At 34.7% G+C, this 72,089-nt stretch overlaps 2 protein-coding genes across 2 annotated transcripts; both read right to left on the reverse strand.

Annotated features, from left to right (window-relative positions):
- Nucleotides 1-27,068: 27,068 nt before the first annotated feature.
- On the reverse strand, nt 27,069-37,778 carry LOC115712184 (uncharacterized). The gene is made up of 16 exons (XM_030640433.2): nt 37,355-37,778; nt 37,035-37,168; nt 36,801-36,858; nt 35,818-36,033; nt 33,993-34,268; nt 33,360-33,494; nt 33,133-33,258; nt 32,747-32,791; nt 32,540-32,647; nt 31,107-31,249; nt 30,881-31,004; nt 30,344-30,418; nt 29,302-29,661; nt 29,129-29,218; nt 28,545-28,701; nt 27,069-27,771 (listed from the first exon to the last, which is right to left on the reverse strand). The coding sequence occupies exons 1-16, from the start codon at nt 37,553-37,555 to the stop codon at nt 27,500-27,502; spliced, it is 2,520 nt and encodes an 839-aa protein (XP_030496293.1). The 5' UTR covers nt 37,556-37,778; the 3' UTR covers nt 27,069-27,499.
- Nucleotides 37,779-38,218: 440 nt separating this feature from the next.
- Nucleotides 38,219-52,232, reverse strand: LOC115713283 (uncharacterized). Its single transcript, XM_030641764.2, has 4 exons — nt 51,849-52,232; nt 51,636-51,678; nt 48,726-51,545; nt 38,219-38,781 (listed from the first exon to the last, which is right to left on the reverse strand). Exons 1-4 carry the CDS (start codon nt 52,230-52,232, stop codon nt 38,219-38,221), a joined length of 3,810 nt encoding a protein of 1,269 aa, XP_030497624.2.
- Between the last annotated feature and the right edge of the window lie 19,857 nt (nt 52,233-72,089).

The following is a 72,089-nucleotide window of genomic DNA, read 5'->3' on the forward strand; positions in this document are numbered from 1 at the left end:
CCAGTTGCCTCTGCTCCATAATCAACCCAGCTTCTTGTTTCGTTATTAAGTCCATTATAAAAGAGCCACGTAAAACACCCACTTGAGAAAGTGGGATAACATCTCTCTCCATACTCTTTAAATCTCCTCCAAGCAGAATAGAATGGTTCATTGTGTTGTTTGGCAAAATCCTCAAGATATAGGATCTGAATTTATCTTGCAGGTCAAGCTCATCAATAAAACATTAGTAAAATAAAATAAAACTAAATTAGTACTAAAAAGATAAAAATTTGAAACAAAAAAAAAAATTAATACTAAAACTAAAAAGAAAAACCAAATTAGAACAAAATTTAATTTTTAATAATATTAACTATCAATCCCCGGCAACGGCGCCAAAAACTTGTTGTGATATTTTGCACACGCAAGTGTACGTATCGTTACAAGTAGTAAACTCGCCAGGAGTGAGGTCGATCCCACGAGGACTGTAGTTAAGTACGTTAAAATTAAACTTTTACTTCTATTTGGTTAAATAAAAATTAAGAATAGGTTAAAACTAGAAAAATAATAAAAACAGTGATAGGAGAAACAATTTAAGGAAATAAACAGTTAATAAAAATTAGGGCTTCGATTTCAATTGTATCCATTGATTATGGCCTAATATGATTATTTTTCTAATGTTAATTTCTATGCAATAGCAGGTTTACTAAGGTAATTTATAGTCTTCTCAGATATATAAATCTCAATTACATGCAAACTTTCTACTTTCGTGATAAATTTAACATGCAACAGGCATTAAACACAGAAACCCTATAAGCTATCTAAACCATATAGGTACTCTCGTCCTATATCGAAATTCAGTTCTATTCTACTATAGCATAATTGACACTCACTTTTCAGATCTCGCATCAAAATTATAAACAGTTAATTGGTGATCAGGCAATTAAAAGTAATTAAGCACAAATAAAATAGAATACATAGAAATTAGGGGGAAAATAAATCATATTAAAACCATAAATAATGTTAAACAATATCCATCTAACCCTAATAAAGTGTTTAGCTACTCATGTTTATGAGAGCACAATCACACATATTAACTTTAAGAAAAGACATGAAAATAGAGAAGAGAAGAATGTTGAAAACCCTCTGAAGAATGCCTCCAATATTGCAGTTGATCTCTCCACTCTGTATCTGAATTCTCTCTTTTTTTCTCTCTGAAATTGCTCGGAATTGGACGATTCAAGATGTTCTGGAAAGATAAAAGAGAGATCTAGAACTTTCATGTTTTGACATTTTCTAAAGTCTGAACAGAACATCGTCGAATTAAGGCTTGAAGTTTTGGCTTGCACAATTTTCTCTATTTTAAATATCATGATATTTTTATCTTTTTCCCATCTTTTTCTCTGATATTTTCTAATCTTCTTCTATTTTAAATCTGTAAAAATAAAAGATAACAAGCGTAAAAATGCTCCAAACACGATTAAAACTCAATTAAAAATATACTAAAATTAATCTAAAATTAATACTAAAAATAACCTAACAAATTCCCCCAAACTAAGCTTTTACTTGTCCTCGAGTAAAACACTAAATAAACATTAGACAAGTCAATCTCCAAAAAATGAGTAATTTTCAAGTAGCTTCAATAACATGATTATGAAAAAATTCACTTATGCATATAATCCAGAATTTCAGCTCAATTACACCCTTGACAGATTTTAATTTATTTTCATTTAGCTCATAAAACCATATAATGCAATTAACTAACAATTAAACCACTTTATGCATGCCAATTACAATCACAATCCATTAACCCAGAATTCCATATGCTTGCAATACTTACTATTCTCCACTTATATAGATTAATGCAGAACTAAGAATCAGAAGGTCTTTCTAGGCTTGTATTGTTAGGCTTAGGGTAAAGGTAGTTGAAATGGTCATTTAGGCTTGTCTATACCATAAGCTTTTCCAATCATGTCACCCAAAATATTTTTCACACAATCCCAATACCTCTTTTTCTAATTACTTGAGAGATATTTAATTAATTTTTTTTTTCAACAAAATTGTAACAACTTTATATTTATTTTTTTTTTCTAGATTTGACACTGATTGTCAGATTTTCTTTTCTTTTCTTTTTTCAAGTTGTTTCCAATCAAATTTTTTTATATTCTCTCAATTTTCACACCTTTTCCACACACATACAACAAACTTCCCATCTAAATTCTCCAAAACTAAAGATCTACTTATGGTATGATTAGGGTCAAATTGTGGATATTCATGGATTTATCTTTTTATGCTCAATATGTGTAGAACAAAGAATAGGTTAAGGCTCAAAAAAGGTAACTAGGATAAAAATTACAAGGATGGCTTGAAAGGCACAATCGATCCAAAAAATTGCCTAAATCACTTTCCTAATCATGCATAATTTATTATTTCGCCTCAAATAGCAAGCAAGCAAGTTCTAGAATTTATTTTAAACAACTTTCCGCATGTTCCAATTTAGCATACATAAATCAATTCAATTGCGAAAAAATTACCTAATATGATTCTATGTTCTTTTAAGTATAAAATAAAAATTAGTCAAGAATGTAATATCACCAAGCACACGGATTTTCGAAAAAAAATAAATAAACTTTTCAAATCATGCTGCCTACCTACTTTCAAATTGACTCACATTAAGCAAATTGACTCACAACAATAAAAAACTAAAAATTAAAAATTAAAAGACATAAACCTTAAAAACTCAAAATAAAAATTAAGTCACTCCTCCCCCAAACTAAAGTGACACATTGTCCCCAATGTGACATTAAAGAAAAAGGAAAGGAAACTTACCTGGGTGCCACATCAATAAGCGGTTGACGCCCATAATAAGCATCATGCAAGACAACTTGAAAATTGTTATTGTACTTGCCTTCAAGCTTGGCAAGCGATGAGTTTGAACCAAAGTCAACACCAACAACATAAGACTTTGGATGATGTGCTTGGGGAGAAGCCTTTCGTAGCTCGCAGAGGATATAATATGGTGTTGATGAAATATATGGATTCAGTGGTGGTTTATTTGTCAATATCATTGATGAAGTCGAATCAATGATACCATGTTCTTCCTCATCCTCCAATGTCACAGTATCTACACTTTCATCGAACAACTTTTTTTCTTGTTGCTCACTCTCCACTTGGCTATCCATAACCTTGCTTGTGATTTCATGTTCAATGAGTTCCTCTTCACAATGATCTTGATCTTCAATTGTAGGCTCATTATCTTCCTTGTATTCAACTAATGACCCTTCTTCATTGTAGCAATAACTCTCATAACTTTCATTATTGGAGTTATTACATCCTGAATCATGAGCCACTAAATTATCACATAAGGATCTCACCATGTCTGTTAAGCGATTAATCTCTCCTGAAAGTGATTGCATAAGTGCTAGTAGTTGCTCCTCTTTTTCAGTTTGTTGGGATGAATTTGGGCAATAAGGTGGGTATTGGTGACTCCAACCCTGAAGTGATGGATCCCAATGCTAGTCGTAATCAAAATCTGCCATGTTATTTAACAGATTTATTACATCATAGCCTCTCATTAATAGAGGTGCTCCAGTTGCCTCTGCTCCATAATCAACCCAGCTTCTTGTTTCGTTATTAAGTCCATTATAAAAGAGCCACGTAAAACACCCACTTGAGAAAGTGGGATAACATCTCTCTCCATACTCTTTAAATCTCCTCCAAGCAGAATAGAATGGTTCATTGTGTTGTTTGGCAAAATCCTCAAGATATAGGATCTGAATTTATCTTGCAGGTCAAGCTCATCAATAAAACATTAGTAAAATAAAATAAAACTAAATTAGTACTAAAAAGATAAAAATTTGAAACAAAAAAAAAAATTAATACTAAAACTAAAAAGAAAAACCAAATTAGAACAAAATTTAATTTTTAATAATATTAACTATCAATCCCCGGCAACGGCGCCAAAAACTTGTTGTGATATTTTGCACACGCAAGTGTACGTATCGTTACAAGTAGTAAACTCGCCAGGAGTGAGGTCGATCCCACGAGGACTGTAGTTAAGTACGTTAAAATTAAACTTTTACTTCTATTTGGTTAAATAAAAATTAAGAATAGGTTAAAACTAGAAAAATAATAAAAACAGTGATAGGAGAAACAATTTAAGGAAATAAACAGTTAATAAAAATTAGGGCTTCGATTTCAATTGTATCCATTGATTATGGCCTAATATGATTATTTTTCTAATGTTAATTTCTATGCAATAGCAGGTTTACTAAGGTAATTTATAGTCTTCTCAGATATATAAATCTCAATTACATGCAAACTTTCTACTTTCGTGATAAATTTAACATGCAACAGGCATTAAACACAGAAACCCTATAAGCTATCTAAACCATATAGGTACTCTCGTCCTATATCGAAATTCAGTTCTATTCTACTATAGCATAATTGACACTCACTTTTCAGATCTCGCATCAAAATTATAAACAGTTAATTGGTGATCAGGCAATTAAAAGTAATTAAGCACAAATAAAATAGAATACATAGAAATTAGGGGGAAAATAAATCATATTAAAACCATAAATAATGTTAAACAATATCCATCTAACCCTAATAAAGTGTTTAGCTACTCATGTTTATGAGAGCACAATCACACATATTAACTTTAAGAAAAGACATGAAAATAGAGAAGAGAAGAATGTTGAAAACCCTCTGAAGAATGCCTCCAATATTGCAGTTGATCTCTCCACTCTGTATCTGAATTCTCTCTTTTTTTCTCTCTGAAATTGCTCGGAATTGGACGATTCAAGATGTTCTGGAAAGATAAAAGAGAGATCTAGAACTTTCATGTTTTGACATTTTCTAAAGTCTGAACAGAACATCGTCGAATTAAGGCTTGAAGTTTCGGCTTGCACAATTTTCTCTATTTTAAATATCATGATATTTTTATCTTTTTCCCATCTTTTTCTCTGATATTTTCTAATCTTCTTCTATTTTAAATCTGTAAAAATAAAAGATAACAAGCGTAAAAATGCTCCAAACACGATTAAAACTCAATTAAAAATATACTAAAATTAATCTAAAATTAATACTAAAAATAACCTAACAATGGTCGCCACCATTAGGGTGATCTATACCATACAAAACACTTACAAATTACTTATCATGCGAGGTTAAACAGTGCGAAATTGCTAATGAACGTTCCTCCATTAGGGAGGATTACTCACTAAAACAAACGCGGTGTAAAACCCACAATGGAGATCGAATGTCTCTTGACTAAAAGCTCATTATTTAAAAATAATATATGTATTTTGTATAATCGTTTAAATTCGATATTATAATAATGAAAAATTACAAACTAAAGTTGGTTTAAATAAAAAATCAACTTTAATTAATTTTCAATTATTATTTAAATTGAAAAATAAATTCAAATAAATATCGAACAAGTTCCATAATATAATAATGAAAAATTACAAATCAAAATTGATTTAAATAAAAAATCAACTTTAATTAATTTTCATTTATTAATTAAATTCAAAAAATAAATTTGAATAAAAATGGAACAAATTTGAAAATATCTTGTTTAAGTTGTTTTAGAAGAATCTAAAAAATCAACTTAAATATCTTTCAAATCAGATTTAATTAAATTTAAAATTAAGTTGTAATCACTTAATTTTGAAGATATTCCATTTTAAGTTAATATTCGAAAAGATATTAACCTAAAAAATATCTAAAATATTCCATTTTAAGTTAATATTCGAAAAGATATTAACTTAAAAAATATCTAAAGAATCTTAATAACCAATGCCTAAAATTCCTCAACCTAATTTTGAAATTTTGAATTCAAAAGATATTCAGATTTAAGTTGGTTAGTTGTAGATAACTAAATATCAACTTAAATAGGAATATTTAATGAAAAATTTAAATTAAGTTCCAGAAAGAATCTAGATGGTTATAATTCTATATTTAATTAAATACAAGAAAATACATATAGTTTAGCTTAGAATATAAAATTCTTTAAACTATGATTTTCTAAATTAATTTCAAAATAAATGAAATTAATTATGTTGCTAATCAATTTTAATTAGGTTAAACTAGTGTAATTAACCTAGTACAGTCATTCAAATCAGGCAAATGGGCCTTCACAATTGGGGTGGTTCATGTGAGGGGGTGCTGGGTTCAGTATGTCGTACCCACTTCTATGGCTCCCAACTCTCACACAAAGCCCAAAAGAGAGGAATTTAACCTTAATAAGAACAACTGTTATTAATTGAATAGGCCCAAAAACTAAATGGGCCTAAATAAATTCTATCAAGAACTATGATAATTTATTTTAGTAACAACAACCTATATGCATCTATAATAAAATTAAACACATAGGCTCACACAGGCACACTTTGGATGGGTCCTATCATGTTGCTAGGTCATACACAGATGAAAGAAGATTGTAAATTATACCTGTTACAAATTATTATCTTGACCAAGGGAGCCATCAGATCATTAGATCTGGCAAAAGGTAACCATGGCTATTTGCAATCAAGTAATAATAGGTTTTGAAAACTTACACACAAGTTAAAACACATACTCCTGCAACAAGGTTAGTTGGATAGTTGGATGTAGGATTTATTTAATTTTAAATTAAATATTTAATTTCGAAAATAATTAATTAAAAAAAAAATTTTGAAAATTTAAAAAAAATTGAAAAAATCGAAAATTAAAAAAAAATTTAAAATTAAACCTACAAATTTTGAAAAATTAGGTTTCAACCAACCTAAATATCATTTCAAAAATTTGCTAACTACTTTTAAATTTTAAATGTTATTTTATAAATAAAAATTAAATAAAAAATTAGAAAAGATAAATAAATATCTTTTTCGAATTTTAAATGTAATTTAAATAAATAAAATAACAAAATTTAAAAAATTAGCAAAATATCTTATATCATTTAAAAATTACATGATTATAAATATCTTATTTTTAAATTTAAAATAAGATAAGATATAATCAAATTTTAAAATAAGATAGATTTTTAAGCAAGAAGATAGATACTAATTCTATTCAAATTCAAATTACACTAATATCTTGAATTAAATTTAAAAAATATTAAATTAATTCAAAATGATAATTAGAATTGAATTAGGAATAGTAATAGTATATATACAAAACCATACAAAAAATCGGAAGTTAATTCCATGAAAAAGCATGAAAAATCGAAGAAAAACAAAAAAATTGTGAACTGTACGGACAGATTTGCGATCGCAGGAAAATATCAACACAGCCCCGATTTTTCAAATCTTCAAAAAATCATAATAATTCAAATAAAATCCAAATTAAGTTCTGTAAAAGGCTAACTTGCTTAATTTTTTCCATACTATCCAATAAAAATAATTCCAGAGATAAAATCGCAATTGTTTTTCACGAAAATTTCACAAACATCAATCAATCGTCAAATAACACTCAATACAACATGATACCATCCAAAGAACATACAAACAATCGTTTTAAAGTCCAAATTTCTTACAAGTAAATCAATTACCATGGCTTTGAGGCCAGTTGTTGGAAATTATTTTACCAGGATCTTAGATCTACTCACAAGTATGTTTATTAACATCCTAAATAAGAACTTTCTAAAACGATAAATTAAACACATATAAAGTTTAAGAAACCTTACATTGGGTGCAGCGAAATTAAATGACTCCTTTCGTTCAGATCTCTAACCCTTGAATCCTTTCTGTAGCAGAGTATTATCAAGATCTGAACCTGGATCTCTTTCTCTGAATCCTTGATGTTGAATCTACTTTGCTGATGATCTTTCTTCACGATCTTCCTCACTATGATTGAAGTATTGCTTGATGTGTGTGGGCACTACTCTAATCACTAAAGTAATTTCGAAATCCAAAGGAAGAAGCAAGAGAGAGAGTGGCGGCTAGAGAAGAGAGAGTGAAGGCTTAGGTTTTTCTGATTCAGAAAGTGTAATTTTCCTGAAGCCTTCACTATCTATTTATAGCATTCCACTAGGGTTAGATTTGAATTATATGGCATTAAAATAATGAAAAAATCAACTTAAAATACCTATAAAGGTGGCCGGCCATGGCTTAGTGGACTGGGCCTTGCTTTTTGCAATTTTGCAATTTTAACACCTTTTGTAACTGATTTTCTCAAAAATGCCAATTTCCTAATTCAATCATTTAAATGCCAATTCTAACTATTTAATAACTATAAATAATTATTAAATAATATTGTCATTTATCATATTTATTAATTGAACCATACAAAGTATCATAATTAACAAATATGCCCCTATTAACTCTTTCTTTACAATTTCGCCCTTACTTAGTGAAAATTTCACAAATAGACATAGTCTAATTCGTGAATTATAATTGATTAATCAAAACCAATTACATGAGTCTTACAAACAATATTATCTCAACTAGTGGGGGGACCATGGGTCTATATAACCGAGCTTCCAATAAGTAGATCAAGAATTTAGCACTAAAATTCACTAACTTATTAATTCTTCGTTGAATCCATGCATAGAACTTAGAATTGCACTCTCAGTATATAGAATGCTCTATATGTTCCACCATATAGACACATCATTAGTTATCCATTGTTATAATCCTAATGTGATCAATGATCCTCTATATGAATGATCTACACAGTAAAGGGATTAAATTACCGTAACACCCTACTATGTATTTTATCCTTAAAACACTTGACCCCGTATAAATGATATTAAAGCTTATGTGAAATGAGATCTCCACCTTTTATTTTCGTTTGGTCAAGCTCGAAGGAAATCATCCTTTGCTTACTATTCGCCAGGTAGAAGCTATAGATTCCATGTTTATGCTAGCGCTCCCACTCAATTGCACTACCGTGTTTCCAAAATGTACGTATCACCCTGACCTAAAAGTAGGCTTAACTAACAAATCAAAGAACACGAATAGCCTTTCAAGATTGAGCCTAATCATAACAGGATTAAGATCATTTGATCTAGGATCAACTTGGCGATATTGACTTGAATAGATTTTACGGTAAGTTTAATTAAATCTAAATCAAAGTTCAATATCGGTCCCTTCCGATGCATACTCCATGCATCCAACCTGAGCTTTACTTTAACCAATGTTCTGGAAAGAACATAGTATTTCTCCAAATACAAGTAAACTCTTGTTGTAGATTATCATATCAGTAAAACCCTGTGTCTGATAAATCTAGGAAACTTTATTCACATAGTCATGTTTACTTTCCAATGTGATGACAGCACAATAAACATGATCAAGTATGTGAAAAGGGTTTAAGATGAATTTATAAATCAATTAGACAAGCAATTGATAAAGTGAGCCAAAACATACACAAATGAATGAAAAATACTTCTGTTTCTTTATTGATGTTGAATAAAATAGATTACATTGAGATGGAGTTTTATTTAGGGCATAAAACCTAACACTCTATGTCTTCAGTTATTTTGAAATAATCGAAAACACATAAGTAGGGCTAAACATTTTGAGTGGGTTTGACCCGAACCCGAGCAACCCGCCCGAACCCGAACTAGTGAACCCGCAAAAAAAAAATTAAAAAAGTTTCGGGCGGGTTGGGTTCAACCCGGTACCCTTCGGGTGGGTTGGCGGGTTGAGATTTTAGGGGTACCAGGTTTTGGGTTGAACCCGCGAACCCGCCCGCCAACCCAGTTTATAAATATATTATATAGTTTTTTTATTACTGTTTTTATATATATAATATGGACTTTAGATTTTTATGGACTATGGATATTGGATATGGATGTATTTTGAAATATTTTAGTTTTCACTTTTATCATGATTCATGAACATGAATATGAAGTTTGATTTGAATCTTTGATAAATAGGTTGTTTGTTTGTTGGTTGGATTGATTAATGCATTTTTTCTTCAATAGTAGATACTATGAACAAATTGTTATATCATATATGCTTAATTTAATAAATAAAAAAAATAAAAAAAAAATAATTATTTGAATAAAAAATTAAGTTTTTTTAAAGAGTTGACCGATTTGACTGAGTTGACCGGGTCAACCAGCCAACCCGCTAAACCCGACCAACCGAAACCCGCCAACCCGTGCCCTATTCGGGTCCGGGTTCGGTTTTAATTTTTTGAACCTAAAACCCGTGAACCCGAAACCCGCCAACCCGAAACCCGATAAACCTGCCAACCCGTGTACTTATATGTCTTCGGTTATTTCAAATAATTGAAGACATAGGTCTCCACTAACCTAACCCTTATCAGACATAACATCTGTAAATATATACATATTTATAAATATATAGAATAATTTTATTAAGTGATTATGTTTTTGTTCCTATACTATACATACACTTTTTTAATCATTAATTTATATGATTTTTAAAAGTCTAGATTGTGTAAGATGTATTTATTTGTAGGTTATTAAAATTTCTTTTTTTAAAAAAAAAAAAAATTCTGACACCCAATTAAAAAAAAAATAACAACCAATCAAAATTAATTTTATTTAATTTTCTTTTAAAAACTCAATTTTTAATCTTATTTATCCTTTCCCCACGAGCCCCATTTTTCTATTTCCCCTTTTCCTTCTAAGGGTTCTAACCCGCCACAAGGGGAGAACCATTTCCACCCAAAACAGCCAACAAGTAAGCAGTTGTAACGTTCATTCTGATGAAGCAGAGGGATTTCCTCACAAGGGAGGTCGTGCGGCTGAGTTTGCGATACTGAGAGAGATGACTGCCAGTTCACTTGGTAGCTTATCGGAGAGGCTGTCGTTGATGAGGTTGAGGTTTTGGAGATTCTAGAGATGACCCAACTCTACAGGGATTGATCCATTGATGTCATTGTCAGCGGCCGTGAATAATTTGAGACTGGAACAGTTGCCTAAGCCGCTGGAAACGGACCGTACATCTGGTCCGTAAGTTGCCCACCATCAGTATCGGCAAACGAGAGTGCATTCCTAGGTACCGTAAGTTTCTTATTGGAATGCACCTAATGTGAGAATAAATGCGCCCATTGCTGCTTATGAGCATCAACATCAGCAAAACATCTTCTATTCTCACTTTTTCTTGGCAGATTATGATGCCTTTGTCTAAAAGCAAATTGTCGATACAAACTATATCAGCAGCTATTGATTTAAATGCTCTAATTTTTTAAACCAAATACTAATTACACTCTATTAACAACTATAAAGAAGTAAAAATAGAGACCCAAATATGATTGCTTTTTTTTTTCAAGAAAAAAAAGACCACAAAACCCAAACACTATTTACAGTACCTTATAAAAATAAAATAAAATTATGTTAAGTAAATGATATATATAATAATTTTTTGAAATATTCTCATTTATTAGCTGTGTTTTAGCAAAAATCTTACTTTTAAATTTAGTTATAAGTATCTAGTAACTAAGGGCCCGTTTGGCACAAGTTTTGGAAAAACTAAAAGCTGCTTTTCAAAAATGCCGTGATAAAAAGATATTTGGTAAGCAGTTAAAAAATAGCTTATTGAAGAATTTATAGAAAAACTACAGCTAAAAGCTAAAGGTGGTATAACCTAACTTTTAGAAAAAGATATTTTGATTAAAAGACTCTATAATAAATTATTTTTACTAAAAATTTATTTAATTATTTATTATATATTATAAAAAATAAAAATATTTTTTAAAACGAAAAAATATTTAAAAATAAATAGTATTTAAATTTCTAATTTTTTATTTTAGTTTAAAAAATATTTTATATTTTATATTTTTATTATTAACAAACAATATCAATTTAGGTTTCTAATAAACTACAATTTTATTTTTTACAAGTGATAAAAATATAATTTAAAAATATTAAAAATTATTATTATCAAATGCATATAAATTTATACTATAAAAAATAATTAAAAATATATAAAAAATAAAAATTTTATATAACATATTTTTTTATATATATATTTGTGATTATAATGAACTAGATTAAAATATTATCATTATTATAATAAAATCTTAACAAGTCGCAGCACTTTAAAAATTATAATTTACCAAACATTCACCTCAGATTTTTTCCACAGTTTTGCTACAGCTGCTTTTTCTCACAGCACAACTACAACTGCTTTTTTTCAAAACACAACTGTGCCAAACTGGCCCTAAACACTTTAAAAATTATAATTTACCAAACACTCACCTCAGCTTTTTTCCACAGTTCTGCTACAGCTGTTTTTCCTCACAGCACAACTACAACTGCTTTTTTCTACAACACAACTGTACCAAACTGGCCCTAAACACTTAAGTGAGAGATTTTTCCATTAGTAATTGTCCAGCTCATTCATTCATTAGATTTAGCTAAATAAGAGTGGATTTCTATTCACTCTTTAACTAAGAAAAGAGAGGAGGGATGTACAAAACTGGTGTGTGTTTAATCATCATGAGCTAGACTCAAGTGAGCCACAACTCGAGCTAGACTCAAATGGCAAAAAGACTCCAACTTGAAAAAAAAAAAAAAACAGTTCCAACAATTATAAAACTAAATCAAAATAGAACAAAAATCTTAAAGAGTTACGCATGGTTGAATCTCAAGTGAAATACATGCATTGAAAAATAAAAGACAAGTGTTAAACATACCTTGACTAGTGCGAATTTCTTTGCATTCTCTATTGAATATATTATTAAAAAATAATTTTAGAAATAATTTAATACATTCTAAGTATTAATTATTTATATGCAACTCATCAATTTATGACTGTCAGATTAAATATTTATAGCTCTAAATATATACCTACTATTGGAACAAAATTAAGGTACATAGACATATCTTATATATATATTTATATATATATATATATATATGACCTGAAAATAATTAGATGTAGCGTGTAAGAATTGAGAAAGGAAAAAATGAAATGAGTAGTATATATAAATCTTTTCTATATTAGGAGGTACCATCAATTAATTTGTTACAGAAGAAAAAAAAATACTCACGACAAAGACTACTATTATTGGATACTAGTACAGTCATATATATCTATTCTATATAAAATGTGGCTATATAACAAAATTCTTGATTTATGAAAAATTATTGGGTAACTTTTTTTTTAAATAAAAAAAATAACAAATTATTAGATGTTACCACGTAAAGGGTAGCATCTACGTAATTAGTTAAAGGGTATTTTACAATTTTGTATACATTATTTTAATTAATTACAAAATATATGTAAAAAAACTCATTATCATTTTCTCATACATTTTTATATATAACTAAAAACTTTTTTTCAATTTTTTTTGTAATATATATATGATAATAATTATTGATTATTATATATATGGTAATATTGACTATGTTTATTTTTATGTTTACAATTATAATAAATATACCAATAATATAAAATATTTTATATATGTGTTTATTTTATTTTCTATTAATTAAACATATTAATTTAATAAACAAAATAATAATATTCACATAGGTTTATTATATCACTCTATGTGTGTTATATTTATTTTCTAGTAATTTTTTAAAAAATAAATAATATATATTAAAAAAATTGCTTATCTTTATCTTTTTCTTTGTTTATTGTGTCATGTTTATTTTTTTCTAATTAAATAATTTTTGGAGTTTATAAAGTTATGTTTGTTTATTTATTGTTTGATGTAAGAATTATATTTCAATAGAAAATTCGTTCACTAACTCATTAAAAAATAATCAATATATAGAAACAATAGAAAAAAAAAAATATACTTATTTTAGTATAATATAAATTGGTTCTGTCTATTTTTATGTTTACAATTATAATAAACATACTAATAATATAAAATAATTTGTATATATATGTTTATTTTGTTTTCTATCTATTAAACATACTAATTTAATAAACAAAATAATAATATTCACATATGTTTATTATATCACTCTATGTGTCATGTTTATTTTTAGTAATTTTAAGTATTGATTTATATTTATATACATTAGTGTTTATAATTTTGATATTGTATTTTATTAAAAAAAATCTTATTAAATTATAATAATTCATACTAAAATAGATAATAAACATTTATCTTTTAATAAAAAAAAAATATTTAATTTGTTTATTTTTATAAAACTGTTTAATTATTTTACGAAATTGTTTATTTTGAGTTTTAATAAACATATTTTATTATTTAATGATTAAAATGTTTAGTTTCATGTAATAAATTTTCAAAATGTATAAGTTTTTAAAATAATTTTTTTTCCACATTTTTTGTAATTTTGTTATTTTTGTTGTACATTTATGAAAAAAGCCCTTAGTTAAACCTAAATATAATTAATCCGTGTTGCAATTAATAATAAATTTATTCATATTGTTTATTTTTTTTTTATTAAATGTAGTTAGTTAAACTTAAATATAATTAATCTCTAAAGTGTTGCAATTAATAATAAATTTGTTCATATTGTTTATTTTTTTATTAAAAATTATTTTTAAATTTTGATATTTAGAATTAGTTAAATTTTAAATTAAATTTGAATTTTTGATTGTTTAAAGTATTTTCATTAATTGTGAAGATAAATTTGACGAATAATAACTTTTTTTAATTACAATTACAAAGTATAATAGTAATTTTTATTTTTATTTAAATCATTATTATGCTTTCAAATTTCAATAATTACATTGAATATTATTAATTTTAAAATTATGATATTAAAAAAAACTAAAAAATTAAAATAAAATTAATATACGGGACTTTGCACGTAACATCTATCCAGTAAATATATAAATATAGTACGTACTACTGTGAAGGATGCATGCATAATGTTTTTGACAAATCTCTCACCACCGTTGATTAGCCCTAATAGAGGCGACTCAAATGCCTACAAAATGTGTTGTTATGATTCTTCTCTTAACATATATGTACTGTTAATTAATATTACGGTGAAGAAGTATTATTAGAAAAAATTGAATTTTTATACTTAATTTTACTATCTAATTAAAATAAACTTTTCATTTATGCATTATATAATTAAAGTTGTTCTATAAAATAAAGAGAGATAAAAAAAATTGAGTTTGAGTTAGAGAAAAAAGGATAAAAAATAATGTTAAATATAAACATATTTTCGATATAGTGTAAAAATAGAAAAAAAAATATTAAGTAGTAAATATAAATAATAATTGTCACAGTCAGTAGTCCCGTGATCCGTAAGGAGAAACACCGAGTAAGTTGTGCAATTTCACATCGCTTGGGAAGGTCAAGTGGAATGATTCTGAGACTGTGTAGGTATGGGACTACACAGTTGAAGAAGGTTTAAATGGATTGATTGCTGGTACTACCTATATCAACAAGATGCATCTTGTTTTGCGGCAGCCCATCACGAAAAAACTCCATAGTTAAGCATGCTTGACCCGGGGTAATTTCAGGATAGGTAACCTCCTGAGAATTTTTCCCAAGAAGTGTGCAAGTGAGGACAAAGCACGCTGGAAATACTCATGAAGCAGCCAGAGTGGCATATTCGTGTATAAGAGTCATTATTCTATGGGTGTAAGGGCCCAATGGAGGCTTAAAGCGGGGATGTTACAAATGGTATCAAAGCCTTAACCCAGCCGAAAGTGTGGTCGACGAGGATATTGAACCCCGTAAGGGGGGTGATTGTGACAGTCAGCAGTCCCGTGATCCGTAAGGGGAAACACCGGGTAAGCTGTGCAATCATACATCGCCTAGGAAAGGTCAAGTGGGATGATTCTGAGTCTGTGTAGGTATGGGACTACACAGTTGAAGAAGGCTTAAATAGATTGATTGGTACTACCTATATCAACAAGGTGCATCTTGTTTTTAGTAGTCCATCACAAAAGAACTCCATGGTTAAGTGTGCTTGACCTGGGATAATTTCAAGATGGGTAACCTCCTAGGAAGTTTTCCCAGGAAGTGTGTGAGTGAGGACAAAGCATGCTGGAAACACTCATGTTGATTTGTAGGGTCAGTCGTCACTCCACAAAGTTGTCAGAGTAACGTACCCATGTATAAGAGCCATCATTCCATGGGTGTAAGGGCACAATGGAAGCTTGAAGCAAGGACGTTACAATTTATTTTTTTTACAATTTATTACTAAACAGGGTTCTGTTAGCAATTAATTTTTTCTACACTTAAATTATTAAAATATTTATAGCAAAACTCCTTATAATTTTAAATTATAACACATATAACTGTTATCCCAATTTTTGCCCACATGACGTGGCATGTCCACGTGAGCAAGATCAATGCCACGTGGAGCACAACGTGTCAACAAGAAGGTTAAGGCACCGTACACAACATAATAGTTGATGGGAAGTCTGAGTACTTAAGCGAGACAAAGAGACAACAAACTGGCCACCTTAAGGGGTCTGGCCGGATCCCCCTGGCTGACCCTATGGCCAGCATAGGCTGGCCAACCTCCAGCAAATGAAGGGCCAGACAGCCTTTATCCTGACATGCACTTGGCCAACCAGCTTGGACCTTAGCAGGCACTTGATGTGGAGCTTTCATTTGGGACAGCAACCCAAGTTGCGAATTGGGCTTCAATAACCCCCAAAAATAGGGGTAAATATCAACTATTTACCTATTCTTGTGGGATAGCTAACCTATTTATTATATATTATTTTATTATGTAATAACAAATACTTTATAATTCTTATTTTTTATGGATATTAGGTTATTATTCTCTCGTAAGCTCTCCTATATAAAGAACATCAACCTAAACCTAATTCCTCTAAGTCTCAAGCACCCTTATTTTACCCCCCAAACCTTAGTTTCCAACAAAGCAACAAATCCAATCTTATTCAATCAACAAACATTCAGTATGGATTTTTGTTTATTGACTTTATTCATGCCCCTAACATCCCAACTCATAATATTACAACACTCCATCTAGAAGAGAAGTAGATCTAGGACCACTCTCATCCATAGGCTCTTGCAAGACCTTATAGACATCACTAGTTGAAGCATTCAAGTCAGCACCAACATTACAATCATCACTAATCTGAGTTGTCATTTTATTGATTCTGTTTCTTTGGGGAGTAATCTATTGACCACCATTGTTTGAGCTCTGATGCACAAGCAGTTTTTCAACCTTTGTACCAATATCATCAACCATCTCGATCTTTTGCTCCATCAGACCAATTTCTTCTAATGCCCTTTCTTCAAGCCTCCGTTAGGCATACTCCCACGAACTTATGGCTCTTATACATGGGTACATCACTCTAGTTGTTTCTTGGATTGACGATTGACCCTACAAACAACCACGAGTGTTTCCAACGTGCTTTATCCTCACTTGCACGCTTTCTTGGTAAACTTCTCAAGAGGTCACCCATCCTAAGGTTATTCCAAGTCAAGCACACTTAACTTTAGATGTAACACGCTAACTATATTAGGCATGTTAACGTGATTTTTAACTAATTGTGCAGCTCGTTGCTAATCAACGAGTTTATTGAAAATAGTGATTAATTAAAATTTTGCTTAATTAATTATAAACATTAAAATAACATACTTATATAAAATTGGGATCCCGTTTATAAAAATATTTACAAAATTTTCATTGTGCATACACAAAAGTTCGTCGCCTAGCGACTATACAAAATAATCCCTGATGTCCCAAAGATTGTATGCTCCAGGCCTAACTGCCCCGACATGTACAATCTCCATCTGCTCGCTCTCACGGCTACTCACCCTTAGCCTTGCCCTTACCTACACATGCAAATAATAAATGTGAGTCGACAGACTCAGTAAGAAAATCATAAATAATAACATAGCAGTATCCTGGATTATGATCAGGCTCCCATACCCCCAATCATAATCATATCTCCGTGTCCAACACGGTGTTGAGTCTAGAACGTTCGTACGGCAGTACTATTGACCATAATATCATCATATACTCAGTTTGCTAGTCGTTCAACTAGTCGTACCAATGTGATACTGTCAAGTAGTACAGTACTATCGACCATAATATCAGTCTATACTCAGTACGCTAGTCGTACTGTAGCCGTACCGATGTGATACTGTCGAATAGTACTTAAGCCAACATACATTTCTAATGTAATCTAACAGGCTTAACTAACATGCACACTAAACATGTAAATACATATGCATATCATTATACTAATCTTATCTCGTTTCCGAATTCAGGTGTGTCGGCCAACCTGAGTGGAACAGCTGCTCGACGAATTACATGCCCCTAAATCACATTATTCGTAAAACTGGTGAGTGACACGCTAAATTACTTTTCGGGGACTTAAACTTGAAACTAAAAGTTTTCCTATCAAAACAACATGGAAATACCCTAAATATCACAAAAAGGGAAAAACTAGGGTTCCCAAAACTGCCCCAACCGGAATTCCGCTTTTATGGGGTTTCCTAAGGACAATCAGAATTCCGGTTCCTACAGGTCCCACTGAAAACTTCAATGTAGGAAAACTTCAAAAATTCACAACTCACTCAAATCAACCCCAAACTCAACCAAATCTTTCAGACATGTTCAATATATCCCAAGGAACATAAACAAGGCAATAAAACAACCTAACATGCTCAAAATCATAAAACACCATTAGAGAGCAAAGCTTGAATTCTTAAACTCAAAGCTTGCTCAAACACCACAACAGCCCCTAACACCACTTCAATTCATTATAAAAAAAATCTTAACTAAACTTTAGAAAACAACTACACACATCACTCACTACTACAGAACCCTATCTCAAGAAAAACATGCTTGAACTCAACTAAAAACATAAAATAAACAAAGAGGAGAGTCTAAGGGAGTTATACCTTGGATTGGAACACTAGAAACTTGCTAGAAATCTCTGAATTACTGAAGAACAAAATCAAACCCTACCTGCTCTAGGGAAAGAGAGAGAGAGAGAGAGAGAGAGAGAGAGAGAGAGAGAGAGAGAGAGAGAGAGAGTTGAAGAGAGAGAAAATGTGATTTTTTTTGTGTTTTTCTTTTAATCCTTAAAAATAAAAATAAAATTGGTTTTATCAACTTAATATCAGCCAAAAAAAATCATATTAATAATCAAATAAAATCTCACTAAAGGACAAAAAGACCATAATGCTCTTGCCTACACCAAAAGTCATAAAATCACTTAGGGGTAGTCTGGTCAATTTTAACATATCAACTATTCTCGACATTCTAAATGTCTAACTATATTGTCCCGCTATACTAAAAATACTAAAATTTGATTCTAATAACCAAACGCCGCGTTCCAATATTGTCGGGCATAAAACATACAAAAACATGAAATTCTATGTATGACATATAAAATGCTTTTTGAATTCAAATAAATCTTCGAAAAATAATAATTCATAACTAATATGCAAGTTTCATGAATAAACCCTATTTATCTGCTAATTTCTAAATTAAAGTTAAGTGGTCTTTACATTAGAATTCTTAATGGATAGGCTATTACAAAACAAGATGCACCTCATTGATATAGGTAGTACCTGTCAATCCATATAAGCCCTCTTCAGCTATGTATTCCTATACCTACATAGTCTAAGAATTATCACACTTGACCTTCCTCAGGCAATGTGGGATTGCATAGCTTACTCAGTATTTCCCCTTACAGATCACATGACTACTGACTGTCACAATCACCCCCTCACGGGGTTTAACGTCCTCGTTGACCACACTTTTGGTTGGGTCAAGGCTTTAATACCATTTTAACGCCCCTGCTTTAAGCCTCCATTATGGCATACTCCCACGAACTAATGGCTCTTATACACGGGTACATCACTTTGGTTGCTTCTTGGATTAATGACTAACCCTACAAACAACCACTAGTATTTTTATCGTGCTTTGTCCTCACTCGCACGCTCCTTGGGTAAGCTTTTCAGGAGGTCACTCATCCCTTTCCCGAGACGTCACACTCGATTGTCCATTTAAAAGCATTTATAAAAAGATGATAAACTAATTTATTAAAAATAAACAAAGCATGAGATCTCATAGTTTTAAAACAAAACACTTGATTCATTTATAAACTTTAAAATATTAACTTCTACAAAACTAATTGAGTCATAATTTTTAACGAAATATTTTTAAACCAAAACACAGTGACAATTTCCTAACATGAAGTTTATGCCTCGAGCTCTCCATCCTCACTGCTTGGTTTTGCCTTTACTGCACACGGAGTACTCGTGAGCTAATGGCTCTTATACACGGGTATGTCACTCTGATTGCTTTCTGGATTAACGACTTACCCTACAAACAATCACGAGTGTTTCTAGCGTACTTTGTCCTAACTCGTACACTCCCTAAGTAAACTTCTCAGGAGGTACCCATCCCTTAAGAACTCCAAAGTTAAGTGTTCTTGACTTGGAGTAATCTTGAGATGGGTGACCTCCTGGGAAATTCACCCAAGGAGCGTGCAAGTGAGGACAAAGCACGCTGGAAACACTCATGGTTGTTTGTAGGGTCAGACGTCAATCCAAGAAACAGCCATTAGTCCATGGCAATATGCCCAATTGAGACTTGAAGCGATGGGGGTTAGATTTCCTACTTAATATTAGAAGTCTATACGTATCCTCATCCTTAACCAGCTTACTAACATCAACCTTTTCCTTTCCATGATCTATTTTAGTTTTCTTCACCCAAATTAAGCCTTTATCTTTGGCACATAAACTGACATTATGCCCCAAGAGACCACAGGTTGCACAGGTTGTGGGAAGCCATTCATATTCGATAACATGATCCTTCAAATTTGTCCTCTCTCATTGAAGAAATTAATGTTAAGTAGAGGCTTATCTAAGATAGGCACTTCAACAAGCACCCGAGCAAATTTACCATCGAATGTTCACTTGTTACCTTGTCAGTCATAATCAGATTGCCAATAGTACTCACAAGGGCAATGAGAGTATCTCTACCCCAATATTGCAATCCCAAACCATTCAAGCAAATCCAGGGACAAGAACAAATTTAACAAGCTTGAGGGAATCAAGATCAAATGAGCACGATCTAATTACCATTGGTTTTTTTTTTATCAAAGTGGACAACCACAATTTCCAGCACAAGATCCTTGGTAGCTTCATCTCTAAAGCTAACTAGAGTGAAACCGAAGTGCATTCTCACAATGCGATCAACTCCCAGATTTCCCCACTTCTGTTTGATGAAGCCCTCAAACACACGAAACGGGGGATTAGCTCTAAAAACAACACTTATGACCAAGCTTTTGCAAAATGAAGCCTCAGCTTCAACCTCATCCACATCTATTTTAGCAATTAACTAATCACCATGTTTAATTGGTTCAATAAAATTAAGTTTAGTAGGTGTCCTAACCTAATTAGCCTTAAATTTGGTCCAAACTTCCTTTACTAATGATTTGAAGTCCTTTGCCTCAACCTCCTCTCCCAAGATCAAATCCCAAATCGATTCAGATCAATCTCATTTGGTAGCCCCAAATCTATCCCCAATTTCGAGTATCATGAAAACCCCCAATCTATCCCCAATTTCGAGTATCATGAAAACCCCCAATCTAACTTGGTTCTTCCACATTTTTCTGGATCAAAGGGAGCTCCTAATCAGTTGAGACAAAGCCGATGGTCTAAATCTCAAGCTTCTAAAGTTTTTTCTTTCTCCTTCCCATGGAGTGAATTCGCACGCTTTAACCCAAATTTTAATATTTAATAACTTAAATAACAAGTTTTAAAATTTTAATTACCATATTAATATGTCCAATATATTCTATATATATAGGGTAACGATTCAGTCACGCCTTTTACAGAGCTGAACTTGTTCCGCCTATGCCACGTCACTAATCATTTATATATATAAATATGAGTGAGCTATATTTTACTGTTAGTTTTTTTTTTTTTTTTTTGTAATAGTCTAAAATACTACGGCTCTAACAAAGCTATCCATATAAATGCATTTATTTTCTATTTTTTAACTTTTTTATAATGCTATTTTTAAAATAGTATACACTAATGATAGTAATTAAAAAGTGATTTCCTTAGATTTTTATTTATTTTTTTCTTTTTTGTTTTCTGAATTAGTATTTTTTTTAAATTAATCTATTATTATTATTATTATATTATATGAATAAGGGATATTTCCGGCGAAATCCCTTTAATATTTACAATTGTTACACATATAACCTTAAGTAAAAAAATAGCAGCGAGTTGACACTTAAAAATAGTATCAAATATTTCTACATTTTATTTCAATTTTTTTTCTTTTATGGATTTCTTATTATTTACCAAAGAGTAGCTAAGGAACACTACAAAAAATGTCACTTTTACCAGCGCAGTTTGTTACTGCATTGGTAAAACTGGTAAAAATTACTTTTACCAGTTACTTTTACCAGCGCCTCTCGCAAATTGCACTGGCAAAAATGTCAAAGTTTTACCAGTGCACATTTGCAGTGAAAATTTTTTAACTTTTACCAACACATTTACGTGCTGAGAAAAGTTATTTTTGCCAACACTTTTCATTTTGCCAGGACCGGCTCTTGGCATAGGCGAGCTAGGCCCGCATCTAGGGCCCACTCATTTTAGGGGCCCAAATCAAAAAATTGCCTTTTTAAAAAATATATATTTTTTTAATAATTTTTTAAAACACTATTTATCTTTATAGTAAGGGCCCAAATTATTTTGTATTAAATTTGGAGCTATTATATCTGGTAGGTGACACCAAATTCATAAAACCAACCTTGTTAAGATTTTATGCTTTAATTAAAACTCAATTCAATATGTATACATTTATTATTATTATTATTGTTGCCCCTGATTTTGCCCAAAATACGTGGACCAATTCAATCGCGACACGTAGATCTGAAGAGTATGGCTTTGATATATTTTGGCTAAGTCTTTATAAACCTAGAGGGTCGGCCAAAGAGACACCTCTCGGAGAAGGTGTGAGGAAACCACGCACTCCCGGAGGGCAAAGCTATAGCAGAGCACTTTCGGGAGATATCAGACCCTCTTTGAACAGTCATCTCGCATTTAATGCCGCATGGGAGAAGGCGTATTGTTACTGCCATAAATATTAAAGTCTGACGGCGTAACCCCCTTCTGCAGCTATTACGCTATGATTAATAAGCCTACTGACGGCTACTTTATGAGGAATCATATCAGTCAAGAAAGGGATAAATGAGTATATTTATCTAATCCCTAAAATACCTAGGGAACAGACCATGCATTTCTTATTTTGCATGGGCTAGGAATGCATACCCCTACTGAAGTTACACAGAAATATATATGGGACAATTCTAGGGATTACCCCAGGAAAAACACTATAAATACCCCTCAAACACATTAAGGCAGGGGTCGAGAATTCTGGGTTTCATAAGAACTAAATAGAAAAGTCACCAAGAATATTCTCTGTAATAAATACTCTCATTAATACTAAAGACTCGTGGACTAAGGCTCATTAATGCCCCAACCACGTAAAAATCTCATGCATTAAACTTCTTACAGCTTTCTTATATATTATTATATTGGTTGCCGAAAACCTCAGTCAACAATTATTATTATTATTAATAAGAAAATATAAATTATATATTATGATCACTTGGTCAACAAGGATCAAATGTATAGAGTTAATTTACATCAAACTGGACCGATATTAATAGTGAAAAAGAGAATAAACTTATTGTTATATCTTTTTCGATTCAACATCACTTAGTTGATTATATATCAGTTGATCTCAACCATGAGATGATTAAGTTTTTAGCTAATTCACTACAAGAAAGAAGGCTTTTCCCGGCGCAAATGCGCCAGTAAACTTTTGTCGACGCATAAATGCTGGTAATTCTTATACCGCAAATACTTGGTCGGTAAAACAGGTTTTGTTGGTGCATTTACGAATTTTCATCAGCAAAACTACTTCGCACCGATAATTTTCTTTGCAAGCAAAAAGTGACCCACCGTTGTTAATTGTTGGCTAAAAGATCACTAAAAATTTTTGTCGGTACAATTATGTGCCATTGAAAGTTAGTGCGCTTTTTTTAATTTGGCAGGTGAAGTGTTACCGGTGTTCATGCGTGCGCAATACAATTTACCGACGTCAAAATAAAGATTTAGGTACTAAATTAATTTAAATATATATAAATATTAATATATTATTTATAATATTATTTTTTTTTTTATTATTTTCAATATTAGGAGTACATTCAACTTTAATATTCTTAAACTTTATTTATTATTTTCCTTAAATTTTTATATCTTTAAATATTTTTTAAAAAAATACAAAATTAAAAAATTACTTAGTTTCTTTTAATTATAAAATTTTTTTAAAAAATATACATAACAAATATAAAAAATAAAAATATAACCAAGTATACATGCAATACATGTAACAATAATTTAGTTAAGTGAATAAAATATGAAGTGTTGTCAATAACTCTTTGTTTTTTCTTTTTCGTTTTACCTTTCTTCATTATTAATATTATTTTAGAATTTTTCTAAGACCTTTGTTACTCTACATTTTATTTTATTATGATACTAGGAAATTAAGCTGCGCTTTGATCGAGCTCAACCCCTTTTTATAATTTTTTTTAATTATTTTAATGTAATTTTTTTACATTTTATTTAAAAGGTTATACAAAAATAATTAATAATTATGAGAAGTTATTTTATTATTTATTGGAAAAAGTAGAATAATATGAGATTCTAGTGTAAAAATCCTATTAAAATAGATAAATTAAAAAAATAAAGATGATAGTACGCCACATCATCTCTTCAAGATTTTGCTTTATATAAGTATATAAATTGATTGTCACATATTTGAGTTTATTCATGATAATGATACAATCCATTTTTTTAAGGGTAAATTGCGGTATATATACTTAATGTTTAAGATTTTATACACTTAAATACTTTATATTTATTTTTGGAGGCAAAAATACCCAATGTTACAATTATCTTACACTCGTTACTACCACTTCTCTTAACTCATAAATATGGACACGTAAAGCGCCCAAATGCATTACATTTATTTTTTTTATTTTAAAACTTAAAATTCTTAATATCAGAAACTAAATGATACTTGTTTTAAAAAAAATTAGTTCTCATAATAATTTTCACATATATTGCACTGTTTCACTCAGTTATGATAATTTAGTTTTGTATCTCTTTTATTTTTTTTAAAAAAAAAAACAAGTAGCACTTCGTTTTTTATATTAAGAATATTAAATTTTAAAATAAAATAAATAAATATAATTCATTTGCGCCCTCCACGTGTCTATATTATGAGTTAACGAAAGTGGTAGTAACAGATGTAAGAGAATTGTAACATTGAGTATTTTTGCCTCCAAAAATAAAAAAAGGTATTTAAGTGTATAAATTCTGAAACATTAGGTATTTATACCACAATTTACTCATTTTTTTAATTAACAAAAATCGGCCAACATTTTCAATCAATAAAAAAATAATGTGTATCCTATTAAAATAATTGTGTCTTTTAACCTATATAATGTGTTATGTCATACACGATTATGTTACAATACAATACAATGTATATAACCACTTGAGGGTAGCTCAAGTGGCCATAGGAGGGTGCGTGTGTGTTGGAGGTCCTGGGTTCGAGTCCCAGGTTATGTATTGTGTAATATATAAACGCTTGAATCAAAAAAAAAAATACAATACAATGTATATAATTAAAAAATAATATTAAGCAGTAAAATATTAAAATATCTAAATTAAGACCTAATATTTAAGTATTAAAAATTATAACAGGTAAATAGATGACCCTACCAAAATTATAATTTAATTTTAAAATTCATTTGTGGACTCCTAACCTAGAAACCTTTATTATTGATTATTTGTCAGAATTTATTACTGTATATATAATACATTGGGCGTGAGCCATTTCGCAGCCGTACCACGCGGGTTGGAATCGCTGCCATATATATATATATAGGGAAATTTGAAATTCTATGCTTAAAATACTATTTAATTTTTCCCCTAAATGTATAGTTATTAAAATTGGTCTTATATGACAACTTTCCTAATTTTCCTAAACTACCCCTCACATTTCAAACAATCATCCTCTCTCTTCCTCTTGCTCAACCGAACCATCCCCCACGAAACCCATCCCTCTCACAGCCACCCAACTCCGTCGACGCTCAACCCCGAAGCCTCAACCCACCCAGCCCCCTCTCTCTCTTCGTCTCTCTCGGACCCGAAGCCTCAACCCAACCAGCCCCCTCTCTCTCTTCGTCTCGAGGCGAAAAAAAAAAAAAAAAAAAAAAAAAAACACTCGAGTGGTCCGATGGTCGAACTATGGGTCCGATGGGATCGGACCCATCGGACCCATGGTCCGACCATCGGACCACTTGAGTTTTTTTTTTTTTTCGGTTGAGACGAAGAGAGAGGGGTTGGGTCCGATGGTCGGACCCATCGGACCCCATGGTCCGACCATCGGACCACTGGAGTGTTTTTTTTTTTTTTTTTTTAGTTTCAGAGAGACAAAGAGAGAGAGGGGACTGGGTGGGTTGAGGCTTCGGGTCCGAGAGAGACGAAGAGAGAGAGGGGGCTGGGTGGGTTGAGGCTTCGGGGTTGAGCGTCGACGGAGCTGGGTGGCTGTGAGAGGGATGGGTTGAGCCTCGGTTGAAAATTTTTTGGCTGTGAGAGATGGGTTTCGTGGGGGAGGGTTCGGCTGAGCAAGAGGAAGAGAGAGGATGATTGTTTGAAATGTGAGGGGTAGTTTAGGAAAATTAGAAAAATTGTCATATAGGACCAATTTTAATAACTATGCATTTAGGAAAAAAAATTAAATGGTATTTTAAGCATAGAATTTCAAATTTCCCTATATATATATCAATCATGTATAATAGTTTAGCTAGGTGTAAATTTTCCTCTTTTTCTTAAAAGGAAAAATAAAATAAAAACAAATGTCACTCCATACCAAACTTTAACTTCCCCTTTAAAACCTACATATCCTAATATTGCGCGCATGATCTACACTGTTTGGTAAGAAGATATAAGTGAATGGAGAGGGATGGAGGATGAGAGGGGTACATTTGGTAAGAAGAGATGAGTAAATGGAGAGGGGTGGAGGATGAGAGGAGGACACACTAGAATTCATTGTTTAGTAGGAGAGCAAATGAGAGGGAGATGAGAGTTGAAGCGGGGAACCTTCTCCCTCCAATCCTAAAAATCTAATCCCTCACATAAGAAAAAGACAAACTAAATATACTAATATCAAAATTATCCTTCTAAGAAATAACAAATATTTTGACCAAACAGAATACTAATTTAATAACTTTCTCCCCATCCTTCCAACTTTACTCCTAACTCTTCATTCTTCTAGCTTTATTCCTAATACCATACAACACAAAGAAGAGTTAGTATCCTCCCCATTCTTCCTAAAATCCCCTTCCATCTTACTCTCTCCGTCCACCCTACCAAGCATAGCCTTAATATTGAACAAATGTCTTGCGAGAATAAATAACAGTAAGTTAATACTACAAATAACATTGAATGTAATTTAAGACAGCCCTTGGACACACTCTTTAACCAATGTTTCCCTGCCTAACATCTTCATCACCTACTCTATCATTCGTAAATAATCTCAAGGCTCAGGCAGTGAAACATCCGCTTATGCAAAAACAATTACAAGCGTTTAGCCTTGACTGAGCATTTTTCTGAACTCATCATTGGATTTTGGCTGTTCGTCATGCTTTTCCTCTGTTTCGGGTTTCTTTGAACTCAGATTAAGTGCAGCCACGTTCCTCGGAAGTGCAAATGTGTTTTTTCCTTTGAGCTGGATATGTTCAACTCTAGGCTTGCGTGCATTAGACTGTGCTGCATGGGGTGGCCCAGATTGTTGAGAGGAACTGACAGACTCCCCAGATGCAGAGTCCTTAGCTGCATCGGTGCAATCAGGACGTCGTGCTGCAATATCACACCACCATGGTTAACAAGAGAGCAGAAACAATAAAGGGAAAAACAAATCATTTGACAGATCAGCTACTGTCAGATTATATCAAACGTTTATGTTTCAGGAGAAACCAGCACCAAAATTATTAATCTAAAAGATAAATAACATCAAGCACTGAACAAATATTTTAAATAACGAAGAAGAAAGAATCAAATCCAACAATGTTTCTATGACAAGTTCACAACACCAAAATTACTTATCTAATAATTGGATGGAGATCCCTCTATCAAGATGCAAGTACAAGCAAACAAAGAAAATATTAAACTGTAGAAATACATGTATTTAATTGTTTTTCAAGATTGCATCTTCAAGCCATGACATGGAAAATATTGGTTAGTATAACAAAAATGAAATTTAAAATCATATATATGAGCTTTCTCCATTGTTCCTTTAAAGAAAACATCACACCTATATTATTAATAATTAAAATAATACTAGAGGGTCTTCTTCATTCTTTTTTTGATAAAAGCCACTTCATTCCAGATGTGGATCCTAAAAACTTTTCTAACGATAGCACTACTTTCAAAAGTTGTTATACCCTAACAAAATAACTACTCAGAATGACCAACAGATACGGAAAAACTTATTGGAGTGTACAGGATCTAGATTTACTATGCTGATGGCCCAACCACTGCAGGACATGCATTCTTGTACACCCCTGTTAGTTGCCTAAAAGCTCAAACAACAATATACAGCGAGCATGACAAAATAAATCCGCCCAGCCTACCTAGCCCGTGTGGGAGATTTCGATCAGAGAGATCTCTTTTGCCACGCTTTGGTTCTGACCGTGCAATGCTCAGCTTCCTTCCAAGTAGAGTCTCCTTGTTCTTTGATATAGCAGCAGCAAGGTGTGCATCATCTAAGAAATCCACATAAGCCAGACCCTTCAAAATAATAAATAAATTAATAAAGAGAAGAAAAGAGAACTAACAAAATATCACCAATTACAAGCGTTTGCTCTATAAATTTGTAATTGGTCGTTTAGTTCACAGAGAAAACTCGTCAACAATTATACAATTCAATTTTGTTGATACTTGATAGTTCAATTGCTTTTTAATTGAATAGTTAGATATATAGTTTATCCCTTCAATAAACTGACATCTGCACTAGCACTAGAATACTGCTTATTCAGAATCTATCACCACAGGAGACTGAATAATAGTGTGTACAAGGATAAATAATATTTTTACATTAAAATATAAGCAGATCAAATAAAAGAATGTGACTGGGAGATGGAAAATAAATATATGCACTTTGATAGGTAATAGGTAGGCACATATACTAAACAAATTTATAGAGTAAGAGAGAGACCCGTGATTTTCCAGTAAACTTGTCACGTAGTATTCGGATACCACCAACTCCACCATCACTGAAAAATTTGGTCAGATCTTCTGAGGTTGCCTGGACAAAGTTCAAACTATGAGGATTATGCTCATAATCTACTCAACAGATACAAAGCAGCAGTAAATGGAATGTTCACTTGCCTTGAGGGGAAGATTTGATACAAATGCAGTGCACTGGTCAGTGTACACCCTTGCTTTCTCCTGGTTAGAGTCTTTAGAATGCTCCTCTTTTTTCCCACATGTTTTCTCTACTTCTGCATTGGTCTCTTCTATCTTTTGCTTCTCAACTGAATTTGACACATGAGCTTTGCCCTTTTCGCCGACTTTGTTTAGGTTTTGGACAGCATCTTTACGCCTCTTTGCTGGAGACTGCTCAAGAGTTATATCTGAGGTTGGCCTTCTCTTTTCTCGAGTATTCTTCTCAGAAATGCTTTCCCTCTCTGCCAATTTAGATTCTTCCCGTGACCTAAGTAACTGTAATTCTTCCAGACGGGGAGTAACCTAAAAGAGGCAGCAACAATGAACAATAAAATCTTCTTTTATCACAATTTCTTCTGCATCATGTTTAGTCATGAACGCATCATTTAGGAGGAAAGTTGGAAGGTAATTATCACGAAATACTAACTATAAACACCCCATAAAACTATTTTTTCCTCCCAAACATGGATACCTCCAAAAAATTTAGGCTAGTACTTATCTTGCAACTGACAACAAAGAAGAAGAGCATTTTTGTGTTTCAAACTCTATGCTTGCATTTCACATGCATTTATTTTCCAGTAAGGAGTTAGTTTGGAAAACGAGAATAGATGTAAAGAGGCTTGATGGTAAAACCTTTTGTCTTAGAAACACTAACAATGTAAAAGTAAATCAGAATCAGAAATATGTTGCAACAAAACAATATATAATGCTTGCATTTTCTTTGATGTGTAGTTTTCCCTCCTTTTTGGCATAGGTTCTTACCATATCAGGTAATAAAAATACTAATAGCGTGAAAACAATGAAATTGTAATTATCTATTATACATATAAAAAAAAAAAAAAAAAAAAAAAAAAAAATCATGTCCGAATGGAAATTGTATCCCATTTCTCCACACTTTTTATTCTAAATAGTCATCTGAAAGATTCATTTGCCTTTAATAGAAAGAGTTCCAAAGCATAACCTTAAATAGAAAGACTTCACATACCTTTTGTGTTGCGTGATCCAAATCCTCCAGTGTGCCAAACTCCCTTTCAAAGCGTAACCAAGCATGGCAGATGTCCTGAATGATTCTGTTTTTAGGAAGGGAAGGTATCATCTAATTTAAAATACTTAATATTCAAATGAAAGGCTTATTCCTTGTCAATATTTTGGGTTCAACAATCATCGCCAGAACTTAAACCAACCCTTTCTATATGATTAAGCAAAGATCAACCACGGCCTACTCCCTTTCTATATGATTAAGCAACCCTTCTATATGATTAAGCAAATATCAACACTTTTTAAAGCCGTATTGGACATTAATTATAAAGCCTTTAAATTTCTATTAGACAACCACGGCCTACTCCCCAGCTAGAAACCAACCCCGATTTAAATCCCAACCCACAACAACCAAAGCAAAAAGGTAGCATTCCCCAGCTTTATGCCTAACCTATCTAATAGGTGTATATTTCTTTTCTTAAATAGTAACTAGCTATCAAATTTCAAAATGAAATAAATAACAAATAAAAATAAAAAGCACTACCTCTGAACCGGTCCCAGGAAATCTTTTACTGTAGCATCTCTTATATATGGACCGAGCTTCCTTGATATGACCCGACTCTATTTCCATTGCTATGTAACCTCCCCAGGCTTCCAGCATTGAACCACTGAAAGTAAATGGAAAGTATTGTACCGGATTTTAAAAAATAGGAACAAGGTTTATTTAGCGAGCAAACAAAATTGTGTAAATGAGAATTAATTGATCAAACCAGATCTTAAGAAAAGTCTCCCATACTCCACGAGCTGCAACCAAATCTTTTCCTAGGGTTAGCTCTAATCGTGCCCAATAAGTATGTAGTCGAAGAAAAGCGTCTGTGTTCTTCAGGTGTGGAGAGAGGTAATCTGATGCAAGCTGAAAGTCATGAATTGTTCTGAATTACAACAAACTCAGTATAATTACTTCAGCAGAACCATAGAAATACAATACTATTTACAATAACCATAGCCCATTATAGCATTCACTGCACTCCCAGAAAGGCCATATCTGTTCCTGGGCTTTGTTAATTCTATTATGGCCAATGAGTATCTACATTCCAGAAGGGTTCCTTGTAGTATTTCAATTGCATATTGTGAAGGCCAATGAAAATGCACAATTGCAACCTCCCATTTCAGCTTTCCTATGGCATCTCAACAGTCACATTATCCATCCTAATTAATAGGGTTTTCCACCTTGCTCAAAGGCCTTAAGTAAGTGGTCTTTTTCCCCCTTCAAATTTTCAGTAGGTTGATAATTTGAGAGGATCACTTCCATTTTTTTGGTTTGTCTAACCAAGTACGATTTAGGGGATTTAAGCTTGGTTATATAGGGCTAGAATATCCTCATGATTTCTAAAGTTGCATATTTTGAAACCATTATGGATCAATATACATTGCCAAGAATTCACAGGTTCTTTAAATTGATCAAGTGATGCATCATTAATTAAAGTAGTACCGGTAAGAGTAAAGACTATCATCTAGAAATCACTAAAGTTCTTAGAGAATTTTTTCTACAAATGCCTAGAACATTCTAGAGTAATTACTATTGTAGAAATATGTAGCAACTTCTAATAATAATTTTACCATTAATTTTATAATTATTTTATTGTGTAGAACAATAAAAAAAAATATGAATACTAAATTTAATAATATAGTAAAATAAACTAATAAAATAATACAACTGGCATAAATGTAAATAAAATAGTGCATTTATTGTGAAACAAATTTTCTATCACAGCAAATGTTATGCCAAATTCGGCACAAGATTTGCTATGTGCCAAATTTGCATCACATTTTGGCACACCATTAGAGCACATTTTTTGCTAAGTGAGCTATAATTTAGCTTTCTATCACTTATTGGAGATACTCTTAGGTATATCAAATGGTAACTTCAAGATTGGAAGTTTCCACATGTTGATCTAAGTCTATAGATAAACTCTTCAAGAAATCAAGTATGCCCCCACTTTAAAATATTATAGAATTATGATTTAGACAATCAAGGGAATAATGGTACTCAAAACCATGAAATAAGAAGATAACATTGACTAAATTAAAAAAACATGAATAACTAACTCGGAATACAACAAGCTAACAACAAAAGCTTTATCCTTAACTCCACTAAGTCTAAACAAATAGAAGCGATGCACAAATAAGATATAAAACAAACCTGAAATGTTTCCCTTACTAAAGAATAATCCAAAACATCCTCAACTTCACTACTGAGCAAGATTCTTCGCCGCAAGCCATCTACTCGAGTGAGGAATAAATCCAGGTACTGACAATAACAGGTACCAAAAATGAAGCACTCACATCCAGAAGCATTTAAGAATAAGGAACAGCCAACGGTAAATTACAAAGCATGGTAAATTTGTACCTCGTCAAGAGTGGAAAAAGTGCATTGCAAGGCCTTCTCAAATACCTAAAATTGAATAAGAAAAACCACCCACTTAAGAAGATAAAAGGTGAAACACAGGAATTTTTCGTAGAGAGTGCAATGAAATTTGTACACTACAATTCTTAGAGCAGATTTTCTAGCAAGCAAATGTATGGAAAACTAAAAGCTGGCTTTACAATCCCTCCCTTCTCTCCCCACCCCCCACCCAAAAATAATCAATATTAAATAAATAAGCACAGACCAGCTAGTAATTTATTTCATTGATAAAGACATCAAACAGGAAAATGAAAATTTGAACAGTTTACTTCATTTCAAAGAGAAATATCATCAAGTAAAGGTGTACTAGTACAAGATCCAACACATACAGCAGCAATTTCCTTTTCAGAGGCACGGCTGCGTTCCATGTAGAGCAAATATCGAACCCAAAGTTGTCCAACCCAGGGACAATTTCTTACGGCCCTTGAATAAACTTTGCTTATGGCATTGCCAACCTAAACAAAAGAGATATAAAAGTTTGCAACTACAATCGCATTACAGCCATAAAAAAATGATTAAATAAACAAATAATATGGTATGTGTACAAGAGAAAAACCTTGAAGGTCTTATCCAAATAGCGAGTATAGTCAAGCCATAGATCACTCGATACAGGAAAGTCTGTAATAGCACGTTCGTAAAGAACTTGAACACGTGCTGGATCTCCAAGAGATTGCTCAAATTTCAAGTAATTCTGCAGGATGAATGAATATTCCTTAAAACAAAGAATCAGATAAAAAATAAAAAATAAATAATGAAACCAAAGAAATAAGCAAACTAGTGGCTTTATTTTTTCCTTGCAGGAGGAGAGAAAAACTTCTTCCAAAACAAGACTGCCATTTCCTTTTTTATTTATTTGTTTATTTATACAAGAACCCCTTCCCCCCTTCCCCACACACTCACACCAAACCACATGAGCACCAAGTGGTAGCAAGACTACCATTTCTAATGAACACAAATGCAATTTAGTAACCTAAAAAATGTAGGTAAAATCATAAATGTTAAATCCAATCATTTATACATCCATGAGCGATATAGTCAAAGTAGTTGCTTTATTTTATTTTATTTTCCATGCAAGAGTATCAAACATATCTTTTCTATAAAAATAACATAATAACCATAATTATCAACCTTAAAGAAAAGTAAAAGCAAAATCTGAATTTTTATATATAATAATTCTAAATCAATGTACCATGTACTCTTGGAATCTTTCTGTGTCAGCTTTATCCAGCGTAGAAATCTTTTCTTCAAGATTAACACGAGCATTATACATATCCAATGCCTTCTGGTATGCTGAGGCAACATGAGAAGGCACCCCATCCAAGTCACCAGATTGGACATCAGCCATACTTCCCTGCTCCACCTCCCAGGTCTTGTAAGCAAGAAGTGTTGACCTCATATCTAAATGAGGGACAGACAATTGACGATGGAATATACTTCGAACACGCTGTATTTGCTTTTCTTTTGCCTGCAAATTTAAGATGTTACTCCTCACACATAGATCCCAGGAAAATTCTAATTGTAATAGAATACTGTGAGGAAGGGAAGAATGAAGCAACAAAAATAACTGCCGATTAAAAAAAAAAACGATTTCACACTTGCATTTTCAAACCCATTTAGTTGAGCTGCGGTGCAGGAAAAAACTAAAATCAAAATTGCAGAATTGTTCAACATCTACACCTTGATTGATCGAATTATTGAAGCATTCGATTTGTTAGATTTTGAAACATACTTGACATGGGTTTGAATTGGGGAACTTTGCTTTAGTTGTTTAACATTTACCTTGAGAATTATTTTGTTTCTTTCTTTAAATGCTTACGTTTTTATTACAATTAGATCTTGGAAAACGAAAAGCAAATAACAATATAACAAAATAAAATAAAAAACACAGAAATAAAATGTAACTTCTATTCTGCACTATTTCTGTCATTTTGAAATAGAATTTGAAAAAAAAAAATTATCATTTTGTAAATTTAAATGTGGGAGTCTAGGGTTTTTTAAAAGCAAATCCAAATAAGTTTTTAAGTTTTAGGCTTAAAAATGAAAACATAATTTTTATGATTTTTGAGTTTTCAAATCATTGATTCCAAAAACCCTTCAAAAATTCCTTTACTTTTCTGTTTTGAGATTACCAACCAATCACCAATTCATTTTTTTTAAAAACTCATGGCATCATTACTGCCAATCAGGCTTTTAAAACTAATTTTTCACATACAAAATTCAAATTTTTGTTTCAAATTTACTCCTTTGGAAAACACAACTTCTCAATCACCAACCAATCAGCCCCTAAATTTTTATGTTTTTCAAATTTCTATGCAGTTTTTTGAACTTGGTCATCCTTCTCATGTGACTTTTTATGAACGCATAGAATTCTACTTTTAATGAACGCATTTTTGTTTCTAGTAATTTTTGTTTCAAATTTACAGAACACATTTTTGTTTTTCAAAAACAAAATTTAAAAACAAAAATTTTAATTTCATTTTTGTGATTAAAAAATTAAAAAATAAAAGTGTTACCAACCGTCACCTAAATAAATATTATGTTTTAACTTGTAATTACACATATACATTAATTTAATGATTTATTTTAATCCCATTTGAATATTGCACCACTTTCACCCCCATCCAATTCAAAACATACATTCGACTTAACTGAGGAAATCAACTGTAATCCCAATATATTTTTGTAAACCTTGCTACCAAATAGATTTGTCACTACACAACTAACATAGCCAAGAACTAAAACATGCATGAAGCAAATTTTCTCAATACAAGTTATTTACACATTACAACACCATAAACTATCAAGAACCAGACCACTAAAGATAAGATACAAGGTTTTCTTGTAATATACAAAAAAAAAAAAAAAAAAAAAAAAAAAAAAAACCTACAGGTGATGGAAGACAAAATGAAAATGTAACTTGAAATGAAATTATAAGTCAACACTCACAATGAAAATGAAACTAAGTCCAAGCAATAATAAACCAAGAACATAAAGACAAATAGTAAGTTTTTAACCTGAATATCGCTCTCATTGACAGTATGAACAATAGCTTGCTCAAAATCTCTATATGCTTCCCATATCTTACTTCCTTCAGAAACATGCAAACCAGTGGCTGTAAGAGCACGTTCGAATAGATCTCTTGCCTTGGAGATACCAGCAGGTGAACAATCTTTTACTGAAGCATCATATTCTTGAATGAAATCTAAGTAGTCAGACCAAAGAGAGGCAGACTACATCAAAAGTAATGCAGTTAAATGTTAATTCTCCAATAAACATGTGAAACATTGAAAAAGGGGGGATACTAAGGACAAGTAAAAAAACTACTAGGCTAAATATGTCACTCGTAAAACCTCTCTTGTAGATTGCATAACTTACATTTAATTGAAACTTCAAAGACTAGAGAACCCAAACATAACAAATAGGAAAAAAATAACAATAAAGTAAAGCCCTGCATTATAAGGATCTACCAAAGGCCCTTTCAAGAGCATCATGTTAAATTTATGAATTCAATTTATTTATCAAATTAAAAGGCAAACATTGTCCTGTACTCCTATGTTGATAATGTACATTAACATAATCACATTTTATTTACTTTTAAGTTTTGACTGTTATGGTTATCATTTTCATGGTGATGTAAACTAAACGATATAAAAGCAATTAAATATTCAAATGCTTCGGAAATATATATTGGAGGTTTTGACAAGGACAAAAACCTTCATGTCAGAAAACAGTCGTGACAATGGCAAGAAAAGTGTTACATATCTCATTCTCAACATTTACTTATATACATTAAAAGAAATGGTTGAGCTTCAGTGGTATTTTAGTATAAATTTCTAATTTTTTATCTTCAAAAGATAGACAGAAAAGACTCAAGTACAAAACGAAATATGCCATCCTCCAGTCCATGGAAGATCTTTTCACACCCTTTTGCTTTCTGGTATGCAAAGCAAATGAAGATAAATTTAATCCGATTGTCTCAACAAAAAGCAGTACTAACCAGATAATCGGATACTCCTCGCTCGTAAAGCTTTTCAATTGCAGGAAATGCCTCAGTTCTAACATGTAAACACAAACAAAAACCAGACCCAAATTAATATATAGAAACTCAGGGACGTACATATATGACAATTAACTCTACAATGCATATCTATACACCTATCGGAAAGTGAAAATTTTACCACAAATTGTAAAGGGCAGATAATGAAAATAAGAGGAAAATGGCATGCATCACCTTGAGATAAGAGAAGATTCATCTCTAGCCCATTCCTGCCACATAACAGGGATCAACGGGAACAGGTCACTCATGGCTTCTCTTGCTCTTCTCAACTTCTCAATGTCACCCGTTTTCCTAAGAAGGTTTATGTACTGGAAAGCATTGACAACATCAGCTCAAAAAAAAAAAACTAGAAAACGAACTTATAATCAATCAAACCACGATATTCCAAAGGTCAATATTTTCTAGTTCTGGTTTTCCTTTCAGGTCATTCTAGGAAACCAGACAGAGAAATAGCTATATAAAGAAAGAGAAGGGTCCAAAAATGAATGAAGTACCTGAATATGAGCGTCGTAGTTGGAAGGATTAGTTGAGAGCTCAGTTTCCAGAGTTTGAAGTTGAAGGTTGTCCCGAGCATCGTCGTCGGAGTCAGAATCGGAGTCTGAGTCCGATTGAGGGCTTTGGTGAGCCATGTCCGGCATCGGTTCGTCTCCGTCAGTTGGCAGCTGAGATTCTAAGGTTAGGGTTTCCTCCTCCATTGCTAATTAATTATTATTTTTCACTTAACTTCTTCACTTCACACACTTCTCTTCGCCAGAATGGGCAAGACTCAAACTCATATTTGTAATTTGAGGCCAAATTTCTTGAACTTGCACAATTTACAATTAAAATTTGGCACCATCAACTCTTTAGAGCTATTTACCATTACATTTTTAATATTTTATTATTAAACTAGAAAATGGAACTGCGCTTCGCCCAGTATTTTATAAATTACAAAAAAAAAAAAAAAAAAAAAATATTGAAATAGGAGAACCATAAATTACTCCTTCAAAGTACCAAAATTATTAAGTAACATTATTCTATTGACATTATACTTTTTTTTTTATTTAATGTATAATTTTTTTTTTTTTGATGAAAGGAGAACTTCATTAAATTTAGCATTCTGAATACATAATATCCAGCAGATATGCTGGAGCGTTAGACACACAGAAGCTACGTTCAGATAAAGACCGAGACAACCTAACAACAGCATGTGCTAGACAGTTTGCTGAACGTTTTACAAAATAAATTGTGAAAAAAGGAATAGAAGATAAAAGAACTTGGCAATCATGGACAAGAACACCAAAAACCGAATTAAGAGGAACACTGCTTCGAATAGCCTGAACAGAAAGCAGACTATCAGTCTCTAACTCAACAGTGTGTCAGTTATGAGTTTTAATCCAGCTTAAGGCTTCCTTGATGCCAATTATTTCTGCAACTTCAGGAGTAAAGGTCCCAGTATTACAACCAGCTTTACCGTCAATAATGATGCCTGAGTCATTTCTTGCAACCATTCCATAACCATATCTGTTCTCAATAGCAAATGTAGCAGCATCACCATTTATCTTGATTGTGTTTGTATCCGGTTTAGTCCATAGCTCAGCCCCATCTCCATTATTATGGAAATTAATGGAAGATAGGGAAGTGTTATCCTGAGCTTTAATCCAATGATCAAGAGATATCCGTGCTGAAGCTAAAACATTTGCAACAGTGAGAGCTTTGTTTTTCCAAACAATAGAGTTTCTTGCTTTCCAAAGAGACCAACAAACCATAACCATCTGGCAAACACGATCATCATCAAGTTTGTGAAAAATATTATCTAACCAGGTTGGAAAGGAGTCATCAAGAGCAATTCCAGCAGGCAGACCCATAGAATTCCAACAGCATGAAGTAAAATGACAAGAAAGAAGAGCATGAGATATTGTCTCTGGAGCAGAATGGCAAACTGGACAAGTGGAAGGAATATCCACATGTTTAATTCTCAGATTCACGCAAGTTGGTAAGACCCCAGATGCAGCGGGCCAGAGAAGATTCTTGACTTTTGGTGGGATCTTGAGTTGCCAAAGATTCCGCCAAAACCCTGAGTTGTTAATGTTGGAAATTATTTTACCAGGATCTAGATTTACTAACAAGTATGTTGGATTAACAACCTAATATGAATTCTAAAACAATGAAAATAAACATATATAAAGTTAGAAAACCATACAGTGGGTGCAGCGGAATACTATGACTCCTTCCGTTCAAATCTCTAGCCCTTGATTCCTTTCTGTAGCAGAGCATCACCAAGATCTGAACCTGGATCTTCTTTTCTCCTTCTTTGATGCAGAAATTCCATAGTCTTACATACTATGATTGAGATACCACTTGATGTGTGTGGGCACTACTCATCTCACAAGGATTTCGAAATTTTTCTCTCTTTTTCTCTCTTAATTTCGTGGCTTATCATCCATGCAAGAGAAAAGAACAAGGTTGCTTTATATAGGGAGAAGGGAGAGCACAACTTTCCAAATAAAACAGTTTCCTCTTTTACTGTGTAATTGATTAACTGCCTTATTTAGTGTGATCCACCACTTTCCTATTTTTGCTAGGCTTTGATTAGCAATTACCTGACAATTAAAATTGAAAATAATAATTGGGAAACACAAAGGGAGTGGCCGGCCATAGAGGGAAATGGACCTCACTTGGATTTTGTAGTTTCCTCAATTTTATTTCTATTTCTCCAAAAATGCCACTTTTCCAATTCTAATCATTTAAATGCCAAAACTAATTATTTAATAACTAAAATAGATTATTAAATAATATTGTCATTTAAAAAAAATTATTAATTAGACATATAAAGTCTCTTAATTAATAATTAAACCTAGAAACCCTTTTCTTTACGATTTCATCCTTAAACTGTGAGAATTCATAAAGTAGACATAGTCTAACTTTTAGAATTATAATTGATTAATTAAAATCAATTAACTGAGTCTTACAAGCAGTATGGTCTCAACTAGTATGGGGACCATGGGTCTAATAACCGAGCTTCCAATAAGTCGAACCGAATTTACCAAGTAAATTCCCTAACTTATTAATTCCTCATTGAATCCACACTTAGAACTTGGAATTGCACTCTCATTCATATAGAAACGCTCTATATGTTCCACGATATAGACACGTCATTAGTTATCCATTGTTATAACCCTAATGTGATCAATGATCCTCTATATAGATGATCTACATTTAAAAGGCACTACTGTTACCGCTACACCTTCAATGTATTTTATCCTTAAAACACTTAACCCTGTATAAATGATATTTCACCTAAGTGAAATGAGATCTCCACCATTTATCTTTGTTTGGTTAAGCTCGAAGGAAATCATCCTTTACTTCTATTTGCCAAATAGAAGCTATAGATTCCATATTTATGTTAGCGCTCCCACTCAATTGCACTACCGTGTTCCCAAAATGTAAGTATCACCCTGACCCAAAAGTAGGCTTAACTCAACAAATCAAAGTACATGAGTAACACTCTTGAGATTGAACCTAACCATATCAGGATTGAGATCATTTGATCTAGGATCAACAGGTGATATTGAATTGAATAGATATTACGGTAAGTTTTAATATATCTAATCAAAGTTCAATATCGGTCCCTTCCGATGTATACTCCATACATCCGATACTGGTAAACTTTGCCAATGTCCTGGAAAGGACATAACACTTTTCCAAGGTGTAAGAATACCTATCGCTGATTATACCATGTCAGTCTAAATCCAGTGTTCTGACAAATTAGGGAATAAACTTTTGAACATATAATTAAGATTATATTCCACTGTGCTGACAACACTATAATCTTTAACCAACTCATATGGTCTGGACTTAAAAAGAATTCATACATTATATACATATAATCATGAAATAAATCATGTGAACCATGCAACATAAAATGTTATTTCTGATCTTTATTAATAAGTAAATCTGATTATATGAAATGAGTTTTATTTAGGGCATAAAACCGAACAAACTCCCACTTGCACTAATATAAAACAAAAAGTGCATTTCAAATAATCATTAACACCTTGATATACCAATCAAGTGTAATAGTAGTAAACTCCTCGCAATAGGATCTGATAGGTTGAATTAAACACAACCTATTCTCCACCATTACTCTTCCTTAATCACAAAATCCTTGATAATGTGAAATTCCTCTCTATATGTTTACTCTCTTGGGATACTGGTTTCTATACTTTTGGGCAACTACTCTTTGGTTATTCAGGAAGTAACCCTAGTAGGTAAGGCAAGTTGGAACGGTGCCACAAATGTATAGAACTTTCCTTAGATTGAATAAGTATCTTTCATGCAACTTTTAACATTCAGTCTCTCTCTGGTAGACCAAGAGATTTCAGATAGGTTTTTACACTTCTCCAAAATCGCTACTCCACCCCCAAAGTAATCACCATCTCATCAGCAGACTTTCTAGCACACAGGCAAGTCTCGAAATCTGATGTGGTGTAGTCTAAGAGTTTCAAAAACCACTCTTATTGACTAACATATAGTTCATCTTCTTAATCTTAAGATTTACTTGATTGTCTTCCAATGTTCCTCTCCTGGATTAATCTGATACCTACTCATTACTCCCACTCAACAGCAGATGTCTGGTCTAAGGCATACAAAAGCATATCTAAGACCTCTCACTGTTGATTTAAGAATTCTTTCATGGCTTTATCTTTTCTGGGATAGTTGAGACTTTTCCTTAGATAAATAAAATCTATATCTAAGAAGTTGTGAAACTTCTATAGATTGCCATTGGAAAGAAAATGCTTCAGCATCTCATGCTTGCATTAGAGTAAGTAATTTCCAGGTATACCACAAGCCATAGGTTTAGATAAACTCAAACCTATAATACTAGGAACAGGAAGTTTTGTTAAGTCCATTGAATAGACTCATTAACGAAAATTTCCTTTCATGTCCTTGTAACAGAAAACTTTAGGTTACTCCATGTGAATGGATCAAACCATAGTTCTCTTGGCTTTCTTCTTAGTTTCTTATCTTGATAATCCATTACTTGTTTAAACTCACAATGGATTTTAATCACTAGTGTCTTCCAAGTTATAAGAAGGTGAGTTCCTAGAAACTCTCCCACTACAACAAGGTACTGTGAACTATGTCAAAGAAAACTAAATGGTATAGACCTCTTCGGTTGTGTTAAGACAATAGAGGCAGTGGGATCATCTTGTAAAATAAGATGATAGAACACTTTTGGAATCAAGAAAAAAAATATCTCCTTTATTTGCTACTTTATTTTCAGACTTAGTCATTTTCTTAGAAAAGTAGTATTTGTTTAAACAAACACTTCCTTATCTAATGACTACGGGATGGTCCACCCCTAATTACTTAAGAATAGCTAACAAACATGCAAACCAAGGTTAGCAGTTCTAGCTTTTCTTAAGATTTCGATTAGGTCATCCATGAATCTAGTAATGATTTACATTAAGTATACAACCATTACATCATTTTGAAATTTTATTACCATAGAAGGATTTAGGCAACGACTAGTAACTAATCATCAATATCCAACTCGAATTTCTGGGGAGGTAAGTTTGGATATAATTCAAAAATCAAATTAATGATCTTTGAACTGCATATCTACTAACTTTTTCTCCACCCCTATCAGTTCGCAAGATCTTTAACCACTTACCTTTACCATTGCTAGAAATTCATGAAATTTTTCAAACATTTCAAATTTCTTTTGCATAAGGTAAAATCTAGAGTGATCGTTTTAAGAATACAACGAAAACTCATATCCACCCCTGAATGTACATCCATCTGCGAATGAGATGAAATTACTTTCAGTGGATATAGGCATATTAACTCTTTGCAGAGAATGATATTGTCAAAACCACTATGAACAAGATACAAATGCCATAGATTTATAAAATATGTGGTTGTATCTTTTAGTTACAACAAAGAGTTCTTAGAATAGTGCAAGTGGATTCTGGTCACAGAATACTAAACTCATACAGTTTGAATCCATTGAAAGAAAATAGTCATTAAACACTTGTGAAAGTGTAACTGTATAATTAGTAATTCTTTCTTAGACCACCACTATTAATCTAACTCTATGATTTGCCTATACAAGTAGGAGATATCTAAGATTGAGGATTTATATCATTTTGGGATAGAATTCCAGGAATATAATCATATGCGTCATCTAATTTCTTAAGAGAAAATAAGACTTTATATGATTTATAGACCATTCATCAAATGATATGTCATTAAGCTAATTCGAAATGAATAAGCTAAGAGGAATTAGGATAATTTCGTTTTAAATAAGAATCCAACGATGCTCTGATTAGCGAGAGTCAAAGTAATCTTATTTATACAATCTTCTTGTTTCATATTGTAAAATACTAGTCTAGGGTGTCATCAATTGATGAACAGCTAGATGTTGCATATACAATATTTATTTTTCGAGATCTAACACTATTATGTTAGTCTAATGGTGAAAATCCATTAGGGATTTATCTCATTAGAAAAACAAACTAAGTTAGACCAACAATGAAGATTCGAAATTAAACTACAATTTAATAACAGAAAATAACATGGTTCAATACAAATTCATACACAATTCAGAAATTATGAAGCACATAGCAAGTAGGAATGACAAGTGAAAATACTAAAACATACAATCCTAAATAATTTCCAAGGTTTTCAACAAACTGATATCAGTGTCCTGTTTAGGCGAGAGTCAAAGCTACCATCCATTGAATAGAGTTGTCAGCTCATCTAAAATGATCAACATTCTAGCAACCTTTTATTCGATCAAGATTGGAATCCGCGTTGCCCCGTTTAGGCGAGAGTCAAGGCTATTCTATCTTATGAGCTTCCACCATTGTTTCATATTCTTGCAAGTCTTATACAGTCGCCACCATTAGGGTGAGCATAAACTATATAAAAAACTTACAAGATTACTTATCTTTCGAGATTAAACGGTGCTAACTTGCTAATGAACGTTCCTCCATTAGGGAGGATTACTCACTAAAACAATAGCTATGTAAAACCAACAATGGAGATCGAATATCCTTATAATAAAGCTCATTATTTAATGAAGGTCGTATTTTCTTCTAATATTTATTTTAATCAATTTATTTTAAATATATATTTATTTAACTAAAATTTCCAATTTAGAATGAAAAATTCCAAATATAAAATTTAATTTAATATTTATAAATTATACTTAGATGGATATGAAAATAACGTGGATTATTTCCATCTTAGTAATAATTTCCATAAATATTTAGAAAATTATTCAATTTAAGTTGTTTCAAAATTAATTCAAATTAATTTACAACTCAAATTTAATTTTCTATAAATATATATTGCATTTCAAAAATGCTTTAAAATAAATCCTGGAAAATTACTCTAATTTTATGTTGGCCCAAAATTAATAAAAATTAATTTTCAACAAAAAATATAATTTTCCTATTTAATTAAATATCTTAGAAAAATTTCAAATATTTAAGTATCATGATTAAAAAATCAACTTAAATATTAATTTTCTATTTAATTAAATACACTAGAAAAATACTTCAAGCAAAACAGATAATAACTATCTAGACTTTCATTGACTAATTAATCCAATTTCTAATTATAATATATTTTAGTTCATTTATTTTAATTAATCATTAAATGAAAAAATCAATGATTTAAGTTGGTCCAAAATTAAATAAATAATTTTCAACTTTAATCTATTTTTCAAATAAAATTCGAAATTTCTGCATCAAGGTGATGCAATTTCGAAATTTTGGGAAATGATTAATAAAATAAAATAAAAGATATTTTGAAAATTATTCAAACTTAAGTTATTCTGAAATAAGATTCCAAACTTAAAGTAATTTTCAACTTTAATTAAATAACATGAAAATAACAATATTAAAGTATCATGATGAAAATCAACTTAGATATTGAAATTTTCAATTTAATTAAATGTATTAAATTCAAGAAATAAATAATTAAGTAAAGAGGAAACTTAATTATTAATTCTAGTTTAATACTAGAAAAATATACTAAATTTAGATTGTACCAAAATTAATTAGGAAACAATTAATTTCACAATCTATGATATTTTCCTATTTAATATTAGAAATAGTAATTAGTACTAGAAATCACTATCTAGAATATATCATTGACTAAGTGTTTTTCTAAAATTAACTTTAAAATATTACATGAAAAATAAATTTCATATATTTTAAAAGTTAATTATGTTGCTAATTCAATTTTAATTAGGTTAGACTAATATAATTAACCTAATACAATTATTTAAATAAGGCAAATGGGCCTTCACAATTAGGATAGTTCATGTGAGGGGGAGCTGGGTTCAGTATGTCGTACCCACTTCTATGGCCCCCAACTCTCACACAAGGCCCAAAAGAGAGGAATTTAACCTTAAAATAAACAATTGTTATTCATTGAATAAGTCCAAATCTAATTGGACCTAAATAAATTTCCTTATGTCAAAATTTATTTTAGCAACCTAGTCCATTTACTTAGTAAAAACTTAAATGGGCTTCCTATATGCATCTAAGCCCAAAAGCAAACATATAGGCTCACACAGGTCAAATGATTTGGATGGGCCCTATCATGTTACTAGGTTTACACAGATGAAAGAAGTACAAAATTTACCTGTTACAAATTATTTATAAGATCTATCGTCAATTGGACTATGATTTAAATCAGATCATTGGATCATGATCTGTCAACAAGTTAATCATAGCAATTTAGATCAGATAAATAATAGGTTTGTTAAAAAGTTTTGAATAAACAATATAAATAAACAAACATTGTCCATATAACAGATGTGAAATAAGATATTAATATAATTAAATTATTATTCTTAAACTAACCAAATAAAGGAAACTAATTTTAAAATATCTAAGTTTATTTGAATCAAATAAATTAAATATCTAATAAGATCAATGATTTGAAAGGAAAGAATCTTCAATATCACTTTCAGATCTTATAATTTAATAAAATAAACCAATTTTAAAATAGATTTGGTTAGATAATTATTATTTTAGGAATAAAATAATAAATGAATAATAATTACCATAATTATATGTCAAAATATCTCAAATTAAGCAATATTTAAATCTTTACAAAAATATCTATGTTATTTAAATATTTAAGATATGATTTATAAATTTCTAATAAGGAAAAAATTATATATATAGAAAAAATATCATTTTTAAACTTATAATTTATAAATAGTTAAATATTTAACAAAATAACAAATTTTTGAATTTGAAAAACATTATGGTAAGTATATCTATAAAAATATCTATGTTAATTTCAAATTTATTAATTATTTAATTTGTCATATAAGATAATTTTAATATAATATTTTAAATAAAAAGACAAATTTATCTTTTAATTTAAAATATCTTAAATATCAAAATATCCAATCTTATAATTAAATAACAAATAAATATTAAAGAAGTTAACAAATTTTTAAATCTGACCATAATAAGAAATATTTAAAATTGGAAACATTCCAAAATAAAAATATTTAAAAATTGGAAAAATTCTAAATTGAAAATATTTAAAATTGGAAACATAAATTTTGGGAAACAATCCCATGAAAAAATTGGATTTTTGGGAAAAAAACCTCAAAAATTCGCAATTTGTGGGGAACTGCCAGCATGCAGCAACCATGATTTCCAATCTTCCAAAATTCATATCTTTCTCAATTTTTATCGGAATCGAGTTCCGTAAAAACGAAAATTGCTCAATTTTTCACAAGGAATCCAAATAAAATATTTTCAAAAATTGAAAAAATAAATTTCACGGAAAAATTTCGTACAACACATACATTCATCACATAAGCACATAAACCAACATGAAACCATCCAAATCAACACAGAAACATGCAATCATTGTTTTAATTCATATTACATGAAAGTAAATCATTACCATGGCTCTGGTGCCACTTGTTGGAAATTATTTTACCAGGATCTAGATTTACTAACAAGTATGTTGGATTAACAACCTAATATGAATTCTAAAACAATGAAAATAAACACATATAAAGTTAGAAAACCTTACAGTGGGTGCAGCGGAATAATATGACTCCTTCCGTTCAGATCTCTAGCCCTTGATTCCTTTCTGTAGCAGAGCATCACCAAGATCTGAACCTGGATCTTCTTTTCTCCTTCTTTGATGCAAAAATTCCATAGTCTTACATACTATGATTGAGATACCACTTGATGTGTGTGGGCACTACTCATCTCACAAGGATTTCGAAATGTTTCTCTCTTTTTCTCTCTTAATTTCGTGGCTTATCATCCATGCAAGAGAAGAGAACAAGGTTGCTTTATATAGGGAGAAGGGAGAGCACAACTTTCCAAATAAAACAGCTTCCTCTTTTACTGTGTAATTGATTAACTGCCTTATTTAGTGTGATCCACCACTTTCCTATTTTTGCTAGGCTTTGATTAGCAATTACGTGGAAATTAAAATTGAAAATAATAATTGGGAAACACAAAGGGAGTGGCCGGCCATAGAGGGAAATGGGCCTCACTTGGATTTTGTAGTTTCCTCAATTTTATTTCTATTTCTCCAAAAATGCCACTTTTCTAATTCTAATCATTTAAATGCCAAAACTAATTATTTAATAACTAAAATAGATTATTAAATAATATTGTCATTTAAAATAATTATTAATTAGACAAATAAAGTCTCTTAATTAATAATTAAACCTAGAAACCCTTTTCTTTACGATTTCATCCTTAAACTGTGAGAATTCATAAAGTAGACATAGTCTAACTTTTAGAATTATAATTGATTAATTAAAATCAATTAACTGAGTCTTACAAGCAGTATGGTCTCAACTAGTATGGGGACCATGGGTCTATATAACCGAGCTTCCAATAAGTTGAACCGAATTTACCAAGTAAATTCCCTAACTTATTAATTCCTCATTGAATTCACACTTAGAACTTGGAATTGCACTCTCATTCATATAGAAACGCTCTATATGTTCCACGATATAGACACGTCATTAGTTATCCATTGTTATAACCCTAATGTGATCAATGATCCTCTATATAGATGATCTACATTGAAAAGGCACTACTGTTACCGCTACACCTTCAATGTATTTTATCCTTAAAACACTTAACCCTGTATAAATGATATTTCACCTAAGTGAAATGAGATCTCCACCATTTATCTTCGTTTGGTTAAGCTCGAAGGAAATCATCCTTTACTTCTATTTGCCAAATAGAAGCTATAGGTTCCATATTTATGTTAGCGCTCCCACTCAATTGCACTACCGTGTTCCCAAAATGTAAGTATCACCCTGACCCAAAAGTAGGCTTAACTTAACAAATCAAAGAACACGAGTAACACTCTTGAGATTGAACCTAACCATATCAGGATTGAGATCATTTGATCTAGGATCAACAGGTGATATTGAATTGAATAGATATTACGGTAAGTTTTAATATATCTAATCAAAGTTCAATATCGGTCCCTTCCGATGTATACTCCATACATCCGATACTGGTAAACTTTGCCAATGTCCTGGAAAGGACATAACACTTTTCCAAGGTGTAAGAATACCTATCGCTGATTATACCATGTCAGTCTAAATCCAGTGTTCTGACAAATCAGGGAATAAACTTTTGAACATATAATTAAGATTATATTCCACTGTGCTGACAACACTATAATCTTTAACCAACTCATATGTTCTGGACTTAAAAAGAATTCATACATTATATACATATAATCATGAAATAAATCATGTGAACCATGCAACATAAAATGTTATTTCTTATCTTTATTAATAAGTAAATCTGATTATATGAAATGTGTTTTATTTAGGGCATAAAACCCAACAGTTAACACCTGACCGTGGATCCTTGTTATCCAGAAGCATGCGATAGGCACTTTTGACAGAAAAGAGACCAGAATGTTCGCCAGACCATGACCAAAAGTCACCTGAAGCCGAGAAGCTCAGTGGAATACTAAGATTAAGATCAGCATCACGGTGGTTGAACATATCCTGGACAAGTTCAATATCCCAAGTTCCAGCATCAACAGAGAAAAGAGAACTCACAGTATGACCAATTAGACCCACATGAGAGGAAGTGACATATGGGTTAGTGGAATGAGGCAGCCAAGGTTGGTGTAAGATACTGACCGTCAAACCATTACCAATGGTTCGTCTAGCCCCCAAACGAACTAAAGACTGAGCTTGCCAAATACTCCTCCAAACAAAGCTTGGATTCCTTCCAAGATCGGCCGATAGGTAGTCATCATGTGGGAAATAACAAGCCTTGTAGATTCTAGAAACCAAAGAGTTCGGGTGTGTCAAAAATCTCCAACCTTGCTTAGCAAGCATAGCAAGATTGAAATCATGGAGGAGACGAAAACCCAAACCGCCTTCATGTTTTGGTTGAGAGAGTCGATTCCAATTCATCCAATTAATACCGTTGCCTTTGCTACCAGTAGTCTTCCACCAGAAACGAGCCATAAGTTTTTCAATTTCATCACAGGTACCCAAAGGAAGAAGGAACACACTCATAGCATAAGTAGGAAGGGATTGGACAACCGTCTTCAACAGAATTTCTTTACCAGCGCCAGATAATAATTTTCCAGTCCAACTATTGATTCTGTTAATCACTTTATTCTTCAGAAAACCAAGGATTGATTTTTTATTTCGCCCAATGATGTTTGGTAGACCCAGGTAAAAGCTGTTGTCAAAAGCTTCATCCATACCAAGAAGTGAGCATATCTGGTGCTGAACAACATGTTGGACATTTGGACTGAAGAAAATGGAAGACTTTGTGAGATTAACCTGTTGACCGAAAGCAGTTTCAAATCGACGAAGAAGAGTCATGACACTGCGTGCTGCACCCGAATTAGCTTGGCAAAAGAGGTAGCTGTCATCAGCAAACAACATATGAGATATGGTGGGAGCATCGTTAGCAACACGGCAGCCTTGCAACAATGTGTCACTTTCGAACTTGGAAATGAGAGCCGAGAAACCTTCAGCACAAATGATGAGCAAGTAAGTGGATAGGGGATCGCCTTGTCGAATACCACGAGTGGGAAGGATGGGTCCCATGACATGGCCACCATGAATAATAGAATAGCGAGCACTGGTCACACAAGACATTATCAGATTAACCCATCGAAGACTGAATCCCATTTGAAGCATAACCGCCCGTAGATAACCCCATTCTACTCGATCATAGGCTTTGCTCATGTCAAGCTTAAGTGCCATATAGCCTTTCTTTCCTTGAACTTTATGTTTCAAGTAATGCATAACTTCAAAAGCTATCATTATATTATCAAAAATAAGGCGTCCGGGAATAAAGGCACTTTGAGTAGGGGAGATTACCTGATCAAGTAGAGGTTTCATTCTGTTGGCAAGCACCTTGGCAGTAATTTTGTATGCAACATTACACAAAGCAATAGGACGGAGATCACCCATGGTAACTGGAGTCTTTCTTTTAGGAATGAGAACCAAGCTGGTGTCATTGAGGCTTTCGGGGAAAGAGCTTGTTTCAAAGAAATCTCTCACAAGAGAAATAACATCTGAACCCACAATATGCCAGTGTTTCTGAAAGAAACCAGGTCCCATGCCATCAGGCCCCGGTGCTTTATCAGGATGCATTTGGAGGAGAGCAAGTCGAACCTCATCATCACTGATCGGTTGCAAAAGCATATCATTGTGTAAATCAGTGATAAAGCACCTTATACCAGCTGTGACATAATCAAAGTTAGGATTTCTAGCAGTAAAGATATCTTGAAAATACTGAACAATAATATCTTGCAAACCATTATCCCAAGTAGCCCATGACCCGTCAGCTCTTTGTAATTGATGAATGTTATTGGCTCTTTTCCTTGAACTAGCCATAGCATGAAAGAACTTAGAATTTTTATCACCACTATTAAGCCAGAATTGCTTTGATCGCTGGTTCCAGTATAATTCTTGTTGGGCAAGGATCTCAAAATAATTATTTTGCTCTTGACAAAAATCATGTACAGAGGTGGGATCGGTTTTACCTTTTAAAGCAGAAAGATTGGCTTTGCTTCTTTTGATTTTCTGCTTAAAATTGCAAGTGAGACTCCTACCCCAATCGGCTAACAGGAGGCTGCATTGCTTTATTTTCTCCGAAAAAGACGCATGAGGAAAGTCCTCGCAACAAGATTGAACAATTTGACTACAGAGAGGCTCACGAGTCCAAGCATTTTCAAACTTAAAATGATACACAAAGCTAGTTACAGCAGTCGGCTCAGGCTGAAGAAAAATGGGCGTATGATCAGAAGAAGAAATATCACAATTGGTTAAGACAGCTTGTGGAAAAGAATCAAGCCAAAGCTGAGACACAAGTGCTTTATCCAACCTGATTTCAACCCAGTTAGCCGTGCCTTTCCCTCTTTCCCAAGTGTAAGGGTGGCCATGAAGCTTTAAGTCAACAAGATTGCATCTTCCAAGAACACTCTGAAAGCCATGAATAAGAGAATGTGGATAAAGTCTACCTCCTCGCTTCTCAGATTGATCACCAATGTTGTTGAGATCACCAATAATACACCACAAGAGTTGAGAAGAAGCGGCTAAAGAATCAATGAGTTTCCAAGTTTTGAACCGAAAGCTTCGATTTGGTTCCCCATAGATACCAGTCAAACGCCAAGGGATGCAATTAGGAGCACGAACAACTACATCAATATGATTACTTGAACACCCAAAAAAAAGAACATCATCATTAACTCTTCAAAGAAGAGCAAGACCCCCTTTGTGGCCGTGACCTTCCACACAGTAAGCTCCTTCAAAACCGAGCTTGTATTTTATCTGAGTCACAACATCAGTTTTGCAAAAATTTTCACACAAGAAAACAAAATTGGGCTTCTTTTGAACAACAATGTTCTCAAGGAATTGACAGGCCCGTGGGTTCCCAAGCCCACGACAATTCCAACTTAAAGTATTCATAATGGCTGGTGGGCCTGGAAACTAGAACCCACCGAATGCAAGTTTTTTGGATCAATATGAATTTGGCCCATAGTGTTAGTGTGGCCCGTAGTAGTAGCATGGCCCATGATGTTAACGTGGCCCATAGTAGTAGATTGGGCTTCATTATTTAAAACACTAGCAAATCTTTTCCTTTTTAACTCTGTTTGTGCCAACTCATCAGCATCTTCTTCTTGATTACTATAAACAATCACCTCCTTATTTTTGTTACGAAAATCAGGGGAAGACAATCCCATGAAATTAGCACGGTTGGGGTTGGCACTGGTATGGGCTGGACCGGTTGCGTTCACACCAGGAGAGAAGCTGCTGTCAGCTTTGCCCGATCGGAGGTAAGGAGATTCAGTGAAATTTTGATGCCGCCGAGAAGCTGCTTTCATGTGAAGACTGTATGGTTTTACGATAAGATGCTCAGGAGTATCAAAAAGTCGTGGGCAGAAGCGTTCCGAATGCCCCATGAGACCACAAATAAAGCAGAACGTTGGGACGTTTTCATCCGAAAAATGGCGTAGAAGGAGCACCCATCACGTTTCTTAAAATTCATACGTCTTTTCAAGGGTGAATCGAGAGAAATAGTGACACGGATCCGCAGAAATTCACGCCAAATGCCTGTGAATTTGTTGGGGTCAGATTCGAGAAACTTACCAACGTAATTACCAGCATCTTTGGCCATTTTCATGGTCGAGAAACCGGCCTGAAGATCATGAATCTGAACCCATAGATCAAGTGTGTTGAGCGGCACAGCCCTAGGATTGTCACCTTCGTTGAGACGCTTGATTATGAGTTGTTTTCGATCGTAAGTCCACGGACTGCCTTTGATAACTCGTTGAATATCGATCTCATGATAGAATTGAAACAAAAAACAATTTTGATCAAGTTGTTTAGCGTACATACCTCTGTCGGGTTTCCACAAATCTGCCATAATGTTATGAAAGATACGAAAATCAAAGATCTTTCCAGTTAACAGCCGCCCAACGAGATACCATGGACTGTCAATGTGCTGATCATCGTCGGCCTCTGTTTCTTCATAGAAAGTTTCCTCTGCTTCTTCTTCATCAAGCTGGATATTTCTCCATCCTTCTTCTATCTCATTTAATGGTGTGCTACTGGAGGCCATGGGACAGGGACGTACAGGGAGAAAATCAGATCACAGGAGACAAACACAAACAATCACAAGACACTCACAGAGGAGAGACAAGCAAACACTCTAAAAAGAGAGACATACTATATATTATTTTAATGTATAATTTTTAATTTTAAAAGAGTATATAAAGATCAATTAGTATGCATATGTTATAATTGTTTTACTGATTGGATTCACATCATATAACATGTTTTTTGTGTTTCATTTCTTTTTAATTTTATCGAAACAAAAACCATAACACACCTACATATTATGTAACTAAAATAATAATAATAAAAAAATTACACCTTTATAATATAATTATTAACTTATTAATTATATTATTTCAATAAATACATAAATTATATTTTTATTTCTGAGAAAATAAATACATAAATTGTTAATAAATTAACGATGTGAGTTATTTTTAAGAAAAATTATTAGGAGCTATTAATATATAATAAATATATTAATTAAAAATACAATAATTTTTTTAAAATTATTTTATTGTGTGGTGTTAAGAATGTTATTTGTATAAATACTTATGAGAATTATGATACATTTGTGATTTTAATTATAATATTATTAAGTTATTGGAGATAATAATGATAAGTTTTTTTTGTATATATTATATATTACAGTTACATGGTTATACATTAATTTATTATAATTATATATTGATCTTAGTATATGTATATATTAAATTAATACGATTTCTAAAGTATATGATTATGTAAATTATTATACTATGATAATTAAAAAGAAAAATATATAAGTTGAAAAAAATTATAATATAATGAATAATAGAAAGAAAGAAAAAAAAAACTTTAAAAGAGGTCATTTTTTACTTCTTTATTCCTTAACTATATATCACCTTAATTTTTAATTGTCTAAATAAATATATAGATTGATGTATAATAATAATAATAATAATAATAATAATAATAATAATAATAATAATAATAATAATAATAATAAACTTTATAATTGATACAAATAACAATTAATAATTATTATATCCATTTCAATAATTTTTGTTTAAGCCTTTTGTTTATATTTATTTTATTTATTAATTAAAAATAAATAATATTAAAGTATATGAAGCAACATTTGAGTTTTGATTGAAAAAGATATATAAAAATATTTTTTTTTTTTTTAAAAAAAAAAGATGACATATAAACATGCAAATCATATATTAATTTATTGGGTGCTTCTTAATACAATAAAATTGAATGAAAAAAAAGGAAAATAACAAAAGAAAGCATGTGATTCTCACATAAAACAAATAAAAAAAATACAATAAAAGATACAAAACAACGATATTCTCATGTAAAAAAATAGACAAAATAAAAATTATACAAAACATATCAACATATACATTATAAAAAAATTACAATCTATCAAATTGCTTGTTACATTTTTTAAAAAATTACAATCTTTCTTCTTCTTCTAAAAACCCTAATCTCTATCTTTCTCTCTCTTAGCTATCCCTCTCCACTTTGCCTCCTTCTCTTAAGGTTCGTCGCTCCGATGAGAACATTAGGGACGAAGCTCGGTGCTATTGTACCATGTCTAACAATTTCTCTGCCAAGTATGTGCCCTTCAACGTTGGTGTTGACCTCGCTTTTAGCCAACGACAGTGAGTCTTGATTGTAAGCGACAAGTAGTATGATATATATTATATAATGAAATAAATAAAGACACAAGAGTTTTATAGAGGTTCGACCCCGAGCAGTTCGGTAATAGCGTACTCTTCTTAGTTTGTATTGATTTAAGAACAAAGAATATAATGATTCCTTTTCTTAGAGCTCTTACAATAATATCTCTGAATATGAATTGTTAGATAAGTTTCTCGACCCCTTTGCCCAATGAGAATAGATCACTATTTATAGGGCTTTAAGTTTGGAGGGAAGAGATCACTTTGCTATATCATTTATACGGAGCTAAGTGTTTTAAGGATAAAATACATTGAAGGTGTAACGGTAATTTAGTCCTTATTCAATGTAGATCATCTATTAGAGGGTCATTGATCAAATTAGGATTATAACAATGGATAATCAATAGCGTATCTATATCGTGGAACATATAGAGCGTTCTATATGACTGAGAGTACAATTCCAAGTTCTAAGTGTGGATACAATAAGGAATTAATAAGTTAGAGAATTTACTTGGTAAATTCGGTTCGGCTTATTGGAAGCTCGATCATATAGGCCCATGGTCCCCATACTAGTTGAGACCATACTGCTTGTAAGACTCAGTTAATTGATTTTGATTAATCAATTATAATTCTAAAGTTAGACTATGTCTAGTTTATGAATTTTTACTAAGCAAGGGCCAAATTGTAAGAAAAGAGATTCTCGGTTCTATTTGTTAATTAAGAGACTTTATGTGTCTAATTAATAAATATATTTATTGCCCCTGATTTTGCCCAATATACGTGGACCAACCAAATAGGGACACGTGGACACGAAGGTCTTAACACTCAAATTATTAGCTAAGTCTTTATAAAGACTGGCGTCATCCGGGATACGCCTCCCGGAGAAGGCATACGAAGTCCCCTATGCTCCCAGAGGCCTAAGTGGCATCAAAGCATCTCCGCGAGGTGTCAGGCTTCCTCTGAGCAGTCATCTCGCATTTAATGCCGCATGGGAGGAAACGTGTTGGAACTGCCACACACAATAAAGTCTGACGACACAACCCCCGATCTGCACCTACAAGGCTATGATCACTTAAGTCTAATGACGGCTACACTGTGAAGAATCACATCAGTCAAAAGGAAATAAGGACAATCCACATAAAATCCCTACAGCACCTAGGGATTTGACCATGCATTACCCATGGTATATTCATTGGGAATACCCAACTTTATTGATAGTTACAGAAATACATGTACTATAATTCTGGGAATCACCCCACAAAAAACACTATAAATACCCCCTCAAAGCTCATTAATATGGGTCGAGAATTTTGGGTTGCATAAGTGCAAGAAGAGTAAATACTCACCAAGAACATTCTCTGTATTAAATAAACTCATAAATATACAGACTCGTGGACTAAGGCTCATTAACGCCCCAACCACGTAAAAATCCTTCTCTTAATTTCTTACAGCTCTTTAATCTTTTATTATTTTATTGGTTGCCGAAAACCTCGGTCAATATTTTGGTGCTTTCATTGAGAGCTGAAGAAAGCTTCTGTAAACACACAATACGTTACAACAATGGTGGAAACTCGAAGCACTCGCCAACCTCGCCCTCTAGAAGATGCTCAAGATCCAAATGAGGAAGACGTAGCCTCAAGAGCAACTGAGGGCTCTGAGGAAGAAGAAGGAATTCCCGATGATGATTACGAGGGAAACCTTGATGAGTACGCCTACGATGACAGTAGCTACTCAGAGTTAGTGCTTCTAAGACAAAAGGCTGTCGATCATGAAGCTGAGATCGCAGCCCAAAAAGCACAAATCTAGGGAACCAAGCCATGGAGGCAGCTGGCATCCACGTGCATCTCAAAGCCATGTCTGCTGGACTTGGAAAGGAACCAGAGGAATCCTCACCAAGTACTCAACGACAAAAATCTAGGGAACCAAGCCCTATAAGGTATCCCGCTGAAGGGAACCAAAAGAAAAACCCTACTTCAAACCCCGAGAAAAAGAAAAATATGTAGGATCCGCAAAAGGTCCGCTCAGATTTCCCGAAAGGGAAAGGTCCGCAGAGGGGCAAACTCCAAAAAGGGAGTCTTGGCCCTCAGGATCGAGAGGACCGAAAAGGCGTTTCCGTGCACCAGGATCCCGGAGGTAGAGGGAGAAGAGGACAGAAATGTCCCCCCGTCGATTTGAGAAATCAAATCAATGAGAATCAAGGTGACCTCCTGGATCACCTTGACCAAAAGAGATACGGACCCGCGGACTCCACGGGAACGTTAAATGAAGGAATCATGGCAGAACTCGCCATACTCCGAAAAGATATCGCCCGAGTCTCCCGGAGACAGAAAGGCGATGACTCTGACTCTGACTGTGAGGACGGGGAGCCATGTGCCAAGCACATCCTTGAAGCATAGCTCCCCAAGAACTTTAAGATGCCCGAAATGGCAGCTTATACTGGGAACTCCGATCCAAGGGACCACCTGTCGCGGTTCAACCGTGTCATGACGGTCATGAGAGTCAGCAATGACGCAAAATTTCTGTGCTTCCCGCTTACTCTAAGCGGGTCCGCGGAGGAATGGTTCAAGAAACTGGAGCCAGGATCCATGGGCTGTTGGAATAAGTTACAGACCAACTTCCGGAGACAGTTTGTCGCCGCAAGAAAGGTCAACCTGGAGGTCAGTGCCTTGACTAACATCAAGCAGCTGCCTACGGAGACCTTAAAGAACTATATAAAGACGTTCCAAGAGGAAGCCTCGAAGACTAAGAAAGTTGATACGGACAACAGCTTGCCCTTCTCCAGGCAGGCATCCGTACAGGGACTCCATTCTGGAACGAACTACAACAGGAAGGAGCTGCAAACCTTCAGGACTTCCAGAAAAGAGTCCAAAAATACATCAATCTTGAAGAGGCCCAAATAGTGGCGTATGGAGGATATTATCCCACCGGGATAGCAGGGTATATGCCAGGAGCCCAGCCATCGGGTACTGTCCTGACTGCAGCTCCACCAATGAGCGACTTATAATTCTCTGCTACTCTCGGATACAGTCAGGGCCAGGCCTTGGCCCCCGCATCGTCCCACTTTGGGAATCCCTCGGGTATGAATGGACAAGCCCCCTCACACTCTGCTCCAACTGCCAGCCTGACAGGTCCTTCTCAGGGCTCGAGGAATAAAAGATCCTCCAAAGGCAGCACCCGGACGGAGGAAAAGCGACAAAAAAGGGGGTACACTCCCCAATACACCCAATACACGGAGTTAACGGACTCCCAAGAGCGTGTGTACTTTGCTACTAGGCAAAATACACACTATCGGAGACCACCTCCCTTGTACAAGGATAGTTCCCGGAGGGACCACAACAAGAGATGCGAGTATCATAACGACATTGGGCACAGTACCAATGAATGCGAAAATCTCAAAGATGAGATCGAAAACCTAATCCGATTGGGACACCTCTACGAGTGGATCAAGAATCGGCTGCCTCATCTCAACCCAGGACAAGCGACTAGAGTTTTGCCACAGGGAATACCAGGGGGTCCAATAGGAGTATTGGCTCCAGTTGCTCCCACCGGAGATGCCCAACATATCCCCAGTCTGCCACCCAGACCTAATGGGAGAGTGGCCATGATCTCAGGAGGACCTCATATCTGGGGAACAACGCGCAAAGAACTAAAGCGGTACGCAGGGGCTGTGAAACAGAATGAGGTTTGGGAAGTTACTCAACTCCCAGCTCAAAGGCCCCGGCTGATGGATCAACCCATCACATTCACGAAAGAAGACGCCAAGACTGTGCGTTTTACCCACCATGACTCGTTGGTCATAGAGACCCCCATCGCCAACAAAGTGGTGGCCAGAGTCTTGATTGACAACGGAAGTTCCCTGAATCTACTTTTCAAAGAGGCCTTTACTGCAATAGGCCTAACGGACCGAGACCTCTCTCCAAGTGGTTCCCAACTCACGGGGTTTAACGGAACGACACTTATCCCAATGGGGAAAGTGAGACTTCCCATCACCTTGTGCCCGGACACCCCCCAAAGCACGTTCAAGTACTGCACTTTCGTGGTGGTAGACTGCCCGACCGCATACAACGCAATCCTCGGCCGACCGGCCTTGGTAGATTTCGGTGCAGTCACATCCATCCGGCACTTGTGCTTAAAGTTCCCGACCTAGGAAGCTGGGATAGGGACGGTGAGAGGAAATCAGGGGGAGGCGAGACAATGTTACAACGTTGCGACCCACCTGCCCGTACTGATGGTCCGAGAAACCATTGAGCCAGAAATGGCTGAAGAAGACGAATTGGATCCCCGCGTGGGGTCCGAAAAAATTGTAGAACCAATGGAGGACGTCGAGGAAATATCAGTGTGTGACCTCGACTCCACCAAGGTACTCCGGCTAGGAAAAAGCCTAGACCCGGAGGAAAAAGAAAAAATAATAAAGACACTGAAGGGCGCCATTGACATTTTTGCATGGCGCCAAGAGGACATGACTGGCATAAGTCCCCACGTCATCACCCACGTCCTCAACGTCAACCCGGACATGCCTCCGGTCCAGCAAAAGCGACGACCCCTCGATGCAGTGAAGGCCGAGGCCTTAGAGAAAGAGGTGGATAAGCTTTTAACAAGCGGTATGATCCGCGACGTTTACTACCCGGAATGGCTAGCCAATCCGGTCCTGGTGCTGAAACCTAACGGAACCTGGCGAGTTTGTATAGACTTCACCGATCTAAACAAAGCTTGTCCGAAGGATTGTTTCCCTCTGCCCAGGATCGATCAGATTGTAGACGCCACTTCCGGATTCAAGCTACTATCCTTCATGAACGCATACGCTGGATACAACCAGATAAAGATGCACACGACAGACCAAGAGTGCACTAGCTTCAGGACCGATAAGGGGGTATACTGCTACCTGGTCATGCCTTTCGGACTGAAGAATGCTGGTGCGACCTACCAAAGAATGGTCAACCGAATGTTCAAAGGCCTCTTGGGGCAAAACATGGAGGTGTACGTAGACGACATGCTAGTCAAGTCTAAAGCATGAAATAGCCATGCGGACGACTTAGAAGAGTGTTTCGAGGTAGTCTGGAGATACGAAATGAAGCTCAACCCAAAGAAATGCACCTTTGGGGTCAAATCAGGGAAGTTCCTGGGCTTCATCGTCAGCCAGAGAGGGATTGAGGCAAACCCAAAGAAAATTCAGGCTCTCCTGAGCATGCCATCCCCCAAGAAGCATAAAATGTGCAGAGCCTAACCGAAAAGGTTGCTGCCCTGAGCCGTTTTATCTCCCGGTCTACAAACAAGTGCATTCCCTTCTTCAACATATTGAAGAAGTGCCAGAAGTTTGAATGGTCTGACGAGTGCGAGGAGGCATTCAAAAAACTGAAAGAGCACATGGCCAAGCCTCCAATCCTGTCAAAACCCGTCCTCGGAGAGGACCTGTTCCTATATTTGGCCGTCTCTGAGCACGGGGTCAGCGCGGCCTTAGTCTGGGAAGAAGAGAAAACCCAACATCCCGTGTACTACGTTAGCAAGCGAATGATAGGGGCGGAGACACGGTACCCCGTCATCGAAAAACTAGTTTTTTGCCTCCTAATAGCCTCAAGAAAATTAAGCCCATACTTTCAAGCGCACCCAATCAAGGTGTTGACCAATCACCCACTCCGGCAAGTCCTGCAAAAGCCAGAGGCATTCGGAAGGCTCCTCAAATGGGCGATGGAGTTAAGTTAGTTTGACTTACACTACATACCCCGCGTCTCTATAAAGGAACAAGCGTTGGCAAACTTCATCACTGAATGTAATGAAGCCGAGGCAACTGCGAACGCGCCGGTACCATCGGTCCCCACATGGAGAGTATTCGTGGACGGAGCCTCCAACGAAAATGGATCCGGAGTGGGGGTTGCGATGATATCCCTGACCGGGCTTCGACTCCAGGCAGCCCTACGGTTTGACTTCTCAGCTTCAAACAACGAAGCCGAGTATAAAGCCCTGATAGCAGGGCTGAGATTAGCAAAGGTCGTGGGGGCCAAAAGAGTAGAAGTCTACAACGACTCCCAACTGGTCGTAAACCAGATATCGGGAGAGTATTAAACGCGCGGTGAACGAATGGCCGCATATGTAACCATAGTCCGGGAACTGCTCCACGAGTTCATGGACTACAAAGTAGAAAGAATCCCTCGGGAAAAGAACGCTCACGCGGACTGCCTGGCTAAGTTAGCTTCAGACAGTGAAATTGAAGGACTGGGGGTAGTACCCGTGGAACGCTTGGCAGAGCCAAGCATCAAAATAAAAGAGGCCATAGTAACGGTTGGGCAAGAACCCAACTGGATGGTCCCCATCATTGAATACATAACAAAAGGTGAGTTGCCCCAAGAAAGGGCACTGTCCAGAAAGATCCAGTATCAGGCTCATCGTTATGTAATGATGGATAAAATTCTCTACCGAAGAGGACTCAGCATGCCTTATTTAAGGTGTGTATCGGACCCTGAAGCTAGGCAAATTATGCTAGAGGTCCATGAAGGGTTCTGTGGAGATCATACAGGAGGACCGAGTCTCTCAAAGAAAATATTGAGACAAGGATACTTCTGCCCAACAATGAAAAAAGATTGCATAGACTACGTCCAAAAATGTGATTCGTGCCAAAGGTTCGCGAACATACCGAGAGCTCCTCCCAATGAGATTACCCTGATGACTAGCCCCTGGCCCTTCGCGGTCTGGGGGATAGATCTTATTGGGTCCCTGCCAACAGGAAAGGGAGGAGTAAAGTATGCAATAGTAGCAGTAGACTACTTCACCAAATGGACGGAGGCTGAGCCCATGAAGACTATAACTGCTAAAAAAGCACTAGACTTTGTTATCAAAAACATAATGTGTCGATATGGCTTGCCTCACAAAATAGTCTCTGGCAATGGAAAGCAATTTGATTGCGAAGAGTTCACTGACTTCTGCAACCAACACGGAGTCGTAAAAAGCTTCTCCACGGTGGCAAGGCCGCAAACAAACGGACAAGCAGAAGCAGTCAACAAAATTCTAAAGGTCACCCTAAAGAAAAAGCTGCTGGCCTGCAAAAACAACTGGCTCGAAGAGTTGCCAAGAGTGTTATGGGCCTACCGAACGACCCCCAGAACCAAGACCGGCCACTCGCCTTTCTCAATGGTGTGCGGTTGTGAAGCGATGGTCCCGGTAGAAACGTTATTCCCGTCCCACATGAGAACGACTTACGACCCAGCTACAAACCAAGCTTTATTACAAGAAGCGCTGGATCAAGTTGAAGAACTCCGGGACGAGTCACAAATACGAATGGCAGCTTATCAAAAGAAGGTGACCAAATATTTTAACTCCAAAGTTAAAAACAGAAAATTCACTATTGGGGATATGGTCTTAAGAAGAGTCTTCCCAGCCACCCAAGAACACGGAGTGGGGGTACTTGGGCCAAACTGGGAAGGGCCATATGAAATCGAGGACGAAATCGGTTCAGGAACTTATAAGCTAAAAACGATGGATGGAACCATTGTGCCAAGGGCCTGGAACGCCGATCATCTCCGAAAATATTACCAATAGTCCAAATATGTAACTTAGGCTTTGTTTAAAGGGTTTGTACCGTCTAAGTGTATACAACCTCTGTATTTTAAATAAAACTGAGTGCCTTAAAAACTAAGTTTTCATGCCACTCAGGGGGTACTAAGGCATACCACACAGACAGACAAAAAACAAGCCAAAAATAAAACATCCTGACCCAAAGGGCAGGTCCAAAAAGAAAAAAGTATGCATCAAAAAAGAGCGTATGTATAAACATCCTGACCCAAAGGGCAGGTCCAGAAAGAAAAAATATATGTGCGTCAAAAAAGATCATATATATATATATAAAATCCTGGCCCTAAAGGGCAGGTAAAAAAAAATATATACATACAAAGGGCTCGGGGACAGGCCTTACTCATTGTCTCCCCTTAGAAAATAAAACAACTATTAAATAAAGATTGTCTTAAGTAAAAGCAAAATAGCTGTAAATCAAAAAAAAAAAAAGAGATAACAAAAATCTTGGTTGAAATGGGCTGGATTCGGAACGGCGTAATCAATGCGAGGAGGAAGGCGAGGACCAATGCGCGCCTCAAGCATGGCGTCAAGCTTCTTCTTCTTCTCCCGGAATTTGGCAATCATCTCCGCATTTGGGTAGAAGTCAAGCTTGATACTCTGGCCATTTGTTGACCAGGCCATGTAGAAGCCGTCATCGAAGCGCTTGATGCAACGACTGCAGGAGATTGGGGAAAGGAGCTCATCTTTCTTAGCCTTCTTCAAGGCTTGGTCTTTAAAGTCCTTGAGCTCCTTCAGCTCCACAGACAAGTTAGCCCTGGACTCCAAGTCTGCCTGGTGCAATTCCTCTAAGGACCTCACCTTGGCGGCCATCTCGTCTAAGGCCTCCTTGGCCTCCCGAAGCTCCTGTTTGGCCTTGGCAGTAGCCTCGCCCTCTGCCCTCAACGCTTCCCGGTGCTTCGCCTCCAGCTTATCCCTCCGAAGGACCTCCTCTCGGATCATCGCCTCCGCTTGGGCTTCCCTTTGCTTAGCCACTTCTTCGAACTTGGCCTTAGCAAGAGCCTCTTGCCGCGCAGCCTCCTCTTGGAACGCCCGCCTTTCAGCAGACAGGTCCTGCAGGATCTTCACGACTTCGTCTATGCCCCCAAATTCGGACAAGACGAAGCCGGGGTTAATTATGGTTTTGGAAAGGCGGCCGACCTCTACAGTAATCTGGAAAAGGAAGCAAGAGTGACTGAAGGCCTTAAAAAAAATAATGAGAAAAGAAGTAGTAAATCACAAAGTATTTACTGCAGCCAAGGCGTGGCTGAGACCCTGAACTTGGAAGACGGAGTTCAAGGATGCACAAGCAGCGTACCGCTTGGGCGCGCACCGAGTCAGCTGAGAGACGTACTCACCGGTCATCTCAGCGGCGAAAGGAGCCAAGGTAGGCCCGAGGAAACGGTTGAACCAGTCCGTCAGGGGTTCCAGGTTTAGATCCCACGGATTTTGGTAGTTCTCCTCGTTGAGGGAATTTCGCACCTCCTCTCGCAAAACCCTCCTCAAGGCCTCCACCTCGGCATGCCCCCGGGAGTACTCGTCAAGGGCATAATTATACTTGGTTATCCGAAGCTCTTGCCTTGCCTCATCTCCGGGGACCGGAGTCAGCACAATGCCGTGAGGCACTGTAAACTCCTCCGCCTCGGGAGGGATCCCAGAATCATGACTCGGGGCCGGAGTGTCCACCCTCCGCGGCTGATTGGAGGACTCCTCTGCAACCATCTTGCCTTTGCGCTTGCGCACGAGAGCAACCTCTTGCTCTTCTTCACTTTCTTCAACTTCCCCAGGAAGAGCCCATTGATCTTCTTGACCTTCTTTAGCTTCCTCAAGAAGTACATCCTCCTCATCCACTAAGTCAATAGTGTTTGGAGGGGCACTGGAAGAAGCCTTCATGGGGGTGACCATTTGGGAAGAAGTGGGAGGAAGGGAAGCAGCATCAAGACTATGGGCTCCAGCAAGAGTGGCCAAGATCGCCTCCATGGGATTAGCTGGTACAACAAGAGAAAAGAGTTAAGTGTTAGAATATCTGTGAAAGCAGTGAACACTTAAAAAAGTAATCAAGCTAGTCCTACCCCGACTCTCTAATTCGGCCCTAGCAAAGTCTCGAATCTTAGCACTGGTTGCATCGTCCCCAAGATTGCTATCTGAGGGACGAAACCAGCTAGAAGAAAGATAGGCCAAAGGATCCAAGGGAACAGGCATCGGAGGTCCATAACTCATTCGGGACCGGCCTAAGTAATCACCTAAGTTGGAGAAATGATACTCCTTTGCATGATCCCCCCACCGAGTAGAGGGCATTCTAAACCTAAGGAGACGTTCATCGAACCCTACGGGCCTAAGGCTAGCGTACTCACGAACAGGAGGGACGTAATGAATTGTTAAAGGAGACTTACCAGAACCGGAAGTTTTGGCATCAAGAGCCCCCGTATTCGGCACCTGGACAGTAGGCCTTGGTCTGGGGGCCCTCCTCTCTACCGGGCTTCCGATACGAAGGGGCCTCTCGACAGTCGCCTGGGTCCTCCTCTGAACCGGGCTCCCAACGCGAAGGGGCCTCCCAGCAGCCGCCTGGGCCTTAGTGTAAGCCTTCTCCTGGGCCTTCCGGTAGAGGTACTCTCGGTACTTCTAATCTGCTGTGGCAATGATCTCCTCCCGGAAGGTCTTCTCCGCGGCCGGAACCCTTACGTTCGGGCAGATAACCTTAGAAAGGTTGGAGTCCTCCACCGACTGATGCCCCAAGATCAGCTTGGCCTTCTGGCAATTCTCCGTCGTGACCAACCCCCCGACGTCAAGGTCCTTCTTGTCATATGTGGCGAAGGTCTTGGCCCGTTGGAGGAAGAGCTGAGTAGGCGCAGTCCGCTCATACGGAGGGATCCTAACCCACTCCGTGAGAAGCTCCGGATGTTCCACAGCCAGGAACCCGGAGGAGAAGAAGAAGCGGTGACGGTACTCCTTGACGTATTTTGCTGGTTGAAGGGGACCGGGCCCTCATTCAAAGGGTGGGCCCGAAAGCCGTAAAAACTGTCCTTAAGTTTGTCCCCCTTCTTGGGGACTGAAACGAGTTCATAAAAATACAATATCTCTGCCGAACTGGGGGAGCCCCAGCCCCGGGGAGAGTAAAAAATAAATTAGCCTAAAAGCAGGCGGTAAGCTTGTGGAATAAGTTGGTATGGCGCAAGGCCGACAAATACAAGAAAATTAATGAAATAATCCTGAAGGGGAAGCATAGCCCCGGTCATCAAATGCGTCTGGCTCCAAGCTCCGAAGCCTCCGTAATTGTGGTTGGGCGTCTCCACGTCATGGGGCGGCCGGTGGTACGTCCTGGAAGTCGCAGGCTTGATGCCGGCCACTACCACGATGTGCTCCAGCTGATGAGGGTAAGTTAAGGTAGAGTGAAGCTCGGCTGCTTCCCATCCCGTGGCCCGAGGCTTATACCCCTCCTGGGCGACGGGACCCATCATCACCTCTTCCAGGGTGGCAAGGTGCTTCCCTCCTTTCTTGGACGATTTGGAACCAGGTGTAGACATTTTGGTTCTGAAAAAGATTTAAAATTCCAGCAGTTAGGCCCCATACCAAACCCTAAGTCAAAAAAGGGAATGGGGGTCCCCTAACCGCTGGAAAGAGGCCCCCTCCGGACGATTGTCAACAAGAAAGCCTTAGAAGGATTTCCTGGACAAAAGTCGGGTGCAAGAATCTTACAGATAGTGACATTCCACATAAGCAAAGAAAGGAAAAGAAAGTGAAAGGGTAGAAAATGAGAAAGACAAAGTCTTCTCTGTACCCTTGAAGGTCATTACGTAAAGAACAGATGGGCCTTTGGAAAAATATAATGTGCAAAATAAGAGTGATTCAAACACCAGAAAAGAGAAATCTAAACGTGTTACACAGAAACTCAAGGCGAAAAATTCTCAGAAACTTCGAACATTAAACCCAGAAAAGCATATGAACAGTAAAGCATGCCATGAACGCAAAAGATAAAGTAAGGGATGCGAAAAACTTACATAAAGTGTTAGAACTGGGAGTTGTTGTTGATCGACGATGAAATGTTGACTGACAGTAACGAATGAAGGTTAGTAAGAAACCTATAGAGTTTGAAGGTTTTCTGGTTTTCTGGTTTTCTTTCTCTCTGGAAAATTCGAAGAAATTTGGTGAAAGGCTGAAAGTGACCAAATGAAGGAAGAATGGTGGCTTTTATAGGCCAAGGTGCATGTGGAACAGGCGCAATCACCTACCAATCGAATGGCTAGGGAGGCGCACGATTCGAATTCCCAAGATCCAACGGCTAGATTGGTTCGTCATCAAGGCAGTGGAAACGCTTGAGTGTTCGTCTGACACACATTAATGCGCCGTATCAATTAATGGACGTGAAATGAATCGACGCCTACAAAAAGTGAATCGCTGCAGTAATGGCTATCATTAATTACACCTTCACGCGCCCAAAGCACGTGCCAGGAAACCGAGGAGCCAACCGGAGGCATCTGAACAAGACTTGTTCATTTTTCAATTAAACAAGGCTTGGGGGGTAAATGTTCCCCCTGATTTTGTCCAATATACGTGGACCAACCAAACAGGGACACGTGGACACGAAGATCTTAACACTCAAATTATTAGCTAAGTCTTTATAAAGACTGGCGTCATCCGGGATCTGCCTCCTGGAGAAGGCATACGAAGTCCCCTATGCTCCCCGAGGCCTAAGTGGCATCAAAGCATCTCCGCAAGGTGTCAGGCTTCCTCTGAGCAATCATCTCGCATTTAATGCCGCATGGGAGGAAACGTGTTGGAACTGCCACACGCAATAAAGTCTGACGACACAACCCCCGATCTGCACCTACAAGGCTATGATCACTTAAGTCTAATGACGGCTATGTTGGGTTTTATGCCCTAAATAAAACTCTATTTCAATGTAATCCAGAATATTAAATATCAATAAAGTAACAGAAGTATTTTTCATTCATTTGTGTATGTTTTGGTTCACTTAATCAATTGTTTGTCTATTTGATTTATAAATTCATCCAAACCCCTTTCACATAATTGGTCATGTTTATTGTGTTGTCAACACAGTGGAAAGTAAACATGACTGTGTGAATAAAGTATTCCTAGATTTATCAGAACACTGGGTTTCACTGATATGACAATCTACAACAGAGTTTACTTGTATTTGGAGAAATGCTATGTTCTTTCCAAAACATTGGTTAAAGTAAAGCTCGGGTTGGATGCATGGAGTATGCATTGGAATGGACCGATATTGAACTTTGAAATAGATTTATAAAACTTACCGCAAATATCTATTCAATTTAATATCACTAAGTTGATCCTAGATCACATGATCGAAATCCTGATATGGTTAGGCTCAATCTCAAGAGTGTTATTCGTGTTCTTTGATTTGTTAGTTAAGCCTACTTTTTGGTCAGGGTAATACATACATTTTGGGAACACGGTAGTACAATTGAGTGGGAGCGCTAACATAAATATGGAATCTATAGCTTCTATCTGGCGAATAGTAAGCAAAGGGTGATTTCCTTCGAGCTTAACCAAACAAGATAAATGATTGATTACTCATTTCACTTAGTTGAAATATCATTTATACAGGGTTAAGTGTTTTAAGGATAAAATACATTGTAGGGTGTTACGGTAATTTAGTCCCTTTACAGTGTAAATCATCCATATAGATGATCATTGATCACATTATGATTATAACAATGGATAACTAATGATGTGTCTATATGGTGGAACGTATAGAGCATTCTATATACTGAGAGTGCAATTCTGAGTTCTATGTGTGGATTCAACGAAGAATTAATAAGTTAGTGAATTTAAGTAGTAAATTCTAGATCTGCTTATTGGAAGCTCGGATATATAGACCCATGGTCCCCCCACTAGTTGAGATAATATTACTTGTAAGACTCAATTAATTGATTTTAATTAATCAATTATAATTCTCAAGATAGACTGTGTCTATTTGAGAATTTATCACTTATTAAGGGCAAAACAGTAAATAGAGATTTTGAAGGGCATATTTATTAATTAGGAAACTTTAATTAGTTTTATTATTAATAAAATAAATGACAATATATTATTTGATAATTATTTTTAATTATTAAATAATTAGATTTGACATTTATGTGGTTGAACAAAGGAATTGGCAGTTTTTGACAAAACAGGAAACTATCAATGTAGGAAAAGGAAAGTTGGAAAAGTGGCAAGCCTTGTTTCCACAATGCCTAGGCCGGCCACTCAAGCTTCTTTTTCTCATTGATTTTTTCAATTTTAAATGTCAATTAATTCAATCATAGCCCTGGGTGGTCTTCTATAAATAGAAGGCAAAGGCTTCAGTTTTCAACAACACATTCACAACATTACTCTGACAGAATTTTCTCTCTGAGCCGCCACCCTCTCTCTCTATATTCCTTCACTGTTTCGAAATCTATAAGTGTTAGAGTAGTGCCCATACACATCAAGTAATACCTCAATCATAGTGAGGAAGGCTGTGTAGAATTCAGAAACAACAAAGAAGGACTATCGGGCTCAGATCTTGATTATACTCTGCTATAGAAAGGAATCAAGGGTTAGAGATCTGAGTGGGAGGAGACATATATTCCGCTGCACCCAATGTAAGATTTCTGATACTTTTATGTGTTTAATTTTCCATCGTTTTAGAAGTTCATATTTAGGTTGTTAAATCAACATACTTGTGAGTAGATCTAAGTTCCTGGTAAAATAACTTCCAACAGGCTACACTGTGAAGAATCACATCAGTCAAAAGGCAATAAGGACAATCCACATAAAATCCCTACAGCACCTAGGGATTTGACCATGCATTACCCATGGTATATTCATTGGGAATACCCAACTTTATTGATAGTTACAGAAATACATGTACTATAATTCTGGGAATCACCCTACAAAAAACACTATAAATACCCCTCAAAGCTCATTAATGGGGGTCGATAATTTTGGGTTGCATAAGTGCAAGAAGAGTAAATACTCACTAAGAACATTCTTTGTATTAAATACACTCATAAATATACAGACTCGTGGACTAAGGCTCATTAACGCCCCAACCACGTAAAAATCCTTCTCTTAATTTCTTACAGCTCTTTAATCTTTTATTATTTTATTGGTTGCCGAAAACCTCGGTCAACAATATTAAATGACAATATTATTTAATAATTAATTTTTAGTGATTAAATAATTAGAATTGGCATTTAAATGGTTAAATTGAAAAATTGACATTTTTGAGAAAATAAGATGCAGAAATGATAAAGATCAGAAATAACATTTAATGTTGCATGGTTCACTTGATTTATTTCATGATTATATGTACATAATGTATGAATTCTATTTAAGTCTAGAACATATGAATTTGCTAATGATTATAGTGTTGTCAGCACAGTGGAATATAATCTTGATTATATGTTCGAAAGTTTATTCCCTGATTTGTCAGTTCACTGGATTTAGACTGACATGATAATCGGCGATAGGTATTCCTACACCTTGGATAAGTGTTATGTCCTTTCCAGGGTATTGCAAAGTTTACCGGTATCGGATGTATGGAGTATACATCGGAAGGGACCGATATTGAACTTTGATTAGATATATTAAATTTACCGTAATATCTATTCAATTCAATATCACATGTTGATCCTAGATCAAATGATCTTAATCCTAATATGTTTAGGTTCGATCTCAAGAGTATTATACATGTTCTTTGATTTGTTAGTTAAGCCTACTTTTGGGTCAGGGTGATACGTATATTTTGGGAACATGATAGTGCAATTGAGAGGGAGCGCTAACATAAATATGGAATCTATAGCTTCTATCTGACAAATAGAAAGTAAAGGATGATTTCCTTTGAGCTTGACCAAACGAAAAATAAATGATGGAGTACTCATTTCACTTAGCTGAAATATCATTTATACGGGATTAAGTGTTTTAAGGATAAAATACTTTGTAGGGTGTTACGGTAATCTAATCCCTTTACAGTGTAGATCATCTATATAGAGGATCATTGATCAAATTAGGATTATAACAATGGATAACTAATGACGTGTCTATATGGTGGAACATATAGAGCGTTCTATATACTGAGAGTGGAATTCTAAGTTCTATGCGTGGATTCAACGAAGAATTAATAAGTCAGTGAATTTAAGATATATATTCTTGATCTGCTTATTGGAAGCTCGGATATATAGACCCATGGTCCCCATACTAGTTGAGACCATACTGCTTGTAAGACTCAGTTAATTGGTTTTGATTAATCAATTATAATTCTAAAGTTAGACTATGTCTAGTTTATGAATTTTCTGTTGGAAATATTTTACCAGGATCTAGATTTACTACCAAGTATGTTTTATTAACATCCTAATATGAATTCTAAAACAATGAAAATAAACACATAAGAGTTTAAGAAAACCTTACATTGGGTGCAGCGGAATATAATGACTCCTTCCATTCAGATCTCTAGCCCTTGATTCCTTTCTGTAGCAGAGCATAATCAAGATCTGAATCTGGATCTCTTTCTCTCCTTCTTTGATGCTGATTTTCCACAGTCTTACATACTATGATTGAGGTACCACTTGATGTGTGTGGGCACTACTCTATCACTCAAGGATTTCGAAATTGTAGAGAGGAAAAGAGAGAGAAAGTGGCGTGTAGGCTTTTTTCTGAAAGAAACAAATGTGCAAAGTCATTGAGTTTCCTGAAGCCAACACTTTCTACTTATAGAATGCCCTCTAGGTTTAGGTTAGAATTGTGTGACATTAAAATAATGGAAAAAATAAAATGGTAAACCTCTTGCATAGTGGGCGGCCCATATAAGGAAATTGGGCCTCACTTTGCAACTTTCCTGTTTTGTTATTTTTCGTTCTCATTTTCTCAAAAATGCCAATTTTCCAATTTAACCATTCAAATGCCAATTCTAATTATTTAATAACTTAAAAATAATTTTTAAATAATATTTCCATTTAATATATTTATTAATTTAGACATATAAAGTATCTTAATTAATAAATAAACCTAGAATCTCTTTTCTTTACAATTTCTCCCTTGCTTAGTGAAAATTTATAAAGTAGACATAGTCTAACTTTATAATTATAATTGATTCATCAAAATCAATTAACTGAGTCTTACAAGCAGTATGGTCTCAACTAGTATGGGGACCATGGGTCTATATAACCGAGCTTCCAATAAGTCGAACCGAATTTACCAAGTAAATTCCCTAACTTATTAATTCCTTATTGAATCCACTCTTAGAACTTGGAATTACACTCTCAGTCATATAGAACGCTCTATATGTTCCACGATATAGACACGTCATTAGTTATCCATTGTTATAATCCTAATGTGATCAATGATCCCTTATATAGATGATTTACACTGTAAAGGGATTAAATTACCGTAACACCCTACAATGTATTTTATCCTTAAAACACTTAACCCTGTACAAATGATATTTCAGCTAAGTGAAATGAGTACTCCACCATTTATTTTCGTTTGGTTAAGCTGGAAGGAAATCATCTTTTACTTTCTATTCGCTAGATAGAAGCTATAGATTCCATATTTATGTTAGCGCTCCCACTCAATTGCACTGCCGTGTTCCCAAAATGTACGTATCACCCTGACCCAAAAGTAGGCTTAACTAACAAATCAAAGAACACGAATAACACTCTTGAGATTGAACCTAATCATATCAGGATTAAGATCATTTGATCTAGGATCAACATGTGATATTGAATTGAATAGATATTACGGTAAATTCTAATATATCTAATCAAAGTTCAATATCGGTCCCTTCCGATGTATACTCCATACGTCCGATACTGGTAAACTTTGCCAATGTCCTGGAAAGGACATAACACTTTTCCTAGGTGTAAGAATACCTATCGCTGATTATACCATGTCATTCTAAATCCAGTGTTCTGA

Source organism: Cannabis sativa, chromosome 4, assembly GCF_029168945.1.
Source record: "Cannabis sativa cultivar Pink pepper isolate KNU-18-1 chromosome 4, ASM2916894v1, whole genome shotgun sequence".
Taxonomy (NCBI): Eukaryota; Viridiplantae; Streptophyta; class Magnoliopsida; order Rosales; family Cannabaceae; genus Cannabis; species Cannabis sativa.

Excerpts from the sequence above, each read along its gene's own strand:
- LOC115712184 (XM_030640433.2), bottom strand. The coding sequence starts at position 37,555 with ATGGAGGAGGAAACCCTAACCTTAGAATCTCAGCTGCCAACTGACGGA. Across the intron at positions 32,792-33,132 it reads CTGAAAAGGAAATTGCTGCT|GTATTTGAGAAGGCCTTGCA; the intron begins GTATGTGTTGGA and ends ATTCAATTTTAG. Across the intron at positions 29,662-30,343 it reads TGGATCACGCAACACAAAAG|GTTACTCCCCGTCTGGAAGA; the intron begins GTATGTGAAGTC and ends TGCCTCTTTTAG.
- LOC115713283 (XM_030641764.2), bottom strand. The coding sequence starts at position 52,232 with ATGAAAGCAGCTTCTCGGCGGCATCAAAATTTCACTGAATCTCCTTAC. Across the intron at positions 51,679-51,848 it reads ATCCAAAAAACTTGCATTCG|ATAAAATACAAGCTCGGTTT; the intron begins GTGGGTTCTAGT and ends GTTGTGACTCAG. Across the intron at positions 38,782-48,725 it reads TAACAAGGATCCACGGTCAG|TTTGCCATTCTGCTCCAGAG; the intron begins GTGTTAACTGTT and ends CCACTTGTCCAG.